The sequence below is a fragment of the Calliphora vicina genome, chromosome 1 (assembly GCF_958450345.1).
Source record: "Calliphora vicina chromosome 1, idCalVici1.1, whole genome shotgun sequence".
Lineage (NCBI taxonomy): Eukaryota > Metazoa > Arthropoda > Insecta > Diptera > Calliphoridae > Calliphora > Calliphora vicina.
The window spans coordinates 37,349,756-37,421,844 of NC_088780.1; the positions used below are offsets into that span (position 1 = coordinate 37,349,756).

Genomic DNA, 72,089 nt, shown 5'->3' on the forward strand with positions numbered 1-72,089 from the left:
TATATTCTTCCAAATTAGCTTCAATCGTACGTCTTTATAGTCCCCAAATTAGCTGCAATCGCAGGTTTTTATATTGCTCACCAAAGCTTATGGTAAATGTGTTGAGTTTCAACTTGCCAGATATGGTTTCTTCGGTTCAGAAGTTGTGATTTGGACACGGAAGACAAATACTGCCCAGACTAGCCAAAAAAGTTTGAAGACCAAGAATTGGAGGCATTGTTCCATAAAGATTGCAAAATGATTGGGAGCTACTCAAGCAGCAATTTTAAAATGTTTGGGAGTAGCAGGATTCATCCAAAAAGCAGGGAAGTTGGGTACCATGGGTAAACGAATTGAAGCCGAGAGTCCTTTAAAGACGATTTTGTATGTCCGAAATAATGCTTAAACGAATCATTACTTCCGATGAAAAATTCATCCATTACGATAACCTGAAGCCGAATCGACACCAAAGCCACATATCCGTGACGCCAATGTAATTCTCTCTATTTGGTGGGAGCAAACGGGTCCTATCTACTATGAGCTCCTGAAATCTGACCAGAACATCACAGGGAACCTGTACCGAACGCCAAGCACGTTGCAATACCTATTAAAAAGTATTTAAAATGAAGTGGTTTATAGTCCAGACCGTGACACTTCAGACTTTTTTTCGATCAATGCAAAACGCTTCTCTTTGGAACAGATTAACCTAAATTGGCTTGATTCGTTCTTGGGCTTAAAAGATGAGATGTTTTTTGGCTCGAAATCCATATGTTGTGAGAAAGATGAGAAAAATTCATAGCTAACAATGGCCAATACTTTGAATAAATTTATATTATACAAATATTTCTAAATAAACTAACTAAAAACATGAAAACAATCCCGCATATTTAAGTCATACACCCTATAAATAAAAAAATGTATAACTCATTTGGTACTTTTTGGTGTGTAATGCACCAAAAACTAGTACTAGTGCTACAGCAACATTTGTTATCCTTAATCTCTGGTATTATTTGTTTTGTAAATTTAACATGTAAACTGTGTCCGTTGTATGGCAACATTTTGTCAATATTAATCTACATTGACCATAAATTTATTTTTGTGGCTTAAAACAAAAATGTCCAAAATGTATTTATACTTGTATGCATATTAAATTTAAATTGAAATGTGCTCTAAATACAATTATAAATTTCAACTAATATATATGTAGTTGATAGAGAGCGGATTTGGAGGTGATAGAATTGGACTTTTGTCAAAGAAAATTAAAAAAAAATCTGCTATGCCGAATCTTGTGACAATAAAATATGTTTCTGCTATAGGGGGTAGGCTCAATTATGGACCGTTCCTCAAAAATGTTGGTAAAAGGATTTATGTTTGTGTCCAATTTCATAACGATATTAATTATTCAAGTCATTTTCTAATGGGGAGACTAGGGATAAATTTTGTCCTATTTTCGTAATATTTTACAGTATAATTTCAGAGTACACTCAGGTCTTGTTTTATGCGATAGATGCGTTCCAAAAAAAATTACATAAATTGAATTCGCATAAAACGATACGCTAGCTTCATGCAAAAACTAATGATTCGTTATAAAATTCTGAAAAACCGCAAAAATTCAGATTTTAATTAAAAAATCAGAACAAAATTGCATAAAAAAAAATCAACAAAAATATATTTATTTAATTTACTTAAACAATAAAAAAAAAAAAGTTAAAAAAAATAAATAAATGATCCAAAAAAATGAGCTAACATATTTTTTAAATATGCATGATTAATCTGAATCACTAAATAATTGTCTGCATCGGTTTGGAATTGGTTCAACGTCACTTTCATCACTAGATGATATAATCATATTGTCATCATATGGTAAAATATAATTTTCATCACTAGAATTAATCTAATGAATAGGGGACGAAATCGAAGAATTTTTAGGAGCTTCAATTGCTTCTTTTTTTGCAAAATAATTTCTCATTAAACTTTGGGATTTTTAATTTTTAAGTTGCTTATGCAACTCATGATATCCGGAAAACAGATCAGTCAGCCCGCGATGAATCTTTAATTCTCTTTCCGTATCTGAATCTATATTAAGAATTTGATTTTGTAAAAAACATTATATCATTGATGCAAAATTGGTTTAATTTAAAAAAGGTAAAAAGGTAAGGCTTTTAAGGGCTTGATTATGTAAATGAAGAATTAAAAAAAAAGCTTTCACAACCAGCTAAAATTTCAAAATCTTTTAAAATTCTAAAAAAAAAAATTTATCGCATAAATTTGAATCCGCATAAAAAAAATCCGCATAAAACGACACCTTAGTGTACTTAAAATTGATTTGTGCAACATTTTATCAGGATTTCCTCATAATCAATATATTTATGGCTGCTCAAACAGTATTCCGGGGGACATTTGAATGCCAAACAAACCTTTTTGACAGAGAGTATTTGTGGAAAATTTCAGCCAACTAGCTCCTTTGGTATGGCCACTGTTTTCAACAGACAGACGGATGGACATAGATAGATCGACTTAGAATCTTATGAGGATCCAGAATATATATACTTTATGATTCTACAAAAAATATTTCCCAACCACTTTATTATAAACAGTGTATTGTAACATGTGGCAGAGTGTTGTTTTGGGCGTTTTTCATACAGGTTCCCTGGTCTGGTCAGATTTCAGCAGTTCATAATAGATAGGACCCAAATTAGCTGCAATCGTATGTCTTTATAGCATCCAAAAATTAACTTCAATCGTAGGTCTTTATATTCTCCCAAATTAGCTGCAATCGTAGGTCTTTATATTCTCCCAAATTAGCTGCAATCGTAGGTCTTTATATTTACCAAAATTAGCTTCATATTCTTCCATTAGTCTTTATATTCTTCCAACATCTAAAAGATAACAAACAAGTAAGAGAGCTATATTCGGCTGTGCCGAATCTTATATACCATTTACCAAATTATACTTCAAAATACAAATTTTAAATATTTTCAAGTAAACAACATTTATTTTTTTTTCCAAAATTGTTTTTTTTTTCATTTTTTGTAAAAAAAAATTTTTCAAATCGTTATTTTAATTTTTTTAAATTTAAAAATTGTTTTTGTTTTAATTTTTTTTTTTGGTGAAAAAAAATTCGGGTTAAAAAATATTTTTTCCGATTTTGACCCATTGTAGGTCCAACTTACTATGGTCTTATATACGTCGGCGCTCGTAGAACAAGTGAGGTTGCAAAAATCAAAATTTCATGTGCCCCTAAAAAATATTGAATAAACCTCTTTTACAGTAAATTGTCCAACGATTTCAAAAAAGCTACTCTTATTACAATCAGATTTTTGGTTCAGGAGATATAGCCTTTAAAGTTGACTGATTTTCTGTTTTCAAAAAAACAGACAATTTTTAGGTAATTTGGTCCGCTTTCAGATACAATATATCGAAAACTATGTAACTGATCGTCATTATTTTTGATTCTTTTGATAGATATTTTTATTAAGAAAAGAATAAACAAAAACTGTACTGTTTGCTTTGTATTTGTATTTGTCCAGGTAAATCGATATTTACCAACTATCCATTTTTTTCAATAATTCTCAACTTTGAAGGAAAATAAAAAAAAACAATCAATTTCTATATTTGCCATATTTTCAAAATAAGTTCGTTGATTAATTTACAGCTGCCCGTTCTTGCCCCATTTTTTGCTAGAGGTAAAATTTTGAAAAAAGACATGGCTCCAAAAATACCATACATATGACCGTGAAAATCCAACCAAATTTTTTTTTAAAAAAAAAAAATTTTTTAATCTTTACTGGAAAATTTTAAATCATAAAAGCCTTTAGAAATAAACATAAAAAACAAAAAATTTTAAAAAATAATTTTTTCTTCCCATAAAATAGATTTTTCCACAAATTTCAAATTTGCTAACCCATAAGTAGGTACCTAAAAGGCGTAGCACCATTTCGAAAACACTCATTTCATAGGCTGATCAATTATCTATCATATGCCTTTTAAATTGTTTGATTATCTCATTTGGTTCAAAAGTTATGATTTTTGCAACGAAAAAACTCGAATGGCGCCACTGTACGACGATTCGGATTGGCCGGGCTCGCGTACGATCTCTTTATATCGTTCAAACATCATTTCGTACATGCAAAATCGTCTCTCAGCTTCAATTTGTATGGTAGCCAATTTCCCTGCCTTTGAATGAATCCTGCTGCTCGCATATATTTTAAAATTGCTGCTTGAGTAGCTCCTAATGATTTTGCAAGCTCTTGTTGAGTTGGGCAACAATCTTCATGGAGTAATGCCTCCAATTCTTGGTCTTCAAACATTTTTTGGCTGGCCTGGCGATATTTGTCTTCCTTGTCAAAATTACCACTTTTGGACCGAACAAACCATCTCTCGCACGTTAAAACCGATGGAACGTATTCACCATAAGCTTTGGTGAACAATCGGTGTGCTTCAGCTGCACTTTTTCTCAAATTAAAGAAGTAAAGCGAGACTTCAAGCAATGACGCTTTGTTGGCACAAAATTTGACATTTTCGAAGCAAAATAAACTTTGTTGTTTACACTAAATGTTCAATAAGTAAGTGGGAATAAATGACAGATGTATACCCTTCAAAATAACCTATAACACCCAATATAAAATATTTTTTTTAACAAATTTTTCACTTTCACCAAACATTCGACATATGAGTCAGTTTGTCTAGCAATTTCTTAATTCCTCTAATCTAAAAAATACCTAAAAATTTATTTTGATTTAATTTTAAAGCGGAAAATTAATGAAATCAAATCAAATTTGTTTAGAAACTAAACTGTTGAAAGTACTAAAAGTTAATTTTTATTTATCAAGATCTTTATAAACACAACCATACATACATACCTTTACCAACAACTCCCCTAAAAAAAAAACAAAAACAAACTAAAGAGACAGCGAAAATATTCATTTGTGCCACACAAACTTTCAACAAATTTGTTGAAAATCGTAAATCACTCAGCCAATGCAATCGAATTAACGCTACATTGCAATCAGCATGGATGCCATCATAATGGAAACAAAATCGAGTAAAAGAGTGAAAAAAAAACACAACTTGAGTTAAGACAAATATGGTTAAAATATACAATAAATACAAAATTCATAGATACTTTGGAGGTATAAACAATCTTTCAAACACACATAAACAATCTGTGTTTAAGATTCGAAGAAAAAAAATATGAGGAGAAAAAAAAAACAATTATGGACAATTTTGTAATGATATGATTTTGAAAAATAAACTAAAGAAAATTGAATTGAAATGATTTCATTATGAACATATAAGTCAACACAATGATGTGGTTATACTGAGGGTAGAGGGAGTAGGGAAATGATTATTATAAACCACACTAAGTTGTTCAAACTGTGTCCTTCTATTATTAACAGAGAATATGTAGTATCTTTAAAGATACGTTAAAATCGAGGATGAAACTTTGTTTAAAATCGAGTCATTAAACTGAGTGTCCATCTGATATAAATTCATTTGAATGTACGAGTATAGTTTCCGAATCTATTTTTAATAGACATAACCCTATGTTACCTTATTCTTTTAACATTCAGTGTTCGATCATATACACATCCATATATTTATCTGTTTTTGCTCAGTTATAAATGTACGTACGTATGTATTTATATGTTGCAACTTGCAACTAATTGTTTTGAGTATGTTTTTAGTTGAAACTTCACTTTAGATTTGTGGTTATTGATTTTAATTTTAAATTTAATTGAAATCATTTGGTTTCGTTTTGTTTTTCTTTTTCTGCTTTAAACTCGATTTAAAGCAGAATTATAACCAACTTGTTAAAATAAATCGTTGACTTGTCAAACCATTTAAACACAATCTCATACTCATGTTGCTACATGAAATGTAACAAAACTAAACAAGGAAACCATTGATGGATTGGGGACAAGAAAGGGGCAAATAAACTATATTAAGGGCCTTAAAATACAAATACAATTTTGTTAAAAGCCAGAAAATCAATAAATATTGGGAGCATGACTTAAAAATGCGTTATTTTTTTAAATTTTGTAGCTGTTATTTTGAAACATTTTTAGAAAATAAATTTATTCATTGTTAGCTATGATATTTTTCCATCTTTCTACCAACATATGGATTCTGAGCCAAACAAACTGCTCATCTTTTGAGGCCAAGAACGAGTCAAGGCCAATGTCGTATAGTCTATTCCAAAGTGAAGCGTATCCCAAAAAGTGCTATCGAAACAAATAGTAGTCGGGTGGGGCAAGGCCTGAATTATAAAGCGGGTGAGGCAAAACTTCCCAACCCCTTAATTCTAATACTTTTTAATATGTGGCCAAGCGATGTAATATAATCGTAATATACCATTATTACGGTTTCATATCTGGCCGCATATTCTGGGTATTTATCGGCCAATGCTTCCTTCAAACAAATCATTTGCATTCGATGCAGGTTCCCTATGATAGTCTGGTCATATTCAGAAGCTCATAGTAGATAGCACCCTTTTGATCCCACCAAATGCAGATAATTGTCGGCTGATTGGCCGGGGTTCACAAATGATCTCATACGTTTCGGGTTGTCGTAATGGATCCATTCTTGATCGCAAGTAATGAAATTATTTTCCTTTATAGCTGCATTTTAGACATACAAAATCGTCTTTCTAGGTCTCTCAGCTTCAAATGGTATGGTACCCAATTTTCCTTTTGGATGAATCCTGATCTTTGTAAATGTTTCGACATTGTTGTTTCAGTAGCTCCCAATGATTTTGCAAACTCTTGTTGAGTTTGGTCTTAAAAATTACAGAAGAAGTTAGAAGTGGAACCAATTCCTACACCGAAGAACCAATCAATGGACTAGTTCAGTTTCAGGGATTTTATATGGTGTTACTCATGGACAGCATGCCAATGTATTAATATTCAACGGGTTGAACTTATAACTTCCCGAAATGTAATATTGGAGTGGCCATATAAATATCAATGCTGAAGCCGGAAGTCACGTAGCCTATAACTTTATCCAGAACTCAGTATTGCCAGACAATTTTGTTTAGTTTGACCATGATGACATATAAAATCCCTAAAAGAAAATCTGGAAGCTCTTCGAAGCCGCGCCCTCTATGGTAGACAATACGATTATATCGCACTGGTTCCCCTAAAGAGATTCAATCAAAATTTTTAAATTTTTGGTAGAGGCAAAAACCTTTTTTTTAATGCATTACAATGAAAGTTGAAGATGCACAACTGTATTTTTTGGCGAAAGAGTAGATAAGATATGGGTAAATATGGCCACTGTACATTGATTTCTTGCAAAAAGTGAAAATTAAAAAAAATTTGAGTTGAATCTCTTTTGAGGAACCAATGCGATATATACAATTTGTATATCTCCTATTAAAAACAAATGCTTTGTTCCTCCTTATGTAGACGTTATTCTAAATTTGTGAGCATTCAGAAACTAGTTGAATTAATAAGATTTCTGAACGTAGTCATATTGATATATATACTCTATGCGAAACCCGGAATAAGTTGTATCGGATCTAGTCTTTGTTGGATACATAGAACATACGAGTTTTCCGACAATTATCCTCATTTAGGTAGTGATATTTTCAGGTTATTTTTAGTGCTGTTGTTACCACACCACATTTCAACGGAATTTGTATAAAACCAGTTTATACGAATTACTCACAAAATGTTTAAACAAGTGACTACTTTAGATTACTTAGAGACACTTAAGTGACAATTGTCTTCACGCTAGAATAACTGTAATGTATAAAGTAACTAATTGTTTTATCTATGCACTACAAAGGGCATATTTATTTATTTTTATTTTATTTATATTTATATTTATACAAAATATATAAATTGGAGTCAGCTAAGTGATAAGCAGGGAAACCAAAATATGCAAATGCATGTTTTTTCTGGTGAATCTAATGAGCACATGGATAAGATATTTACACGTTTCAGAACTTTTTAAGAATTTTGGCATCGATTTGTTAGTGCATATTTTTGCATATTTTACCCTTAAATGCATATTTTTGCATATATTTTTTTAAGAGCATATTTATGTCATAATTTTTAGAGCATATTTTACTGTTTAATAGCATATTTTGACTTTATCAAAAACAAATATTGTCTTACTTACATGTTATAGGTTTTTACTTCCTTTGTTTAAAATTCAAAATTGAAAAATATATGGCTTTTTTTAATATAAAAAAAAAACACTATTTTAATAATAGCGCCATCTAAATATCAAATTGTTGTTCTAATTCAAACTTAACCATTCTAAGTGTTAAAGAAATATTGTCTTTTAAATTTGCTCCTATAACATCAGTTGATGTCGAAAGAACATTTTCTATGTGTAAAAATGTTTTCAGATCCAATAGACGATTTTTATTTGAAAATTTAAGTCTACATTTTATAATTTATTGCAATAATAACCTTAATTGAAGAAGTGACATTATATTTATATAAAATATCATCAAAAAATATCTCTCGAGGCCTTTTCATAGTTTAAGTTCCTATTGTTTTTATGTTGTGTTTATTTTTTGTTATACTGGTTTTAGTTCATGTTATTTTTGTTTATTTTATGTTTCTTTACCTTTTTAGAAATGAAATGTATTGATTTTTTTAAGTAAAAGTATATTTTTTGGTTAAAAATTATGTAAAATTTTGTTTTTTTATGAGCATATTTTTTAAATTTTAAGAGCATATTTTAAAGTTTTTGCTGCATATTTAAAGCGCTTAAAACGCTCTTTTTAGAGCGTTTAGAGCGTGGTGATAAGACATTAGTGTCAATTACTGTTTATACACAGAAAAAAATTACGACAAATCAATTGTCATATTAATTACCATATTCGTCAATACAATTATTTTTTTAATTAAAAGGGCACCAACAATTGATTTTGTAGATACAAAAAATATTTTTGTTACTTAAAATTGTTAACTCTCAATAATATATTTTAACAACGAGTTTGTGAAATTAAACAATAAATTTGTTAATAGTCAACAGTAAAATTTTAACAATAGGTTTGTAACATTGAGTTATTATATTGTTACTAGTTAATTATATATATCTGCAATAACTTTTTCTTCCATTAATTAAAAATGCAAATTGATGGTCTTAATTGTTTTTTATTATTATAATTTATTATTAGAATTACATACATATATAAATTGAAAATATACATAAAGTTAAAGCACGCATATTTTACCATTTTCTCACCTTTTTCACCAGTTATATGACCATCATCCCCTTTCACGAATGGTTGTACAGATTCCTCCAGTATTGTTCTTAAACGAGTTCCTTCTACAATCGACGCATTTGATGGTGAAAGAGTCCACTGAAATCCTGTTGAAAAATAGTTTTTTATATAAAATCGATGTCCATTTTTTGCCTATTACTATATTATAGTTACAGATTCTACTTACCATCTGGAATACTCCAATTCCTTTATAATTTATAAAAGAAAACATATTTCTTATGAAACAAAAAAATGTGTATAGTTTTTTTTAATTTTTATTTTCTTGACACATTTATTTTTGTTACTTTCAATATAATATTCCTATTGAATTTTAACAATTGAAATTGTTAATAAATATCTAAAATAAATTGTTGATATGAGTACTAAAAACACATATTGAATTAAAAAATTATTTAAAATTTAAATCATATTTAAAACAAATTTTTTTAATTACTTAATAACTGTTACCATTTTTTTCTATGTAAGGGATACATTATCTACTTCCTTAACTACTGGGTAGGCGTTATTCTAAGTGATTGAAACAAATTGACCAGACTATGCAAATATCAAAGCAAGAAAGGATTTGATACTACCATTCTTTACTTTTACCCTTTTACCTTGTTGGTTAAATTTATTTGACAATAGAAGATTATAACGTTTTTTAATGGTCAAAATATTATCTCAGCACCAATATGGTTACAAATGCTTAATGACGTCTTTGTACTAAAATCAAAATTTGTTTATACCTATTGAAAACACATTTATTTATAAGACAAGACATAGAATAAATGTTTATCGGACCTTGGGTATGAAAGGTTTTGATACTAACATTTTTTTTTATAGACCGATTACCCAACTACCTTATTTGAGAACGTATTCCAAAGGAAAATTATAAAATTTTTTAATGATCAAAACAATATTTCAGTTCCCAGGTTTCGTGAGCATCATGGAACTACCGAGCAAATAAACCGTTTAACTGAAGAGATAAGAAAATCTTTTTAACTAAAATAATATTTGTCGCCTATATTTATAGATGTCGCAGAGGACTTTGAAAATTTGGGCATAAAGTCTGCTTCTATTACTCATACATTACTAAAGTCTTACCTATTGGCTTTCAACGCGAAAGTTTTCTCGGACCAACACTTTATTTGGTTTTGCAAAACTAAAATTTATTTTTCAACATAATCTTTTGACTCAATACACTTAGTCCAACGTTTCTCCAGTTTTTGTATCCCTTCTAAAAAATAAGATCGAGGACCATGAAATAGGCACTTTTTCGTCAATAATTTTATCGTTTTAGCTGAATGAATCTCTTTCCACCCATCTGATCATTTAAAATCGAAACTACACAGCCATATGAAATGCCTATGGCATCAACAATCTCACGCAATTTTACTCTTTGGTCAGTCAACACCATATCGTGGATTTTTTCGACATTTTCGGGTGTACTGGCCTCATTTTGGCCGTCCAGAAGGTTCAGCGTCATTTGTACTTGTGCGACCACAACGAAAGTCAGTAAACCACTTTTTTACCTTTGAAATCGATGGTGCAAAGTGCCCATAGTATTTATCGAGCACTCTAAATTCACATTATAATCTTCACTGGCTTATCAACCACCAATCAAAATTAAGCCTTGATTGCTAAATAGAACTCATCAGTCTGACGTGCATTTAGTGTAATAAAAAAACTTTAGTTGAATAAAAAAGTCATCAGTCTGAAGTGCATTTAGTTGAATAAAAAAGTTAAATATTGAAATAATTTTCAACTATTTTTCTTCATAAAAAATCCAATTTGACAGGATATCATCGAGATTACATCAATATAGTCTTTATAAGCACTTCTTGTAGTAATTTTTAATATATTTCCAACAACGCTTGTTTGTGATCTTCACTGAAAGATGTTTTCACATTACCAGATCATCAAATCATAGAAATATGCAAACTAGAGCAAAAATTTTATTTAAATTTAAAAATTTCTTCTTAATTTTCATTAAATTCAAATATTTAAGTATTAATTTCCATTACTAAATCATCTCCAATTACACACTAAAATTTCTCCTTCCATTTTGGCTTCCACTTCACTGATAGAAATCTCTCTTAAACTAAAAATATTTCATGCAAAAAAGCTACTTGTTAACCAAAACATCATTATTGGCAAAGTCGTGGTTTAAGTTGTTGCTTTATAAAATCTTTTATTTATGCAGATATTGATAGCTTTATCTTTGAAATAAAATCAACGTGTGCCATCTTTTTTGTGGTGTTTCGGTTTAAAATTTTTTTCATTTCATTCATATCTGACAAAATAAATCTACAAAATCTTTGGAGGAAATACCAGCAACATTAAAAATTAATAATAAAACATTACAATTGCGTGTTTAAAACCGAAACGTTACATTTAATTGAGTACATTGCTGTTTGGTACTTTTTTTTTTTTTTTGTTACCAATTTTGGTTACTTGAATACAGAACGAATGAAAATAATCGATGCTTATCTAGCATACAACAGATTTTAGATTTTTTTTATGAAAATATCTTAAATACAGAAAAAAGTTTATAAAAATTAAAGCAGTATTAGTGGAGATGTAAGTCGATTAAAACAGGCTGTGAAAATACGCTACAGAATTTACCGATTACTTAGAATCACTTTAAGAAGAGCAATACCTTTTTGGATTTAAACTAATTACAGAGGTACTTATACTACTCCAAAGCTTATACTGCTCTGAAACTTATGCATAGATCCATGAGTTATTGAATATCGCGATTTTATTGAAACACAGTGATCGAGTTTATTAAACATTCTCTTTTGCCGCTCAAATATGCGTGAGTTTCTCCATAATTTAAACATGATCTCGCAATATCAGTTCCCGAACAGCTTCAATGTTTTGCTACTTGCGTACACATATCTTCCATATGATTAGAGTAGGGTACTACAAAAACTTTCAATTCCAAACTCAACTATCCGTATGACCAAAACGAACGAGCTCACAGACAGACCCCAGCCAAGAACAACACATTGAATTAAGCAGAAAAATAGTTAAGAAAAAAAACTGTTAAATTCAAATAATTTCTAAACAATAAATCAAAATTTGCTGGTTATAAAACACTGATAGTGGAAGCAAATGAACACAAGAAGAAAATAAATATGAAATACAGAAATAAAGAACCAAAAATAAAAAGAAATCATAGATATAAGAAAGAAAAAAAAACTAGAAAAGTGAGCTCTTATGATTCGTTACGCATTTATAAGATGACCCCACACCACACCTTTGGAAGACAACAACATTTACACACTTATAATGCGCCCAGTTACAGATACATTGATACAACATCGATAGATTTGAAAAAAGAAGAAGAAAAAAAAACTGAATAATTTTCGTTCAAAACCAAAATAAAGTGTGAATTGTTCATAGTTGTATGAAAATGAAAATTATCTAGTAAAAGGTAGAGTAAATTTATCTATCTATCTATGTGTCTGTATATTTTTATGATTTGGTTGAGTATTTTTTTTTTAGATTTTTGCTTGGAGTATGAGTAACGTAACAAATTGTGAGGTTAATTAAAAAAACATAAATCGTTTAAAACTATTTTATTTTATAAATAGCAAGCAGTTCATTATTTTCACTAGCCAAAAAAAAAATAAAAAATTATTTAAAATTAAATGATTTCAAATTTGTTACTTGTTTTTTGAACTAAAAGTGATTTTGTTGGCTGGTGGTTTTGTTGCCAATTATTTGAGGGGAAAGTATGCTAATAGCAACCAGTGTAGTTCGCACCATAAGCACCTTCTCTTGTTATAGCTAATTTTCTGAAAAACTCTCGATGATTATTGATACCTTGACACATCCTCATATTTTAATGAGGTTAAAAAGAATTTACGTTATTACAAATTTCCCCCATCATTATACTTTTTATACATTTTGGGGTATTTTTCTAATATAAGATCAATTTGTATTTAATAATGTTCATGCTAAGTAGAATAGGTTCGTTGAGTTCATTCAGTACCAAAATAATTAAACCTTTTGGTCCTTCGTTTCCTCAACAACGCGGAAGAATCTTAAGTACTCAATGCTCTTCACTTTCTTTAGATCGTCCGTCCATCAGTGATAGGATTTGAGGCACAATTGAGCCAATTTTGTCATTTTTACGCACAAATAACATCACAAACAAGTAAGAGTGCTATATTCGGCTGTGCCGAATCTTATATACCCTTCACCAAAATATACTTCAACATAAAAATTTTAAATATTTTTAGCTAAACAAAATTTTTTTTTTCCAAAGTTGTTTTTTTTTATTTTTTTCGAATTTTTTTTTTAATTTAAAATTTAATTGTTTTTTAAATTATTTTTTAATATTTACCGAAAAAAGATTTTTTTTGGTGAAAAAAAAATTCAGGTTAAAAAATATTTTTTCGATTTTGACCCATTGTAGGTCCAATTTACTATGGTCTTATATACATCGTTGCAAAGGTCTTTGAAATTTCTATCATTAGATATCCATATTGTCTATATTAATGACTTAGTAATCCAGATATAGTTTAAAAATCGAGGTTGTCCTGGTTTTTTCCTTATATCTCAGCCATTTGTGAACCGATTTTCTCAATAGCAACCGAGGAATGTTGATTTCAACATGGCTTAATCGACTCCGCTATCTATAAGGATCCAGAATATATATACTTTATAGGGTCGGAAAATTATATTATGGAAATTACAAACGGAATGACAAACTTATATATACCCTTCTCACGAAGGTTTTATGACAGAAGAAGAGCGGTTGTGTGAACCAAAATAAACTTCTACGATTAAAAACATCAAATGTTAGTTGCTGAGTAATGTGTTCTTTGATACTATGTCCAGTACATCGAACACCAATAATCTCATCTATGCACAGAAAACCCAATTAGTGTCAGGTAGACTGAATAGATTGTTGATCACATAGCACTCCCTCTACAAAGAAGCTTATGCAAGAAAATCTTATAATCCCTTTTGCTTATGGGTCCATCCCTTAGTGGTTTCTACAGTGTTCAGCTTCCTCGCCTAATTAAAGACAATTTCCTAGCCATCAAATCAACCGGACGTCAATTCAAGATTCTGATAATTGTCTTATCAGAATCGTTCATAGAAGAGCTCCAGAATCGAAGTTAACCTCAGAATTGTCTCAAAGCGTAATAAATCATTATAATTCTCGCATTTGTTGATTTTTCACTATTTTGTCTGGACGTTGAGCTCTATCAGCATCACAGTACGAAAAATGTAAATAAAATACGGATCCGATGATGGATATCTTAATACTCAACACAAGTCACCTACTTTTACTTGATTTTTGAAAAGTAATATTCCCACTATATTTTAGCACATTTTAAACACAAAATTTGCACTAAATAAAAATATTCAAACTGCAACACTGCCGCCCAATGAGGCATATACCATTTATCACTGACAGCAGCACAAAGATCTCCAATTCCTTCACATATCTGCTGTTCAAAACATCCTGTCGTTGCTCATTCTGCCCAACGCACAGTGGCGCTCGTAGAACAAGTGAGGTTGCAAAAATCAAAATTTCGTATGCCCCTAAAAATATTGAATAAACCTCTTTTACAGTAAATTGTCCAACGATTTCAAAAATCCTACTCTTATTACAATCAGGTTTTTGGTTCAGAAGATATAGCCTTTCAAAGACTGATTTTCAGTTTTCAAAGAAACAGACAATTTTTAGGTAATTTGGTCCGATTTCAGATACAATATGTAACTGATCGTCATTATTTTTGATTATATTTATTAAGAAAAGAATAAACAAAAAATGTACTGTTTGCTTTGTATTTGTCCAGGTAAATCGATATTTACCAACTATCCATTTTTTTCAATATTTCTCAACTTTGAAGGAAAATAAAAAAAACTAACAATTTCTATATTTGCCATATTTTCAAAATAAGTTCTATGATTATTTCTTCACCTAATGCAAAAATTTCCAGCTGCCCGTTCTTGCCCCATTTTCTGCTAGAGGTAAAATTTTGAAAAAAGACAACCAATCTTTTCTGGAATAATTTTAAATCATAAAAGCCTTTAAAAAGAAACATAAAAAATTTTAAAAAATATTTTATTTTACTTCCCATAAAATTGATTTTTCCACAAATTTCAACTTTGCTAACACATAAGTAGGCATCTGAAAGGCGTAGAACCATTTTCAAACATTGGCTGATCAATTATCTATCATATGCCTTTTAAATTTTTCGATTATCTCATTTAGTTCAAAAGTTATGATTTTTGCAAAGAAAAAACTCAAATGGCGCCATTGTGCAACGTTTAGTTAGCATAGGCCCAGCATAGAAATCTCCATTTAATTCTTATCTCCGCTGTTTTCAACATCCAGCATTGCCAATGAAACATAGTCCAGTTATCACAGACACCAGTACATAGATAAGCATACTAGGCCTCGAAAATATAAAATAGAACGTCATATGTTCAAAATCCAGTTTGGCTTTCCTGTAACCATTCCAGTCAATCTATCCCATATTCACCAATCTTTATTCCTAAAAGACCAACATCTTTACGATAAACTACTCATCGCTCTTTTTAAGGTATATGAGAAAATGAAGGGCTGTTTTTGATCTTACAAATCTCATCTCATCATGATAAACTACTCATCCCTCTTTTTAAGGTATAGGAGAAAATGAAGGGCTGTTTTCGATCTTACAAATCTCCCTGTGGTGCGGAACCCACATAATCATTTTAAACTGCTCAAAACACTGAACGAGGATTCCCAAGCCCAAGCCTCAAAATCTAAACCCCTTAATAAGAAAGACGTCAAAGTGAAAGCTCGAAACTGTGACCACCAAACTTTCATTAATTTTGTTCAACAATGAAAACGCATCATCTTCTTTTCAAATCCTTTCTTTTTACCAAACCTAACCTGTCAAACGGTTTTTTTAATCTTATGGTTCATTGACGTCTTCAACCAAAAATCAGCCCCAAACAGTGACACGATGTGGATGAATTTATTTTTCGACAATCACATGTACACAGAGAAAACAGATCTGACCTTATTTGGGGTTCAGAGAACATATACAGAAAAAACAGATTCGTAGTGACAACCGAATTCGTTGCCAATCAAATAATTTGTTTGAACACATAGAATTGTTGGGTTCCAGCATCAGCAAGTCAGTTAATAAGGAAGAAATTCGGTTGAAGCAATCAAAGCTTTGTTACTCCTTCTATTGGACCCTCATAGAAATCCATATCCTTTATTCTTTAACAACCCTAGACATCCATATAGAACAATTTGATTTGACCAATGCTCGGTTCAAACAAAGTATTTGCATTTGGAACAGGTTCCCTGTGATTGTCTGACCAGATTTTAGCAGCTTATAATAGATAGGACAATTTAGCTCCCAACAAATACGGAGAATTACCTTAGCGCAATAGATATTTGGCTTTGGTGTCGATTCGTCTGGTTGGCCGGGCTTCACATACGATATCTTACGCTTCGTAATGATTCGGTGAAAATATAGCCTTCAAGCATCATTTCCGTATCAATTCGTATGGTACCCAATTTCCCTGCTTTGGGATGAATCCTGCTGCTCGCAAAAGTTTAGAAATTGCTGATTGAGTAGCTGCCAATGAGTTTGCAAGCTCTTGTTCAGTTTGATAACAATCTTCATGGATTGTTATGGCCTGGGCGATTATTGTCCGCACAAACCATCTCTCGCACCATTAAATAGACGATAGGTCTAAGAATACTTGGTATTGTTAAGATTAAGTTGTGGGACTTTATAACCCAGGGGAAGCGTCACAGGTCCCCAAAATGGGGCACCTCTAAAATAGTGGTCACATTTATTTTAGCAAATAATTGTTAAACAACATTTTTTTAAACTCAAAGTCTGTTATGGCCTCAAAGATTGTTATGGCCTGGGCGATTATTGTCCGCACAAACCATCTCTCGCACCATTAAATAGACGATAGGTCTAAGAATACTTGGTATTGTTAAGATTAAGTTGTGGGACTTTATAACCCAGGGGAAGCGTCACAGGGCCCCAAAATGGGGCACCTCTAAAATAGTGGTCACATTTATTTTAGCAAATAATTGTTAAACAACATTTTTTTAAACTCAAAGTCCACCCAAACAAAATTAATAACACGAGAACTACATTTAAATGACCTTTCAAATTAGATTACTCAAACCAATTTGCAAATTCATTAAATTAAAATTTTTCTTTGTATGTTTCCAAATTGTATTTCCATTAACAATTAATGTTTTTCCATTTATTTACTATTCATTTCAGCACAATTTTTCAATTTAGTTCACATTTTATTATTATTCAGTTTATTTTTGTTTTTTATTTTAATCTCATACAAATTAATTAAATAAATCTATAGATTATTTTGTTTTTGCTTTTTGATATTAGCCTCTCATTCATTTATAAAATAAACTGTGTGTTTTTCTTTTATAAGTTGAAATAATATTGAAATATTTTTAAACATAATTTATGCACAAGTATTTTTAAATCATAAATAATTCTTTTGTTTAGCAAAACAAACAATAATAAATTAATAAAATAATGAAAAGAAAATTCTAAAACTGATTCATTTATTATTAAAGTGACGTTTATAAATGGCAAATAATTGTTAAGTGTTTGTATTGAAAAATTAACAAAATAATTTATAACAAAACAGAAAGAAAAAATAGTGTACAATCGTGGAATTTTTGTTGGCAAATAAAAATAATTATGGGAAAAACTTGAATTTTATTGCATTAAACTTTGTACCCTTTATTTAGGCAGAGAATAGTATAAATGGGAACGACACGGTTTGGCGTTGTGAATCACATTATATTAAAATAAATTTTACCCACAATTTCAAATCCCATTTCCTTATAAAACTCATACAAAAGTGTTTTAAAATTACCTTATTTTAACACTAAATAACTAATTTTTAAATTATTATTTCTTTTTTTAATTCCAGCAGCTTGTATTTATTTTAAATGAGTTCACCTACTGATCTATCAAATTCAATTTGAAATTAAAATTGTTATAAATTTTAAACGTGGTGTGCATTGCAAGAAATTTTAAACAAACCACATGTTATGTGATTTATAAACAGATTTTAATCTAAGCCATTGTTTTTGCCTTAGTATTTCTACCAATATGTTAACAAACTCATTAAATCAGCTAATTTCAATATTAATAAAATGCTAAAATTAAATAAATTTCAAATTAAAAAAAAAATTAAACAAAATGTTAACCCAATAAAAATCAACATCATCAATTAGTAATGAATTAAAAATGCAACATTAAGATTTACAACCATGACGAAAATAAATTGAATATTTCAAATGTAGTCAAAGCAGGTCGACTACGAGATGCCCTAAAAATAAAGTCGGTGAAACGGCTATTGTTGTCATCATGAATAAGAATATTGCTGATTAGAAGCAGTAAAATCCGATTCGAATAATTTTTGCAGATTATCTGTCACAAAATGCGTTAGAATTGTAGCAGAGGTGGTATAAAATATAAAATCCCGAACTTTATTAAATCAATTATTAACGAATAAAAGTTATTCGAATAATTTGGGATAAAAACGTAATCTAAAAAGCTGTTGATTGATAGGAATTTTAAAAAAATCTGCTAAAAATCGTTTTTAATAGCAGATTTTAAAGCGAATAAAAATTATTCGAATAATTTATAGTAATTATTCGTTCCAAATGCAATTAAATTTTTTTTAAAAATCATTAATTAGCTTGAAACTATTAATTAAATAAAAAATAAACATTAAAACACCAATATTTGTATTAATTTCATAAACGATTAAAAATTATTCGAATAATATCAAACGATTATTCGTCTCAAAATACCTCCAAACTTAATCAAAAGCGATAAATAGTTTGATTTTCTTGAATAAATGATTATTATTCGTTCTAAATGCAATTATTTTTTTGGAAAAATCAGTAATTACCTTGAAACTATTAATTAAATAAAAAATAACCATTAAAAACAACAACATTCATTAAATTCAACAAATAAAAATTAATCGAATAAACTCATAAAACAAATTACCCGAATTTAGACAAAATTTTAGAAAAGTTTTTGTTTAAAACAAAATTGTTAAAATTCCTATCAAAAACACATTTTTCTAAATCGAATAAGAATTATTCGAATAATTTGTACAGATTATTTTTCTCAAAATGCTTAGAATTGAAATTTAAAATTTTTAACTTTATTAAAAAAAAATTTACGAATAAAAATTAATCGAATAATTTGGGATAAGCAAATATGCAATCTAAAAAAATTTTTATTTCATGTGAATTTAATAAAAATTCTACAAAAAAAGGTTTTTTAATAATAAAAATTCTAAGGGCCATTATTACAACTTGCCTTTATAGTTAAAGGTAACTTTAAGCAATAGAAAAAGGTACCCTTAAAGTTAACTTTAACTATAAAGGCAAGTTGTAATAATGACCCTAAAGGGAATAAAAATTATTCGAATAAATTATTAATGCAATAAAAAAATAACCATTAAAACTGTAAAATTTGTGTTATTTCATAAAACATTAAAAAGAAACTAAAAAACTTCTGATTGATAGAAATTTAATACAAAATCTGCAAAAAATCGTTTATTTTATAGCGAATAAAAATTATTCGAATAATTTCTAGCGATTATTCGTTCCAAATGCAATTAATTTTTTTGCAAAATCAGTAATTAGCTTTAAACTATTAATTAAATAAAAAAGTAAACATTAAAACACCAACATTTGTGTTATTTTTATAAAAGATTAAAAATTATTCTAATAATTTGAAAAGATTATTCATCCCAAAATATCTTTAGACATTATCAAAAACAGAAGTTTTAAATTTTTTGAATAAATGAGCAAAATGTAACGAATAAATATTATTCGAATAACTTCAAACGATTATTCGTTCAAAATAGATTTAAAATTTGAGACGAATTTATATTAAGATTGAAAAGGAACTACTATTTAAATTTAAAAGAGAAATTTCAAAACCATTAAAAATTATTCGAATAATTTCAAACGATTATTCGTTAAAAATACATTACAAATTTTAGACGAATTAAAACTACCATTTACATGAAAAATTTTAACGAATAAAAATTATTCGAATATTTTGGCTAAAACGAATAATTATACATGACACTCATTAAGATGCAATTTTAGAAAATGTTTTATTGAATAAGAAAAAATTAAAGAAAGTCGCTTTAATATCCAAAAGTATTAGGAATCAATATATAACCATTAAATATTATTCGAATAATTTCAAACGATTATTCGTTAAAAATACATTAAACATTTTAGACGAATTTGTATTAAGATTAAAACTACCATTTACATGAAAAATTTTAACGAATAAAAATTATTCGAATATTTTGGCTAAAACGAATAATTATACATGACACGCATTAATATGAAATTTTAGAAAATGCTTTATTGAATAAGAAAAAATTAAAGAAAGTCGCTTTAATATCCAAAATGAAACTGATCTACGAACCGTATTTGAACACCGATGTAAGTAAATAATAATAAAAGTAAAAAATACATTGATTACAAAGAAACAAATTGGAGTTATCTCGCTTTTTGTTGTTGTTTTGTAGTGATGAGCAAAAGCGCTTAGTCCAATTTATCACAAGAAAAAGCTCTAAGTCCCTATAAAAAGTACAGTTTAACCATTTCTGTCAAATTCTTCAATGACATGTATTAAAACAAGTAAGAAAAAATGGTCGGTCAAGCCCAACCAATTTTTTCTTTTAAAATTTAAAAAAGTTATTTTCGGAAGAGGGTCTTATGACTAATTATGGACCGATCGCCATCAAAGTTATTTGCGTTGAATTTTATGTGTATACCAAAATTTTTAGGAGATTTATGCTCGTTAAAGTGATTTTTGGAAGCGGGCCCTATATGGGAGCTATGACTAATTATAGACCGATCGGCATGAAATTAGGTGACATGATTTCCATAGTATAAAGTATTTCGGGAGGACATTTGTATGGGAGCTCGGGGAAATAGTGGACCGATTTCAGCCAGTTTCAATAGGTTTGCTCCTTGGGCCGAAAAAATAATATTTACCAAAGTTGATTGAAATATCTTCAAAATTGCGACCTGTACTCTGCGCACAAAGTTTACATGGACAGCCATCCAGCCAACCAGACGGACGGACAAAATGTTTTTGCTCTTTTACATAGTGTAGGGTATTATTGACCGATTTTGTTGCTCTGTGTAATCAATACAAATAAACTTCTTTGCCAGCATATGTGATGTAGGGTACACTACAACTACCTGAAAAACTCTTTTTTAATTATAAACGAAATAAAAATGCAATTTTATTATTTTTTTATGTTGTTTAATGATTGTTAAATATATTTCTTTAAACTTTTTTTGTATTTTATTGCGTATTTTTGTGGTTTTTTGTTTTTGTTGATGATGATGATGAGTAGAGGGGTGAGAAAACAGCATCATTTTTGTTTTAATTATATTTTTTTATCATTAAAAACTAAGGCCGAGACTTTACGTATGTGTTTTTGTTACAATTTACATAATATTTTTTTTGAAAACTTTTTTTTTTAAATTTTTATTTTTTTGTACTAATAAGCAGTTTTGTGTATTTTTTTTAATGATTTAAACAAACACAATATATTTAAAATGTTTATAAAAACTAAAAATGAACTAAAATGTATATAGTATTTAAAAAAAAATGAGGGATGTATTAAATGAATTGAATTAAAAGTATTTGTATGAAGAGTGAATTATTTACAAACAAAAAAAAAATAAACTTAATTTTAAAAATTATCAATTATTTTTTTTAAATTTTATTTTCAGGTATTTAATTAAGGTTTTTTTTCATAATATTTTTTTATGATTTTTAATTAATAATAAATTTAATTTTTTTTATTAAATGATTTGTGAGGATTTTTCTTTTTTATATATTTTTTTTAAGGAAATATTTGGCTTTAATTTACAATTAAACTTAATAGGAAACGATTTCATTTTTTCGAGTTTAGGTGTTTCTAGGAAAACAAAGCAATGAGTGGGGAAGGTAAAGTAAATGAGAGCAGTAAAAGTATCTCTGAGACACTAGGAGAGTGAGTTTTAATGATAAAGAGATTTTGTAACATTTAAGCACACAGTAGTAGAAGTAATTTGTTTATAAAATCTAGAGATTTTTTTTGTATGGTTTTGTGGTATTTTTTTTAACGAAAATTTTAATTTTCCTACAAAAATTTAATAGTAATTCAACAATAAATTGGCCTAAGCTATACTTAATAAGCGGTAGCAGCACCGGGATGCATTAAATGATGATGGTGATGATGATGACCAAAATGATTCAAAGGATTCATGGCATCGGCCCCAGCGGCTGGGGCTGCGGTATGATACCAATCTGTGGGAGCATGATGTTGGGCGGCAGGATGATACAACAAATGATGGTTGGGATGATGATGGCCGGCAACCAGCATGGAGGCTGGATTACTAGCACTGGCCGAAGAAGCTGCTGCTGCCGCTGTCATGCCCTGGTGATGATGATGCGCATGATGATGAGAGCCAGCAGCTGTCAGCGAAGGTGGTGGTCCCAAGGGTGGTGGCAAATAGGCAGACGTGGCCATTAATTGCAAAGCCGGCGATTTAGCGGGATTCTGTTGATGTGGATTGTGTGGATTATGTTGATGCTGGTGATGTTGATGATGACTGTGCAAACCACTTAACGATTGTTGTTGCTGCTGCTGTTGTTGTTGTTGGTGATTATGGCTGGTGACATTGTGCTGCTGGGTATGATGACCACTACTGGCCGTACTACTGCTGCCACTGGACGAGGCTCCCAAGTGTACACTATGCATGGTGGAGTTGGCATTCGGTTCGGACTTGATCGAGTGGGGAGAGGATTTATTCATGCTGCCATTGGCCGAGGTATTATCACTTGTTAAGCGGGCTGAGGGAGGTGTTTGGGCACCACCTGTTACAATACTCGAGGAGGAGGACTCTTCGCCCTCGCTTTCATAACCATGAGAAGGTGACTTTTCTTCAATGTTGCCATGCACCTTTAAAAAGAAAGTAAAAAAAGATAAATAAATGGAAATTAATATTTTTTCTTAAAGAATTTTTATAAAATTTGCCGTCGGCTTTTTTGTTTGATTTAAATTTGCAGTATTTTTTATATCACAACTTACCTTCATATGTTTACGCAAAGATGAGGGATGAGTATAGGATTTATCACAGCCATTAATACGACAGTTGTAAGGTTTATCCGAGGTATGAACATGCGAATGTTTCTTGCGATCCGAGGAGTTAGCAAAGCGACGATCACAGCCCTCATGTTCACATTTGAAAGGTTTTTCTCCTAAAAATAGAAATTAAAATAAATAAATTAGTATACATGATAATAAATAAAAAAATAATTGTTTATAAAATTTTATAATTTTTTTTTTTTAACTAATCTACAGTCTTCTAAAATTAAATTTGCCATAAATTTTGTTTTATTTTTTTTTCTTACAGATTTATTTAAAGTTTAAAGTTGTATGGAATATTTCTGTGACTGACGGCAAATTCATTTTGAAATGATTAATGGTTTTTAAGTGTTAAAAACACAATGGCGCCCCTTTTGACACACAAAACCCAGCCAGACACCAACAAATAAACAGGTATAGAAAAATTAGAACTTTAAAATGACATAAATATGTATTTGCGATTTTTAAATTTCAGGAAAAAAATATAAGAACAACAACAGTTTTAAGATTTGATGAAAAAAACTGCGAGAAAAATTTTTAAATACAAAAATTTAATTGAAAAAAGAGAAATTTTTTAATAAACCAAATCTAATTAATTTAATAATAAATAAAAAATAAAATGAGAATTGAAACCAAAACAAATTTATTAAAAATAAATAAATAAAATGTAAAAAAAATCATTTAAAAATTGTTTATTTTTCTTAAAATAAACGAAAATTTGCCGTTTTCTTTTATAAAATATCACAAATAGTTAAAATTTCTCTGATATGAAGCAGCAAAACAAAAACAAAGGGCTAATTACAGCAAAAAACCAACAACAACATCTTAGTAAAAGAGATATAATGAAAACTAAAACACTCTCCGAGCTTTAATTAAAACATAAATAAGGAGAAGGAGAAATCAATACAAATATATAACTGTAAATGACTATCGTTATGTGAAAAGGAAAACAAAGCAAATACAGGGCTCTCAGATGAGTTAGAAAAATAACTCTCGTTATGCAAAAAGGTAAACAAAGCAAATACAGATGATTTTTAGAAAATATAAACAATTTTGACGATTCTTGAAACAAACAGTAAAGAAAATTGTTAAAAAAACACCAAACATTTAAAGAATTAGGTCAAGTATTGATATTTTTTGAGCACTGAAGTAAAAAAGTCTTAATAAAATTAAAATTCCAAAAGCTGCAACATGTTTAGAGCACTAAAAACAGTATTCAAAATGTGTCTGCGTGGTCCTTAATAAACTAAATTGAAATTTATCGGCTTTATTTTAATTTCATCAATTGTTTTCCTTTTATTTTTTCTTAAATAAATTTAATACTCCCCTATTTGTTTTGTTTTCAACTAATAAAACGACAATATTTATGTATGTTTTCTTATTTTTTGTGTCAGTTCAATAAAAACCTATAAACTAAAAACTTGATGTTTTTATAGAATAATAAAAACAATAATCACAAGAACCAGAAGAATCAAAAATACTAAGAGAAAAAGGTGAGTATTTATACACCATTTAAAATATTAAAAATAACTAAACAATAAACTGTCTTTTTGATGTTTATGTGGTTATTGTTAAATTAAAACAAAGACCAGCTATAAAAAGGCCATAAATTATTAAAAGTCGAGCTCTTTGAAAGGCCTATTGTTTGTGGTTAAGAAATTCATAAGAGAGAAAGAGAGGGAAACACACACACAATTTTATAGAATGTGGATTGTTGTAATAACACCTGTAAAAAGGTCAAAGGTTTAAGGATTATTTCATATATATAAAACTAGCCAAATGTAAAGAAAACAAGGCCATAATTTATCGATTAAAAAAATAAATAAAACTAAACAAATCTAATAATTTCAAATAATAAAATAAAGGTGTTACACTTATCAAAAAGAATTAACTATGGGAATTTTTAAATCAAAAGGATAAGAAATATTTCAAATAAAAGTAAGCGACAAAATTCCAAGAAAATTTTTAAATAAAAACTATAAATTATAACAAAAATTTAAAAAAATTGTAATTAAAACCAGCTCCACATTAAAAATTTAACAAAATTAAATAAAACTTACAGAAATATTAACTAAAAGAAATTACCAGAATTTTATTTAAAAATTTAAATTTCTTATTTTCTAATTAATTTAAATTCTTATTTTTTTTAATATTTATTTGTTCAACAAAAAAAGCTTTCATAAATATAGTTTATTTTTTCAACACTTGGGGATTAATATTTCAGTTTGTTTTTTGTTCACACTCTCTGCTGTTTGTATTCAATATGTTTTTTATGACATTTTAAAGTTTAAAGCGGATTACCCAGTATTGTTGGGTAGATAATGTCATTATTTACCAAACAAATCTATACAATAACATACAGAGAGTAAAAAAAAGCGCCAAATAAGCAGGCAGCAAAGCTGGTTATTTAAACCTTTGACAACTTCACGCTCATTGTAACGGTATAACAAATGAATGAGAACTAAGGTGACCACATGTAGTTAAAATTAAAACTTTTACTTAGTAAGTATAATGTTTAAATTAACATTTGAAATTTATCCCGGTAAATGTTGTTTATTTCCACCCTCTTATTGTTTTGTTACAAAATTTATTTTTTTTAGGTTTTTTTTGTGTTATTATTATAATTAATTACAATTTATTTTACAAGAGCCCTTGGCAAATTAATTTTTAACGCTATTTATCTTGAAGTAAGAGAAATAAATAAACACCCAGCAAACTGAAAACAAGACAATGAGTTTTTTTTGTATGTTTAAAATAAACAACAACAAGAAGTATGTCTGGGAGAGGCAAGCCGAGAAAAAAAAGTCAAAATAATTTATGAGTTTTATTTGAAATGACATTTGACATGTCATTGTTATAACAATAACAACAGCAACAACAATACAATAAACACTTTAAAATGATAAATTTAAAATTTATTTAAAAAGGTAGACAATAACAACAACAACTATAGAAAACTATAAATTAAAAACAAATTAAATTAAAATTACAAAAAAGAGCTAAAGAAAAAAAAGGAATTTTTAATTGTTTTAGACGTTTATACAAATTTGGGAATATAAATAAGGGAATTTTAAACAAAAATATGTACTATATTTGAAAGAAATTTTAAATTGTTTTTGCAAAATTCTTAAAAATTAAAAACAAATAAGAAAAAAAATAAATTTTTAAAAATTTTAAACATTTAGACTCTAAAGTTTCTCTAAACTTTAGAGAAACTTAAAAGAAAAATTAGCAAATTTTATAAAAGACAAAAGCAAAAGTTAATAATTCCTTGAAATTTACAATGTGTTTTTTTCAAAAATTAACAAAAATAAATTTTAAAAATACAAGAATAAAAAAAATTTTTAAATGTTTTAAACATTTTAGAGAAATTTAAAAGCAAAATAAGGAAATTTTATAAAAGATTATTCAATAATTCCATGAAATTAAAGGTTTTTTAAAAAATTCCCAAAAATATAATTTAAAAATACTACAATTTTTAAATGTTTAAACAGATTAAAAACTTAAAAGAAAAATAATTAAATTTTATAAAAGATAAAAGCAAAAGTTATTAATTCCAAATGATTTTTTTTGAAGAAATTTTTAAATGTTTTAAAAATTTTAGAGAAATTTAAAAGAAAAGTAAGGAAATTTTATAAAAGATAAAAGAAAAATTCAATAATTCCATGTAAATTGTAATTGTTTTTCAAAATGTTTAAAAATTATCAATTAATATTTGGATTATTTTAATGAAAATTATTTTATTGCTCTAACATTTTAATTAATTTTTATATTTTCCAATTAATTTTATTATATTTCATTTATTTTTTATTCATTTCACTATTCTCAAGAATCTTTAACAATTTCAATTGCTTGTTTAATCAAAAAAAAAATGCTAGAAAAACCTTCTACTTTTCATTAAATCTTCAATTTTTTTCCCCCATTTAAAAAACTGTCAATAACATGCCCAACATTTTTTCACAAGCCCCCCCACCATCAGCCATTTTTTTTTCTATACACAAGTTTCCATTACAATTTTCCTGCCTGTCTTAAAAACTTATTGTATATAAAAAGTAACAAACAAACACAAGAAGACAAAAAAAAATAATCAAAACATTTAAAGGTCTTAAACAAATCATTTAAATTGTATGAATAAATTTTATATAAAAACGCCTACATTTTCTTTTTTTTCTATTGCCTTATACAAAAACTCAATTTTATTTTAAATCACACCCATTTTAAGCGTAAAGTTTCCCTAACCACTTTATCATTTTCCTTAAACTTCCTTAACAAATATAATAATATCATCAACAAAAAGAACTGAAAACAAACCAAAATGGTAGGCTTATGCTATTACGCGTTATTCCCTTTTTTGCCACTTTTACATAATATTCGCATTATAGTATAATATTTTTTTTAAAAAAGAAATCCTCTAAAATGGCTTTTAAAGGATTTTTATTAAATAAAGTTTTTGCTTTTTTTTAAAAGAAAAATTAACAAAAAACTGAAAATATTTATAATATTTTGCATAATAAACATATTAAAGATTTAACAACAACAAAAAAATGGCAACACAAAACCGTTATATTAAAAAAAGGGATGAGCAAGAGCAAACAGGGAAAGAGAGAGAGAGTACCAAACATTGATTGAACTACACTGCTAGAAAAAAATGTGTACGAATACGAAACAGGGTGGCTGAATGGGTTGCTGTATAATAAAACAGGCGTGGTATTTTTGTTTGGGGAAGGAGGGGGAAAATTACATTTTGGCGTATGTTTTTATATGTTCATAGGCATGTGTGTGTGGGTGTTTGTACATTTTTGAGTTTATTTAAGGGTGTTTTGTTATTTGTTCAAAAACATGAACATACGTTTGTTCATGTAATAAAGAAAATATTTAAGCCTGTCAAAAACAAATGCAGACAATTTCATTCTTAGTAAACGTATCATCAAAGAGGGATTTTTTTTTCTGTACTTTTACGATTAAATGTAGGTATGTAAGTATATGAAAGAATATTTATTTATTTTTGTAGAAATAATAAAAGGAAATGTAAGAAAAATGTCTTAGATTTAGTTAGATAAGATTGCAGAAAAGTCATTAAGAGTTTGGTTAAGAAAATTAATGTGGCTTTCAATCCAAAAAAAACAGGAATATTATTTAGATAATATAAAACAAAAAATAGAAAAATAACTAAAATTGGTTTAAAAACTAAACGAATTTAAAGAAAACTTACTTAAAAATTTTGATTTAAGCAAATAATACAATATTTATACATTGTTTAAGCTTAATTTGTGGCTAAAAATATTGTTATATAGTAATTTATACAGAACTATTTAAATTCACAGAAAATCTAAAATTTTTTAGTTAATTTTGTTCTTCAGTTTAAAACATTTCTCTGAAATTTCATAGAAATTTCTATGGAATTCAATTTTGTTTTCTATTCTGGGAAAAATATTGTATTTTTTCTGCAAATTTTTTACAAAATCGTATCATAGATACTTTAATATTACACATAAATTTGGTGTCAGAAGAAAGTTATTTAAAAGTATAAAAACATTTTCGATTTACTTTAATACTGATAAACCTATAAATGCTAAGACAATTTTCACTACTGACGTTTTCTTTTCTAAGAAAAAATGTTGCACTTTTTCTGCCCCTTTTCACTAGATAACATTTTTGGTACTATTATGGTTATTGCAAATTTTGTCAGTCTAGCTTAGTTGTGCAAATTGAAATTCAGTATTATGAACTCTAAAGAAAATAGTACTTTTTTAAGTTTAAAAGCGCTAAAAGCACTAAAATGTATGAAATGGTTCTATATTCGAACCAGAATAGTACTTTTAGAAGTTTTAAAGTACTTAAGAGTTAAAAATAAGATTTTAACTGTATTTTCAAAGCAAAAATATAAATTGTAAGTCAATTTTTAATTTCAAAAATTTGGCTTTTTTCCCATTTTTTACAAAATCCTATTATGATTTTATATTACAAATAAATTTGGTGTCAGAAGAAAGGTATTTAAAAGACCTGTCCAATAGTATTAAAACATTTTCGATATACTTTAATATTGACAAACCTATGAATGCTGAGACAATTTTCACTTTTGACGTTTTCTTTTCAAGGCAAAAATGTTGCACTTTTTCTGGCCTTTTTTCACAATATAATATAATAAATTTTTTCAGTTTCTTTATGTCTAGCTTAGATGTGGAAACTGTTACGAAAAAAAGGGCAGAAAAACTGGCAACATTTTTTATGCCAAAAATACTAACTTTTCTTTCACATACAAGAACTTCTAGTTAATAAAGCTCCCTAAAGTATGCAGTATAAATTTAGATATTTTATTTGCAAATAAATAAGAACAGGCAGGTGTATGTGGGTTGGAGAAACTTGAAGAACTAACATTAGTAAATGCTACCGGGTGAAGCCGGTGCGGTCAACTAGTTTAATATAAAATAATCACTATTCAAGTTAATTTAAATTAAATTTTTATTTAAATCCTTTTAATATTTTATTTATTTTATTTATTTTAACAAATTCTTCTTAAAACTTTAAAACCACACATTATATGCACTGTAATTTATTTATAAGCTTTTCTTAGGGTGAAAAAATGGCAACATTTTTGACCGAAAACATTTTTAGAACTGCCAGTTAATATTTTGTATAAATGGTATACAAATTTAATCTTCAATTAATTTTATATTTAAATCCTTTTAATTTTTTTCATTTTAATTAAACTTAAAACTTCAATATCTTAAAATTTAATTACTTTTTCTCCAACAATTTCAAGTTTCTTGCTACAAACTAAACAAAAAAATCTCTTTAATGATTCATAAATTTCAATTCTTTTATAAACCATCATTAATAATAAAACAAAGCCAGCAAGCAACAGAAAAATATTAACAAATGAATCATATTTAATAATTTTTAAAAGCTGGTTTCTTCAATTTTAAATCAAAAAAAAAAAACTTTCATTTTAATAATTAATTGTTTTCATATTTAAACACCAATCGATTATTTAACTGAAATGAGGAACAACAAAACAAACAAATAAAAACGTTTTGGTATAAATTTATTTATATATCCTTAAATATCAACACCACCATAAATCATTATTAATTTATTTCCCTTTTTTTGGTAAATCCTACATTCAAGTGTCAACACACAAAGATTGTTAAATACAAAAGAGATGCGCAATTTGAAATTAATACACAGGGTTTAAAAAAAAAAATTCTGGAATACCTCCCCTTCCACATACAACAAAAAGAACAAATGAAATGAAGTATAACAATACGAAAAATATTTATATATTTGTCATTTTTTGGCATTTAGAATATTCTTTTTTTATTTATTTATACATATTTTATTGTTTTGGCAACAATGCAGGCAGGCAGACAGACATACAACAGTAGCTGCTAAGCTAAATAAGTGAGTGATGCAGTTTTTTTATTTTGTCAAACAATGTTAATGACAGTTTGAGTGTTTTCCTTTTTTATTTAAGGAAACTATAAAATTAAGCCGGAAAAGCCAAAAATACATATAAATGGGCAGCATTTGCTTTAATACAACAAATATGGCAGTCTTTTTCATAAATATCAATTAATACCGTTATTTTAAGGTTTTGTTTACATTTAGCACAACAACAACTAAGCAATATGGCAGCCCTTTAAAATACTCTTTCACTCTCTCGTCACAAAAATAACAAAAAACCGTTGTTTATTTACATTTCAGGGAGTTGCCAACTTTATTTTAAGTTATAAATAAAATATGTTTTAATTTTCTTTTCAACTATTTTAAATTATTTACTGCAAACCTAAATCTTTTAATTTATTACATGTGTATGCAAAATTCTCTATCAGGGTAGTTTTCTAGCCAAATGCTATTTATATTTATTTATTTTTTTTGGTCATTCTCTTGCTATTGCAAACGGAAAACCGTTAAAATATTATGATTATGTTTAAGATTTATAGGATGATGATGTGTCTATTGAAAACTCCTGTCAAGTGATACGTAAATAATTGACAATTGGGGTCAGTTTTTTTTTTGTTCCTTTCTTTCCTATTTTTTTGTTTAGCGAACTGTGGCTTGGCAGTCTTTAGATATTTATGGGCTACCCAGCCTCTTTTCATAATATTTTAGCTGTAATATTTTGTGGTTTTATGATTTTTCACTTTTATTTAAAGGAGGGTTTGAATTTTGTTGGTTGTTAAGCTATTACTTCCCTTATTGCATAGATGGGAAACAAAGTTGTAGTAGTAGGGTGTTTATTGAAAAGGAAAAAAAAAAGACGCAACAAAATAAAAACAAAGATATCAAATTTTACACATGAATAATTTAAAAACAGTTTAATAGACTGCTGATAGTTTAACAACAAAAGTATTGGCAACTGTTTGAAAATAAGGGATTTTAGTTTTTTTTTGTTGTTTAAGGTAATTAGTAAAAGATTTCTAATAATATTTAAATTTTGTATTTTAATGTATTTTTCTAGTTAGTTGTGCTCATTTAATCTTAGGTAATTTTTTAAATTTTTATTTCATATTTTACTTTTTCTTGTATTTAGTGTAAGTGGTTTTTCTTTATTGTATATTTATGTTAAACACGTTTTAACTTGTTTTCTTGTTTAAATTTAAAGGTAGGTTTGCTTGGTTTTTACTAAGAGTTTTTTCAATACTGCTGCAAATTGTTTACACTTTTTAAGGTCTGCCTCAGGCTGGGCAAATTGAAAGTTTTTGTTGGTACTTTTTTTTGGAATATAAAAGTACCTAGCGTTTTTATATTGGATTTTATTTGTATTTCCCTGACAATTCAATTTTCACTTCTGAGGTTTTCTTTTCAAATAAAAAATGTTGCCCCTTTTTCTGTCGCTTTTCTAAAATTAGTACTTTTTGTACTATTATGGTTAGCTATTGCAAATTTTGTTCAGTTTCTTAATGTCTAGCTCAGTTGTGGAAAATTGGAAATTGAACTCTAATCAAAATAGTACTTTTTGGAGTTTAAAAGTACAAAATGGTCTGGCTCAGTCATGGAAATGGTACTGAACTCTAAACAAAATAGTACTTTTTGAAGTTAAAAATTCTTAAGAGTTTAAAAAAAGATTTTAATTGTATTTCCAATGCAAACATGAGGAAAATTTTAATTTCAGGGCAAAAATTTTGCCCTTTTCTTGCCTTTTTTATAAAATTGTATGTTTAGTACTATTATGGCTGTCTATTGCATATACATTTGGTATATTAAGGGTATTTAAAAAACCTCCCCAATACTGTAAAAACATTTTGGAAATACATGAACACTTTTGTGAAATTTATAAATTTTTGAATTAAAAATTTATAAATTTTTTTAAATAGTTTTCTTTAGTTGTTAAGCTAGTCCTTATTTATTGGGATAAATAATGAATATATCTTTAATTTCAAGCCACATATGCCCCAGGCTGTTTTCGAAAAAGAGGGCAGAAAAAGGGTAACATTTTTTGCAAGAAAGCAAAACAAAGATAAAGTGTAAGAAAATAGAAAAACTCATTTAAAAATTCACGAAATTAACTCGTAAAATATCGGCACAAAGCAGTCGCACCATGATCAAATAAAGCTCTTAAATATTTATAAAATTTTTGAGGTTTGAATATTGCGGTATTTTTCGTGATCAAAAAGTACTATAGTACTAAATTTTCCATGCCTGATCTGACTAATATTTAATAACAAACTACTTACAAATATATTAGAAAATTGTAAAGTAATTTGTGTTTTGTGGTTAAGAAAATGGTATATTAAAGATTTAAATAGTAAAAAGACAAGTTTAATATTTGAAAAATATTAAACTTTTTTGCGTTGAAAATAAAAATTCATATGAAACAGTTGTAATTATGAATTGTATATCAAAAGAAAGCTGGAGTTTTTTTATTTAATAAAAGAAGTAAAACATGTAGAATTATGAATTATATATCAAAAGCTTACGTTTTTACAGTTTCCGTTGATTATTTCTAGGTTTTCCGACGGCCCCAGATAAGTTACGGATCCTTATATGCTTTCAATATATTCCATTAAGTCATGAGAATTTTGGAATTTAAAATCTGCTAAATCGGCCCAAAAATGGCTGACATATAAGCAGAAATCCCAGATTACCAAAATTTTACTTTGGAATTTAACTTATAGAACCAAAAACCCTCAACTCTATTAGAAATACTTTTCTGAATATTGTGTTACTATTACTGCTAAATGCTATTGTTTTAAAACTATTTAAATTTGAAAACAAAAAATTACTATGAAATCTTATATTCTTCAAAATTAAACCAAATTCCAATTTACAAAGAAAAAAATGCCCGCTTTTTACCAGTATTTAACACTCCTGTTTCCTGTAAAAGAAAAAAAAGAATTAAACCAGGAGTTTGCATTTTTTTTCTTCTTTTCATGACGCCTGAATATAGTTATTAGTGTTATTTAAGATGACATTTAAAGTAGAGTATCATCATTATCATCGGTGGCAGAGGTAGCAGCAGCAGCAGCAACAACAACAATAAACAATAACAAACAACAGTCAAAGGCAAAAGTATTATAACAAAACAAGAAAATCAAGATAAGAAGAAAAGGAGAATGAATTTGAGGCAGCAAACAAAACGTTGACAGAGACAATAAGTCTATGAAGTGTTTTTAAGCCCCATTGTCAACGAGATACATTACTTAAGGCAAATGAAGTGTGTAAAATTATAAGAGGAACCAACAAAAAAGAAGTAACAAAATATGCATTGAATGTCAAACTTATATATAAAAAAAATAAGGAAAATATCAAGAAGAAAAAACATAAAGATTAGCCAGCTCAACACAAACACGCAAACAAACAATATAGATTTATAGGACGGACAGGAGGATGAAATGAAAATAAGTTAAAGAAGCCCCTAACAAAGCAGGTATAAGATGCTAGATTTGTTACAAAATACCGACGGTATTTAAAGAATCTTTCTTTTAAACAATAAAATGTAAATAGAGCAGATGATGATAAGGATTTATTTTGGCAAAACATATTTACAGGCTTGAAAATGAATGAATGAATTTTTGAAATCCTTAAAGATAAGATGTTAATCGTTATTAAGTAAAGTACCAGGTCAAGCTTGAAGCAGGATTTAAAAAATTAAATTGTCATCAAGATAGTTGAATAATGAATGGTTTGTTTGTTTGTTTTTATTACAAAATTAACTCTTTTTCCTTATCACTGTTTTTCTATCTCTAATGTTTATATGTAAGTTGTCAATTTTAACAAGATTTGATGTCAGATGTTTGATAAGAAGTATTTAAAAGAATGTCTTGTTGTATTGTTAAAAATTTAAAAGGTGGGGTCTTTTATTGTTTGTTTGTTTTTGATTTAATGAATATTATATAATAATGATGTCATTTTATAGGTGTTTTATTTTAAAACAGTAGTTGGAAGTGATTATTTGTTAATAAAATATATTATTATAGTTTTATAATATCACATTACACAGCCTCAAAAGTGATTTTTTCGATTTTTTTAAGATCATGACAATCATTATAGTCCGACTTAAATCTTGGTTTTTCAGAACCGAATCTATTATTCAACCCAATCTCCAATAAATCGAAACTTTTAAATTTTAATCGATGGATAGATTTTAGGATTTTTTACCTTAAATAAAATCAAATAAATTTTGGATAAAATGTTTATTTTTTTGATATTTTTTCTTTATTTATTTAGCTAGTCCTTATTTATTAGGATAGATCATGAAGATATTTTTTATTTATACCCAGGTTTAATATCAAGTAGTTTAGATATACGATTTTTCTAATTAAAGGGCAGAAAAAGGGCAACATTTTTTGCCAGAAAGAAAAACAAAGATAAATGGTAAGAAATTAAAAAAACTCGTTTAAAAATCTACAAAATTAACTTGTAGAATATCGGCACAAAACAGTAGAACCACGAGCAAACAAATACAATTATAAAAGTCTTTAAAGAAAACTCGATTCTAGTGACAATTTCCTTCATAGCCTATCCAAATTTATAGCATAATTAAAAACTGCTAACACTGTTGTTATGGTTTTATTAAACTGAGAAAATTAAACTTTATTTAAACTCTGGTTTATGGAAATCTTTTAAAACAAAAAATTATACTCAAAATATCAATTTCAAATTAATTAAAATTGAATTGTTTCACAAAATATTGAAATATGCCACATTTTTTTTTAAGGTTCTGTTTAAATTTTATTTCAAATTTGAATTTAGTAACTAAAAGATCTAATAACTACATAAATAATACTAAAAATAATAAGATTTGGTTTATGTTTAGCTAAAAAGTTATAATTTTTTCTAGAAATTTAAAAAATTCTAATTCTAACACAGTTTTGCTAAACCATAACAAAGCTGTATTCGAATTTGAAAGATTAAATTAAACTTTAGTTAAACCATGATTAATAGAAATCTAAGGTTACGAATACAGTTTTGTTATGGTTTAATTAAACCTAGAAAATATTAAATTAAACTTTATTTAAACTCTGGTTTATAGAAATCTATTGTATTTCTCAGTTTTAAAACAACAATTTAGAAACAAAATTTCCATTTAAAATTTATTAAAATTAAGGTTTGTATTATAAATATGATTACAAAGCAGATTTTTCTAGAATTTTAAACAATTTTAAACATTCTAAGCCCCATTTTCTCAATATCTGGTTATCGTTTTTTGTAACGATAAACCTCCAATTAACATTTTTTTTGTATGAGAACTGTCAGTTTATCGTCACGATAAAAAATAACCAGAGATTGAGAAAATGGGGGTAACACTGCTTTGTTATGGTTTAATTAAACTAAGCACAGAGCAAATTAAATTTAGTTTAAACTCTGGATTAGCTAAAAATAGTATGACTGAATAGTATGAACAGTTTAAATATCTTCTCTATTTCAAAAAATTCTCACACACTTTTCTTACGGCTACCGTTTCAACTAACTGTTTTTACTTAAAATACCAAATTTAAAACTTTTTTTCTAACAATTTCTAAGATTTAAATGTAATATGAGATTTTTATAAATATAAAACTGTCATAACATAAACTCTAACAAAAAATCAGGCTAAAACAAAATTTGACAACAAAAAAATAATAAAACTAAAAAACTATTATTATAATTGTCTGTCTAACGTTTAGGAATTTTCTTAATGTCACAAGTGTCAAATTTGATTACACTGCTTAAAACTAAACACATAACATCAACAATATAAAAATTGTTTATTTTATTAATTGAGTTTATTTTGGGCTTATTTTTTTGTTTTTTGAAAAACTATTTAGGTTAAAATAATCTCAAAGGCGTTGAAGCGTTAATGTAAGAATTTGAAAAAAAAACTAAACACAGACACACGGTTACAAAAATATTGTCATTATTAAGAGTGCGTTGCCAAATATGTATGTTGCAGCTCGAGTGTGAAAGGCACAAACATAAAATAAAATTATGTTAACATGTCACAAAGATTTTAAAATTAACATTTTAGCAAGATCTTTTTTTTTTTTTCTTTAAAGAACTCTAAAATTTGTTAACATCTGTGTCGAATATAAAAAAAAATAAATTTAGTTTATTTTTTTTTTTTTTTGTTTTAAAAACAAAACTTCTTAGCTTGCAATTCCTAACAAAAATTTTTGGTTTTGCATATAAGATTAGTCAGGGATTTCTGGGCTTATGTAGCATGATATAAGTTTCTTTTATTTTTTTTTCTTCTTAACTTCTTTTGAATTTATACAAGTTGACAGTTTAATTTTATGGTTTGTCTGTAGCTGATCTGTTTTTTTTTTATTTTTTGGTTGGTTTGTGTTTAAATATGAGGTTTTTTGTTTGGTTTTGATTATGATACCTTTTTTGGGAGGCTTTAAAATGTTAAATTTGTTAGGAATCTTCTTAATATTGTGTGTGCGCGCGTGATTTTATTTCAACAAACAAATATTCTGCCAAGAATTTGAAATATGTTTAAAGGCGAAAAGGTAGCCAAAGGGCGTTACTTTTAGAACCAACAATAATTTGCAGAAATTAATTTTCAAATTATGACAGTTCAAGGTACAATTTGCAAGAAATATTTTTGGGATTTAAAACAAAAAATACTTCAATTTAGTTCAAGGAAATATTTTTGGGGAACAAAAATTCTTGAAAAGTCTTTGAAAATTAAATGAAACCTAAAGTTGGTATTTCTTAATATTGTTAATTGTTTTTAGCTTCAAAATTTCCATTTCAAATTCAATTAAAAGTAAAACAGTTAAACAAAATATTGAAATATTCTACTTTTTTATTATAAATTTGAATTAAAATTATATTTAGTATGTAAAATATTTAATAACTAACTAAAATTAAAGATTTAAAAAAAATCTTGAAATTTTTTACAACTTTTTCAATATTTTTCCAATTTTTTAAAAAATTTATTAAATAAATATGAATAAAATAAGGAAAACTCAATAGAATTATAAAATCAATACGAAATTCTATTCTAAAAGTAAAGCAGTTTTAGAAAATACTGAAATTTACTAAATTTTTTAAGGTTATGTTTACTTTTTATTACAAATTTGAATAAAATACTTATTTAGCAACTAAAAGTTGTAATAACTTAACAAAACTAAAACCGATTAAATTAAAATATAGAAAATTTATTTATTTAACATTTTAACACCAAATTCTTTCAATATTTTCCCAATTTGGTTAAAATCAAACAAATAATTGTAAAAAAAAATAAAAATCAACAAAAAACTAAAAACAAAAATTCAAGCACTTCAACATTTTGTTGGAATTTGACTTGAAAGCAAATTTATGTAGGTTTTAAACTTGAAAAATATTTGAAAAAATTAAATATTTTTCAAATAAAAAACATATGGCTATTTACTGGAACTATAATTCAATTGCTTGACTATAATTCAAGGCTTGAATTACACTTGATTTCAACTTGAATTCCAGTAAAAATGCTTATAGTTGTTGGCTAGGAATGCAATACTGAATTATATTTTACAAAAAATGGGTCTACAAGAGAGACCAACTAATAATTTCAGAAATGTATTTAAATATTCTAAGTATCTAAATATCTACTATCTTCGGAATTTGATCTCAATCATCGTCCTTAATGTCTTGGCTAACTACCTTTAAAAAGATATTTAATTTGACAAGTTTTTTTCCCGAATTTTATTTGGAACAGATTTGAATAGTTTTAGTTCTATACATTTTTGAACATCTTCCCAAAGTTCAGGTTTGTATATAAATTTGTTTATAAAATTGAGGCAGTTCATTATTTTTGCTTATATATCAGTCATTTCTGGTTCCATGTTGCTAATTTTCAAACAATACAGGGATAGAAGGACAAGGATCCAGAATATATATAATTTAAGCTTAAATAAGCAATGAAACTCATTATTACAACTAAATGAGAAAACTCTTTTTAGTTTGAAAATAAAGTTCTTAAAATCGAGAACTGTTTCCTAAATTTTAACAAAAATTTATGACAAATTTTAATCCTTTCTTTCTTTAAAACCCTTTTTCATGAACAAAAACGCCTACTTTTGTTGCTATTGTTTGAATTTTATTTCAAAAACAGTTTGCTAACTGACAATTTAAATAAGCTGGTCTTATTTTTTTTTTGTCATATACAAAAATTTATTATAAAAAATTTGTTCCCTGCTAATCGGCTCAAACCACGCAACATTGGCTTCAACAGTTAATAAACTAGACAACAACAATAATAGTAATAATATAAAAAAAGTGTAAAGAATGTCATCCTTATGATGACAATTTTACAGTGTTTAAAAAAATCCTCCCCTAGTTTCAAAAATGGCTGCAACTAAAGGAAAACAACCCTTTCTTTAAACTAGAAAAACTAATAAAAACACCACCACCATCATTATTATCATTTTATTTATTCTCTAATACCTTGAAATTATAATGAGTTTGTAAGAACGTCTTTCAAATAAAAAAAAATTTTAAATAAAAAACTAAATACACTGTATTTTGACATTTATAACAAACAGTCATGTTAGTTACGCATTAATATTTAATGGCAACAATATAACTCGACGTTTTTTTCAAACATAGCAAGGGGAAAATGGAAACCAACCCTATTGACAGCTCTAGCTTGAAGTCTGTTATAACAGGGTGTCTCAGATATTCTTAAAATCTTGAAAATAATTTGAAATATTTTATAGAGAAAATAATTACACATAGAGCGGAAACTCTGCTGTCATAGACCTAACTCAATTGTTAAAAACCTAAGTGGTGAGAACGTATCAGTAAAACAAATTATCTTAAAACAAATACAACACTTGTACATGTAATTATTTTGTGTAATTTTTTGTTTGAGTTTTTTTCTAGTTTTTTTTTACAAAAAAAAAACAGCTGAGTTAGGTTTTTAACAGCAGAGTTAGGTCTATGACAGCAGAGTTTCCGATCTATGATTTTAACTTTAAGTTTTATTTGTACATTAAATGTATTTCTGTAAGTAATTTATCTTGTTTATATTAAAAATTTAAATTTTTTTTAATTTTTTAGTGAGAAATGTCTGCAAATCCAAAATTTTAGTTTTTTTTAGAAATAGTTTGTAACTGAATATTTATTTTAATTTAAATATATTTCAGTAAGTAATTTATCTTGTTTATTGTGTAAATCTATGTAAATTTTATTATTTTTGTAGGAAAATTAACCTATTTTTGGGTAGTTTTGAAAAGCTGGAGTATTTTTGGGGGGTTTCTATCATTAATTTTAATTTACATTTAGGATTAAGCCAGTAAAGATAAGATAAATAAATTCATATATGTATTTATATTTCAAAAAAAACAAATTTCTTCTCAATTTATATTTTTAAATAGTAAATTGTGATTTATTCTTGAAATTTTGTAAAAGACATCCTTTAAAAATCTATTTTAAATTGAAATAAACTATTGCTTACAAACTGCGTAACTAATTTGTGTTAGTTGCTTGCTTGCTTTGCTTTCCAAAAAAAAAGGTTAAATGATTCTTAAAATTAAACAAAAGAATACCTGGCTTTTGTTTTGAAAATTTCATGCCAAAAATTCCCAGAAGGATAATAATGAGTTTTCTATATAAAAACAAAACAAACACAACAAGTTAAACTCACAATTTAACTGAAATAAAATGAGTTTTTGTTTTGTAATTTTTTGCATGTCAAAGACACAAACGAGCAACATTCAAGAGAGACAACTAAACTGACAATACAAAATAAAGTCATCAATCAAAATGACAAAAACAAATAAAGAATTACATACATATTTATTTAAAAAAGCAACACAAAAGCAAATATTTATATAAATTTAAATAATAATATAAAAAATTCTTTAAATTTGTAAAGTTTCTCTAGTTATTTTTTTGTATATATTTCTCTTACATTAAATGAAGAGGATGCTTGTCTTTTTCCCCTCTTTTAGAAGTAGAAACATAATTAGTTGCTTGTTGTAACAACTCCTAGTTGTGTGCAGTTTTTTAGTATTTTTTTTGCAAACTTCATTTTAATGACCCTTGTAAAGTAAGCAGCCACAACTCTAGAGAGATTTTGTTAACAAAAAAAAACTAAGACTGGGAAAGTTTGTTAAATGAAATGGCTTTTTTATGGTTTGTTTTTTTTATAAAACTCTGTTTTAATAGAGTAAAAACTATATAAAGAGTATAAAAATAATAAACTCGAGGTGATTAGGTGTAATCAGGGTTAAATTGTGTTGAAAAATGTGACAGGTTTAACAGCATTATAAACTTATACAGCAACAAGTTTGTATAAAACTGCATCAAAAACAGATTTGGATAAATAGCAAATATTAAGAACATTTTAAATATAAAACATGAAGAATAAATTGAATTTAAATTTTACATTATAAATATAAAATAACAAAAAAGATGACAACTTTATTTATTTACTAATAATGAGCCAGGCAATCAATCACTGATTGGCAAACTTCAATAAAGTAAACTAAATTAACCCTCTAACACGCAAACTTTAAAAAGCTAAAAAAAAAGTTCTCGAATATTTTTTTTTAGGGTAATAAACTCAAATAAACTCAAAACAAACATCAAAACAGCCATTAGAAACTAATTTCCAAATTAAGTTTAGGTACCAGTTGCAAAAAGTTGAAGAGTGCCTCAGGGCATTGTTGTCGGTTTAGGTGTAAAAAACATTAAGTATGATATGATTTTATTGAAAAACTAATGAAAAAGAACTAATAAAAAATATTTCGAATAGATGGGGCGACTAAAAGCTAGTAAAACTTTGATTTAAAAAAAAAAAAAATTCACGTGCTAAAATTATGACATCATTCACAAAACAGCTGACAGCACAAAAACTGAAAGTCAGAATGCATTTCGATCTTCGAGGGAAATGTTAATAAATCTGTAAAGTCAAATCTGTAAAAAATTTACAAAAAAAAATTCAAATTTTTTTGGAGATAATTGGTGTTTTGTAAGGCATGCTTTGAGGCACTCTTGCGGGTTAGAGGGTTAAGTTTTTTGTTAAATTTATTGATTAATATAGCCCCAAAAATTCAAGCACTTGCACATTTTGTTGGAATTCAACTTGAATGCAAATGTAATTATGTTTTAAAATTGAAAAATATATGAAAAATTTAAATATTTTTGAAACAAAAAAACATATGACTTGAATTTATGTTTCCTTGTTACTGGATAATGCTATTCAAGCTTTGAATTACACTTGCTTTCAACTTGAATTCCAGTAAAAATGCTTTGTTTTGTTAAAAAAAAAACTATAATTATTCCTCATTGCCTTTTTGCTTTGTTTTTTTTAACAAACCTTGTTCATTAACCCCCCAAAATTTATTAAGAAAACTTTAATAATTAAATAAAATCAATTACACCTACAGAGACTGACCTCTCTCTGTACAAGTATGTTTGCATTAAACTTAAATTGCAATTTAAAACAAACAATAATCCTGTGCCATAATAAAACAGTTGTCATTATAAACAAAACCAAAAAAATCAAATAACCAAGTTTGTTTTAAAACAATTTGCATAATTATAAATTAACAATAATAATAATAACAACGCCTTCTTTTTTTAACGGCAAATAAAAACCAATAATTGCTGTAAAAAAATAAGGTAATAATAAAACCAAAAATTGTGGCATTAAAAAAAAGCAAGTAAAATGAAATTTAAAACAATAAAAAAACTTTATAAAAGATAATAAAGTAAAAAGTTGGCTATATATTTTTTTTGGTTGGCATAAATAAATTACAAAATATAGGTATTCATACATTTTTAAACACCGTAAAATTGTGGTAGCCCTTCGTTGTTGTTGGCCCATTGACCATTGAACTTTTTTTTTATTTGTTGTTGTCCTATACATACATTTAGCCTTTGTTGTTTGTTATATAAATAAAAGTTTTTGTTTAACCATGTTTGTTATATTATTAAATGCAGACTCCTTTTTTGTTCGACTACTCTCTCTCTCACGGTGTTCAGTTAAATTTAACAACTTTTTTGTTTGTTAGCTTTTGTTAATGGGGAGTTGGTTGTCACTTTCCCGTATGCATCTGAAACATGTTTATTGTAAATACAACCTTGTTAAGGGTTTTCCTATATGTACTCAAATACACAGGCTGTGTATAATTTTTGCTTTTATTCTTTTGCATGAGAGTGTGTAAAATAATTGTTTTACCATCAACACCTTGTTATGGGTACTGTTTGTTATTGTTGTTTTTTCTTTTATTTTTACAGTTTACTCTGAGTATTACCGTTGTTTTGTTGTTTACAGTGTATGCGTATGAATGTGTGTGTGTGTTTTTGTTTTTCCTTTTGAGTATGAGAGAGAGTCTGTGAAAAACAGGAATAATAATAACAACAACATCACTAACAGAAGTATAAGCAGAAGAAATTTATCAAACAAAAAAACACCATACTATTTGTTTGAGTGTATGTATGGTTATTGTTGCTGTAGTTGTTGTTGTTGCATACAAAAGGCTTTTTACACAAACAAATATGGCGTCATCATATGATATGAATGAAAAGGAATTATTTTTGCCTCGTACACCCATATAAAAGCAGCAAACAACAACATCAGCCAGTAAAAACAACTGCAAATGACAGTTAAATTTTGAAGCTATAAATTCTTAAGCAAAAAACAATATTTAAAGGAATACAATTTTGGGAAAATTATTTAAAAATAAGATTTTAAATAGAATTTAAGAATATTTTTTTTAATTGGTAAATAAAGTTAAATAAAATATAAAGAAATCCCCTAACAATGTGTTTAAAGTTGAGAAATATTTAATTACAATTTTAGTAAGGGAAAAAAATAGTTCAATATGTTTTAAATTGCACTGCTACACGTTCAATATATATTGTGATATTTGGATCGCGATCCATTGTAATGGATCACGCAAAATTATTTTATTCTGCGATTTGGATCGCGATCCATGCTACACGTTCAATAAATATCGCGATACTGGATTGCGGTCAATATATATTGAACGTGTAGCAGTGCCCTTAAATAAGTAGTTCTCTAATTTTTAAACAAATCATTTTAAAAATTATTAGACTCTAAATTCCTTGTAATTATTACTAGTTAATTTTATTCAATAATTTAGAAAATATCACAGTATACACTACTATAAGGTTTGACTTGCTTGCTTTTTAAAAAAGTAATGTGAGTGTTAATTTATGCTTTAAGTAGAATTTTAATAAAGAAAACTCTTAATACCAAGCTCCAAAAATTCAAGCACTTGAACATTTTGTTGGAATTAGACCTGAATGCAAATTTTTTTCTGGAATTCAAGTTGAAAGCAAGTGTAAATCAAGCCTTGAATTATAATCAAGCAATTGAACAGTTGTATTAAACTTTATTTCAAGCTCCAAAAATTCAAGCACTTGAACATTTTGTTGGAATTAGACTTGAATGCAAATGTAATGATGTTTTAAACTTGAAAAGTATTTGAAATTTTTTTCTGGAATTCAAGTTAAAAGCAAATGTAATTCAAGCCTTAAATTATAATCAAGCAATTGAAAAGTTGTATTACACTTTATTTCAATAGCATTCTTCATTAAAAGGGAAACATGAATTCAAGCCATATGTTTTTTGTTTGAAAAATATTTAATTTTTTCAAATATTTTTCAAATTTAAAACATAATTATATTTGCATTCAAGTCAAATTCCTACAAAGTTTCCAAGTGCTTGAATTTTTGGGGTTTTGATTTGAAAAATATTTATTTTTTTTTAAATTTATTCAAGTTTTAAACCTAATTAAATTTGCATTCAAGTCAAATTCCTACAAAATTTTCAAGTGCTTGAGTTTTTGGAGCTTTGGTGCTTTTTGGGTTGGATTTTAATAAAAAAGAACTTAAACTAATTTCAATATCTTTGAAGAAAACTGAGTTTAGTGGTGAAAAATGTAGTTAGTTTTGAGATTTTAAAGATTCAAATTTAAAAAAATTATAAGTTTCTTTTAAAAATTGTTGTCAAAATATGCCTGAAAAACTCGTTCAGATTTTTTTCCTTAAACGTTTAAAAGTTTAAACATTTCAAAGACCTTTAAATTTAGCTATATTTACCAAACAATTTAAATAAATTAAACTTTTTGGTAGTTTTTGTGAATTTTTCATAAATTTTTATCAAGTGTAATGAGAAAATCTAGCTAAATAACATTAAACTTGTTAAACCCATTAAATATTGTATAGAATCAGTTAAATTTTACTATTAGACAATATTTACCAATATTCATACAAATTGTAAACGTAAGCAATTTGTATGAAGAATACTGGGGAAAGGGTTTTAAACTTGAATTTTTTCCATACACAATTTGTTTAACGTTTGTCGTTGCGTTTTATAAAATGAGGCCCTAAATAAAAATTGTTGATAGTTTTGGACCAATTTAACAAACAGTTTATTTCAGTGTACTGAAAAAATCAAGTTAAACGTTAAAAAACCTTTAAATTTTACTATTAGAAAAAAATTATAAAAAAATACAAGATATTCAAAATGTAAGACAGTAGTCTTTAATAGTTTTTGCTGAATTTATCATAAATATTGTTTAAAAGTAAGGAAAAACTCAATTTAACTTTTAATAAATTCGATATGTATTACAACTTTTTGTTAAGAAATTTTTCAAAAATAACAATCATTTCTACAATAATAAAATAGGTATTTTATATCTTGAATTTATATTAAAATCAAATAAATTTATTTTCAACATTAATTAACTCTTAAATGTTTTAATTAGTTTTTAAAGCCGTAAAAACATAAATCTTAAAATTAATAACCAAATTATTTAAATTTACAAAATTTTGGAAACCAAAATACTAAAAACAAATGAATGTGTTTAAAAAAAAAACAGAAACATTAAAGTTTTAATTAATAAATAATATTTTTATATTAAAAAGTAGGATAAAAACAAGAAAGAAAAATCTGTAATAAATTCTAAACAAAAACTTAAGGCAACAATTAAATTTAAAAGCTAAAACGTAAAATAGTTTCCAGACCACAATATATAAATAATTCATAAAGTTCATATGTATTTCAAGAATAAATTTAATAAAAATACCACAAACTTTGTCACAATTCCATAAAACTAACCAAAAAAAAACTAAACTTTTTCATAACAATTGTTTAACCGTTATTTTCCCATTGTTTACAAAAGTAATTGGCAAAGAGAGAGTTACAAACAAACAAACTCCCTCAGGATTGATAAACTCACTTGCTCTTAATATTTATAAACAATATTTATATGTATGAGAGTGTGTTTGTGTATAAACAATTAACGGAAGTTTAGACACGTGTCAAAACAGCGTGTAAGTGTCAAAAATATATATGAAATTCGTTAAATGTGTTTAAAAAGAGTAAATAAACAAATAAAACCATTTCATTTAAAATTCAAAATACCTATGAGAAAAAAGTACATAAATAAAAATAAAATGGAAAAAAAACATACCCCCCTGTGCAAAAACCAAACACTTGAAGATGATTGAAGTTTGATTTATATTTTATGATTTTATTGTTTATGATTTAGTTACTAAGCAGCAGCACATGAATGAATTATGAGTTAACAACTACTCATGATAATACACATGAATTATTTTGAATATTTATTAGCAAATGCAAGTTAAATGAGCCTTTAAGTATGTAGTATAAATAAAAAAAAAATAATTAAAATTTGTTTAATTAAGTTGTTTGAACAATAAACTTCCTTTAAAAAAACATGTTTCTTTACAATTAATTTATTTTTTTGTTGTTATGTTTTACAAATCAAGAATCACATAAAAAAAAACAATTTTGATTTTTTGCTTTGTAATGTTTGGCAATCAATATGGCTTGAATATTGTTCGTTCGGTTTTTGTTTATAGTTTTTCTTTATGTTTTTTTTTTGAAAATTAATCCATCATCATGTCTTAAAAGTTATTACTTTTATTGTGTGGTTATTTGTACATGTATGATTTATGCCGCCAACAAAAGAATTTGGTAACATTTTAATTACTTTCCAATGATAAAGCCAATTTTGAAAAGATTTTTTCCCCCCTAAACTATGTATGAATACACCCATTTTAATAAACATTTGTTTTCTTCTGCAACAAAATTAATTTTAATTTGAGGTTAAAATTTAAAGATTTTTCAAATAATTTTACTTATAACTGTTTTTTATTTATATTTATTTTGTTATCAAACCTAATTTTTCTTTGAGAGTTTGAATATTAATATTTTCTCATTGAAAATGATTTAAAAAATGACTAAATTTAGCTTAAATTTTAATTATTATTAATTTGTTTTTTTAAATTTTATACATTTTCTACCATTTATTCACCCAGTTTTTCTTTAAAAGTTTGGAGAATAGTAATTTCCTCCTTCAAAATTTAGCTCATATTTCTGTCAACTGTTAAATTGCTTTTAATAGTAACTTTATATTAAAACTGGACTTTTAATACAATTTTCACTTATTATTTCTTTAAGTGTTTAAAAAAAACTAAATTTTTTATTCATGTCCCTATATAATTAAGTAAAGAGTTTATATTTTTGTTAAATTGTTCAAATTTTAAGTTTTTTATTAAAAAATTATATTATTTCCTTATTTTAGCCTAAATTTTTTATGAATTTTACTCATTATTTCTTTCAATTTATTATTCCTTTATGAATTTGTCTTAAAAACTTGATTTTATTAAACTTTTTCCCTAATTAAAGTTCTAGCTAAGAATTTTCTTTAAAATATTTTATTCTTTATTGCAATTCAACATAATTTCTATTTGGAAACTTATTTTTAATTAAGTTTTTCTTAATAATGGACATTTTACAAATGTTCTTTATTAAAATCAAAGCTTTTCTCTACAAATTCCTTTAAAATATATTTTTATTTGATATTTTGCTTAATCCCATCTTCATATGTTATAAAAAATTAACTTTTAAAATGAAATTTTATATTGTTTATTTTCATCTCATAAAATTTCTTTGATTGTAATGAGAGTAGAAGAGAGATATTGCAAGATAACGGTTCCTTTATAAACAGGGTTTGGAAAACAAACTGTTTTAAAGAGAAGTCTCATGATAGATTTTAAAAGAGAGAGGATTAAATATTTATAACGGTTTTTATTCTAATGTATTGTTTTCTGTCTCTTAAAGCTCAGCTAAATTAAGAAAGATTTTAAGCTGAAAGGAAATTAATGTAGAAAAGGATTTTATAGGAATTTCAAAATGGAATAAATAAGTTAGTCAATAATAGTTTAACAACTTTAACAGACCAAATATAAGTTTTTTATAATTTTTACAATAAAAATGGTCGGTGTAGTTGAAGTTAAAAAACTTCAATGAATTCAAGCCAATGAATTTAGCAGCTTTTTAAATAATTTTCATATAAAAAAATACAATTTATAGCAGAAGTTCAGAAATTTCAGAAGTTCTACTCAAAATTTTATTAATTTGATTATTTATCATTTTATTATTGTTTTCCTGATTTCTTGCATTAACATTTGTTTATTTCCTAAACCTTTACTTTAAAACTCTAAGCTTCGTTTGTTTCAAAACTAAAAATTTGACTTGTTTTATAGCATTAAAACACAAACAAAAACTCTAAATATTAAAACAACATTTTAACCAGAGTTTTGACAGAAAATTCAAACAGGTAGTTTTAGATTCTTGCACAAACTACCAAAGACAAGGTGTTTTTTGCCTCGCTTTAAAAACACTCACAACTAAGGAAAATCCCTGAAAAGTCAGTGCAAACGCCTACGGCTTAATCTCTTTAATCCATACGATCACCGTAAAACAATACATATATCCATATTTATTTATAGGAAAATCCTTAAATAAAACTTTTATGATCTTCCGTTTTGTAGAGAGCACAAACAAACAAAAACTTACCTGTATGAGTTCTCTTGTGGATTTTTAGATTTTCACTGCGGGCAAAAACTTTGCCACATCCGGGATGAGGACAGGCAAATGGTTTCTCGCCGGTGTGCACACGTATATGATTGACCAACTTGTATTTGGCCTTGAAGGGACGGCCATTGCGTGAACACCCAATCCAATAGCAGATGTGTGTGGTGCACTCCGGTCCGCCAACATGTTCCACCGTTAAATGTGTGACGATTTCGTGCATGGAGTGAAAGATTTTGTTGCAAGTTTTGCGATTGTTGGGACCGCCGGGTTGGTCGGGATCTATCCAAAGACATTGCATTTCTTGCTTGATGGCCGAGGCAGCAGTGGCTGGCTGATGGCGCATATAGCGTAGAAAAGCTCCAGCACCGGCGGGATGCATGCCCATGTGTTGAGCATGATGGGCCGCATGTACCGACGGGAAGTTGGTATGATGTTGCGCATGAGCATAGGGATGTGTGGCGTAATCCGTCATGCCCATACGCATTTGATGCGAGTGATGATGGTGGGCGGCGGCGGCATGATGGTGGGAGTGGAAGGGATGGTTGCCAAAGGAGCTGGTTAGATCGGGGTGATTGGCATGAGTGGCAGGGAAGGTGGGGAATAGCATGGAGTCAGCTGGCGATTGTCCTACAGTTTGAGCGGCTGCCGTGGAAGCTGACATATAATCCTGTTCAGTGCGGCGGCCCAAAAGGAAATCCCGTGAGGAATATGTTCCCAATTGTGTGTTAAAAGGTGCATAGCCACTGTTCTGATAGGCCGAGGTGGGGGAAGACATGTCGGAGGATATGCCCGATGACATGGCAGAGGACATTAAACCATTGGTATCCAATTGTTGCTGGCTCTGTTGTTGTGTGTCCTCTTGGCCTGTTTGTTGTTGCTGTTGATGCAACTGCTGTTGTTGTTGCTGCTGGGCAGCCACCAATTCACTTTGTTGATTGATGTTGTTGGGCGACATGCGTATGCCATAATTAGCCAAATGATGCTGACTGGTGGTGGTGGGGTCAATGAAAGCGTTCATCATCATTTTGTTGCTTTTAAGTTAAATAACACTTTTTTCTTTTAAGGTTTTTTCTTTAAACAAGATTTTAAAGTATTTTTCTTTATTTTTTTCGTATTTTGTTTAAAATTTTCTTATGTAAACTTGAAATTTTTAATTCTTTTTTCTTTATTTAGTATTTTGCACTTTTTATTTTAAACATTTTTCAATTCATTTTCAATTCAATTCACAATTTTCGTTTTCACTTTTTTTCGTTTTTTAAAAAAATCAATTCATTTTATTTCCAATTTAAGAAACATTTATTAATCCGTTATTTTTGAAATGTTAAGGTAATAATCCGTTAATTTGTTTTCTTTTTTTTGTATAAATTTTATTTTTTTTTTATCAAAAAAATAAATGAAAATCTTTAGAAATTATTTGAATTCGTTCGTTTTTTTGGTTTCCGTATAAAAACGCGTTAGATTTTTATTCTGTATGGAAGAACCAGCATGCATTTAGGTTGCAAGCAGCAGTTCTCGTTCGACTAAACTTAACGTTACAAGATGCGCAGCAGGACTGAACTGACTCCTGAAATATTTTACTCAGCAGAGATGTGAACACATTCGAATGTTGTTTAACGACCCCTGGGTGTACAAAACACTCGGGTGGTTTTTCTACACGCTGTTGTTGCTGTGTGTGTTAATGAAAAGATGACGACAACAACAACAATGATTATTATAACGTGAAGCGGAGAAGTCCAAAACAAAAAATAAACAACAAAACATACACACGAAACGCGAAAGCAGCAGCAAAAAAAAAGTAGAAACACGGTTGTTACTACGAGCTGTATGTGTGCGACGGTGTACAGCGGGTAATCGTATGCCACATACCGAGGTGTTGCAGCATGTTAACTCAAAATAATACACAGTCCTCTTAAACAAACCAACAACCTTAAACTCCACACAATAGAAAGAGAACTATATATAAGACTCTTACTAAACATAAACAAAACATTGGCAAAACCCGTTATCATCTATTCAGCAAACACACGAGAGAGAGTAGTAGCAGCATATGATTAACAAACATTTACCGTATTAGTTCACTCACCAAGGTGAGTTTCTCTTAATGAGGTGAATTTCTTAAAACAAAGCAACAGACAGGGACAACATCAGGCAAAAACAACTAAATAAATGGCTGCTTTTACTTACTCATCCACTAATGAAGAAAAGAGCACACTATTTCCTAAACATCAACAAATCCAATTGGATTTAAGGTGAACTCTAAAATTCTCATTGAAATTCTTTAGCGAGAAAGAGTAGCAATGAATTTCCCCTGAAAGAAAACAAACAAATTAAATATGAAGTCTGTTTCCCGTTGTACATTAACAATGGTGGTTTAAATTAATTTGTTGGCCAGCAAGAAGAAAACCTCAATATAAAACCGGTTTTTAAAGTGTTAATATTAAAGCAACACCCACATAGGAAAATAATGAAAAACAACAAAAATTAATAATAAAAATAAATATTTTTAATGAAAACAATTGAAGGCGTGGTTACGCATGTCTTTTGAAAGCAGCATTTCAAGAATATTCAAAAACATTTTATTGGCTGAATGAATATTCTTTTGATAGTTGAAATGTTTTATTTGAAGAAAACTTAATGATAATGTAATTTAATTTATAGACATAAATTTATTAATTAATAAACATTAATTATAAGAGTTTAATAAATAGTTTTCTTTGTTTATTTTTTATTATTAAACATTAAAATAAATTTGATGGTAAAATGTTTGTATTTTCACAATATTTGTATGTATGTTTTTTAGAAACAACTTATAATTATTTATGTTTGTATTATTTTGTAATCAAAATTATTTAAGAAAATAATTTGTTTAAAGTTCTTTTTTTATAAAATGTATGTATTTGTTAGTTGTAATAAATAAAGTATATTTGAAAAGAAGGCCTAAAAACTTTAGTTTTGAAGCAAAATATAGTAACTATTACAGTTTCATACAAAAATATAATTTATTAATTTTGGTAGAATTTATCATTTGTAGAATTTTTATAAATTAATAATAACTACATTTCCAATGTATGTATTACAACAACAAACTGTAATTGAGCCATTTTAAAATAATTCAAAAATAAACTTATTAAAATTTTGTAAAATTTGTTTAAGTTTTTGCAAAAGGTTTACAATTTTATATTAAAAATTTCTATAAGTAGTATTGGTTTTTAGTTGCTTAACAAAGCTACCAAAATTTATGCTTGAAAGTTCGTTGTTATTGAAAATACTTTCAAACGTATTTGGTTTATTTGAATGTAGTTTTACAAAAAAATTAAAATCTTCAACGAAATTATGTGAGTACCAGGTTTACTACCTCTGTTTTGTGTTCTGTCAAATGTTACTGTATCAATTTATAAATTTGTTTACATAATTTGGTTTACAAAAAAATATTTTTTTGGAAATGTTATAAGCAGACTGCAGTTACTAGAGTAGTGATCTTAGAGAACTTTTAAATGTCATTGCCATATCCGAGAGATGGTTAAGTCGAATGGTTATGAAATATAAATTCGGGCCATTGAAATTTTATCGATTTTGTTTTCAGTATTTGTTGCCCTTTCCTCTAGAACTATTTCCTCTTGTGGATATGTGAGGATATGTTGTGGATATCCCAAGATTGTCATATAATTTATTTAGTTATTGTCACATATATTACATTTTGCACTAACAATTGATCGTCTAAAATATTATATAGAATTAGTTAACACATAACTTTTCAATTGTTTTTCAAAAACTTGAACTTTCGCCAAATATAAAAACATCTGTTTTTCATAGGAGATATAACTTTTTAAATTTAACCTTTTAACGAATCGTTTTAAGGTTTACCAGCTTGTCTCTGCTGTATTATATAGGTCATCGTGGTCAAACGTGGTCAATCTATACAATCTCTCCATACTCAACTGCAAAGTAAATCTAATATTACTACGTCCCATGAGCATATAAGCTTAACCAAATGAATGTTAATATATTGAAATGATATTGCAACAAAGATCCCTGCATATAACATCCATAAATGGAACAGAAACGAAGCAGAACTTGATTCTAGATTGATTTCTCGGGATTCCGAAGACGGTTCTAACATTTTATATTCAATAGGATGTGACTTTTTAACATAGCGTTGTCCTATTCCTGAAATTTTTTCCGCTCTCTAGAACTAACCCAAAAATACTTGTTCTGTTATGGAAATTAAGTATAATACAAGTCACACAATTTTATTAAAATAATTTTTTTATTTTGGGTGTATGACTTAAAAATGCGAATTTTTAAAATTTTGAAGCAATATAAATTTATTAAAAGTATTGGCCATTTTTAATATGACATTTTCCTTTGTGGCAACATATGGATTACGAGCCAAAAGAACTGGCCATCTTTTGAGTCCAAGAACGAATCCAGCCAATATCGGATACTCTGTTTCAAAGTGAGGCGTATCCCAGAGTGAGCGTTCTGCATCGATCGAAACAAATAGTAGTCGGAGGGGGCACGATCTGGACTATAAAGCGGGTGAGGCAAAACTCCTCAACCACTTATTTCTAAATACTTTCATTTTGCAATATGTGGCCGAGCGTTGTCATTATGGAATATTACGGTTTCATGTGTGGCCCCATATATTGGGCGTTTTTCGGCCTTTGCTCTCACCAAATGCAGAGCATTACCTTAGCGCCATTTATATTTGGCATTGGTTATCGTAATGGATCCATTTTTCATGGCATGTAATGATTCGGTGCAAAAATGATTTTCTTTTATAGCGTTCAAACATCATTTCGGAGATGCAAAATTGGCTTTCAAGGTCTCTCGGCTTCTATAGTACCCTGTTTCCCTGTTTGGATGAATACTGCTCCTAGCAAATGTTTTTTGAGTTACTTCAAATAATTTTGTACAAACATTCTCTTGCACGTTGAAACCAATGGATCACATTCACCATAAGCTTTGGAGAGCAATCGATCTTTTTTTTTCAAATTAAAGTTTGACATTTTTGAAGCAAAAACAAGTAAGAAAGTATGGTCGGTCAAGCCCGACCATATAATACTCTACACCAAGTAAATGAGTAAAAATATTTTTCTTTTAAAATATCAATAATTTATATTCATTAGTGATTTTCGGAAGTGGGCCTTATATGGGAGCTATGACCAATTATGGACCGATCACCTTGAAATTAGGTCGAGTGATTTATGTCTATATTAAATTTAACTATGTTGAATTTTGTGTGTATACCAACATTTTTAAGCGATTTATGCACGTTAAAGTGATTTTCGGAAGCGGGTCTATATGGGAGCTATGACTAATTATGGACCGATCGTAACAAAATTTGGTGACATGAATTTTGTATATATGGTGGTGTAGGGTATAAAAAACTTTATTGACTACATTATAATATTCAATACCTAAGTGAGAATAAGTGACATAGTATATGAAACCTTCAAAATGACATAAGTTATTAAAAACAAAAACCGCATTCGAAGGATACCCCCTTTCTTAATAATTCAGCCAATAATTTTTTTCGAATAAAAAGTTTTTAAAAAAAATTTGTGAAAATTTTAAAACCAAAACCGTAATAATAAACGATTTTAAAGCTGGATTGAAGCAAAATACCATAGAGAATTTTACATAGAGACGAGACACTCCGAATTGTCATACAAAAATACAACAAATCATATGTCTGATACAACAACAAAATACATTGACTAGCATGTACTTTGTTGTTGCAGAAATAGGTTTTTGGCAACAGACTTAGGTTTTTGACAATTACGTCTGGTCTCTATGTTACCCAATGTAAAAAACTATGATAAGTATGTAATTAATAAATTTACCATTGCAAAAATTATAAAAAAATTTCGTAAGACAGGGAAGAATATCTCGTAAAACTACTGGAAGACAAGATAATTTAGTAGCAAGAGAGTTTAAGAAATTCACAAAAATTACTCCCCCGGCAGATTATCAATAATCTAATATTGGAAATTAGTTCTCGAACTGTTAGCCGGGGAAAATTGACTGAAATTGGATACAGATCCATATTAGAAAGTCGAGGTGATAATAAATTTCAAAATGATCAAATATTTTATTAAAAAATTATGATTTAAATTTTTTGGCTGAAATTACCAATAATTAAACAATAGTAACATAGTTATATTCAATTCCATTTAAATGAGATAATAATTTTTTTATTTTTACAAAATAAAATGGACTTAACATTTTTGCATATTTATAGTTATTAAATATTAACCATTCCTGATTGCTAAAAACTAAAAATTTATTGAATATTTTATGTTTTCTACATACATATAAAATAGTTCCTTTAAATGTCGGTTAACCGGTTAAACCTGTTTTTTATAAACTCTAGTTTTAATAGGTTTAAACTCAATAAATTATATTGTTTATTAAAAAAACTTAAGATTTCAATAAAATCATTTTAGAGTCGCCCAAATTTCAGAAAAAATAAAAAAACAAGTAAGAGAGCTATATTCGTATCTTATATATTCTTTAAAAAAAATTATTTTAAAGTATAATTTGGTGAAGGGTATACTAAATTATACTTTAAAATAAATTTTTTTTTAAATATTTTTAGGTAAACAAAATTAAAATTTTTTTTTTATATTTTTGTTTTATTTTCGAAATAGTTTTTTTATATATTTTAAAGAAGTTTTTTCCAATTTTTTTTTTTTTAAATTTTCTAAATTTAATTTTTTTTTAAATTTATTTAAAAACAAAATTTTTTTTTGTGAAAAAAAATTCGGGTTAAAAAATATTTTTCCCGATTTTGACCCATTGGAGGACCAACTTACTATAGCCTCGTTGGACCTACAATAACATCGTTGCAATGGAATTTTAAATATCTATCATTGGATATCCAAATTGTCTATATTAATGACTTAGTAATCAAGATATAAATCAAAAATAGGCCAAAAATCGTGGTTATCCCGATTATATCTCAGTCATTTATGGACCGATTTTGTCGATTTTAAATAGCAACCAAGCCGGAAGAATTCCCGATATATTGATGTATATGAATCATGTATGTAAGTTATTTGGGGGACGGACATGGCTATATCGTCTTTGCTATCTATAACGATCCAGAATATACTTTGTGGGATCGCAAATGAAAAATATAGAAATTACAAACGGAATGACAAACTTATATATACCCTTGCCGCTCATGGTGAAGGGTATAAAAAATTACTTTTTCTCAACATTTATTTTTAAGGTTTTTTTAGTAGGTAATAAAAAAATAGGCTGATTTAACTTTTTTAAATATTACCTTAAATATTTTTTTCCTCAATATCGACAAATTTTTGTCCATACAAATCGGACCACCCTGATGAATATCCTTAAAAGTTGTAATGTTAGGCAGCTTATTCCTTTATGAACATAAAATTATAATTTAACTCATTCTTAATGAACCTAATTTTTCTGCTTGAGTTGAGTTAAAAAAATTCGGTTATTACAACCTCTAAGCTTCTTTGCCAACAAAAAAAAAAATCGATGGATAAAATGAATTCATTCAATTTGCAACAAATTTGGCCATCGCAATGAATCTTAATATTGTAACTTTAAGAAGAAAACTTATAAAGAAATTCCCGACAAACCTTTCCCGAAAATATCCCTGGAATTCCCGGAAAAATTTTCACGCGTAGGAACTAGGGTATTCGAATTATTCGGTTTTTCTCTTGTTCGAATAAAACGAATAATTCGAATAAGAGATTTTAACTTGTTCGAATAATTCGATCACACGTTTAAAATTAATCGAATTATTCGAATAATTTAAATTTTTTTTAAAAAAGTAAAGAATGAAGTTTTGATGTCGGTTTTTTAACATTTTATTGTTAAAGAAAAACAAAAAAATAATGTTAAAGTTAACAATTCAAGTATTGATAATGTTAAAAAACATTCGAAAACAAAGTCCATCATTAAATATTCAACAGAAATTTTCTGATCAGATTAACTCCCGAACAATATACAAAACAATTGACTAGCAAACCCTTTAGTTTCCGTTTTGGAGCTATGCTTTAAAAAATTTGAGCTAGTTGGACATGATCCTGAATTCAAATACAATATAAAGAACTATTAAGAACTTTTTTATGTCGTTCATTAATTCGTGTTTGAAATTGAGTAAACTAATTCTTTAGTAAATTAATTATTCACTATTTCTAAATTATTTATAACAAATTGTATTATACATCAAGCTCTATCAACGTTGCCGAATCTTTGCTTAATAAAGTGGTCTTGGGGAATTACACAATAAAGGGAATTTGATCAAAGTTTGATAACATTGGCAGTGATCGTGGCTAATTTGAAGTCAGGCAGTGCATGATTGACGCATTTACAAATATGCAAAAAGTTTATTACCATGTTAGACAAAGATGTTCAACGATGTTCAAAATCATGTATAAGACGAACTCCATGCTTTTCTTGCAACAAAGCGTTAGTTTGCAATATTTGTGTTTATCATTCGATTTACAAAATACTTTGCAACACTTACATACGCGGTTAATAACATCACTTATATACATATATTTTAAGGCCATGGCCTTCATCAATTTCAATGTAATCATTATAAATGTCATCCTTTCAACGACCGTTTCAAAATCACATTCTCCATCACATTCAACTCCACTTTAAACTAAGTTAAAATTTTGATTATTAATTGCGATTCTTCTAATATTTCGCCAGCTAAATAACAAATATTTTATTCCGTACCTTTTATTTTCATTGTTTCAAGTCCTAAGTTAAAAAATTTGAAAGATTTGTTTTTAGAATTGTAACTTCTTGCAGTAATATTTATGTATATATTTATAGAAGGAGCTATGGAATACTCATCTACAGTGATCGAAAGTCCCTTTGTCTTTACTTATTTGTCGAATTTCAGAAACGATACAATTTTTGTGAGTCATTATTACTTATTTAAATTTGAAATTATGAAAAATTTTAAGCAGTTTAATAAATTTAAATATATGTATATGAACATTTATTCGTTTTATTCGATTATTCTACATAAAATTGTTCGAATTATTTGTTATTCGAAAATGGCCATTTTTAAATTATTCGAATAATTATTCGTAAGAAATTATTCGATTAATCGAACGATCATTAGTCGAATGAATACCCTAGTAGGAACCCTAATTGTAATTGAATGCTTTGAAAAGTTTCCATTATATTGTAAATCACACTATATATATCTAAGAAGTAAATTGATATCAGTTTCAAGTCAATATCTACATATGTATTTAAAGTACAAGTCTTGTTTAATTGTGCACTGAAGATATATGTATATTTGTTGGTATTCAAAATTTAGCTATTCCAATAATCGAGCGCTATAAAGGATTTTCTAACCCATTTTCTCATAGTACCATTTTAACATTAGTTCATATTTCACCATCACATGTTTACATAAAATAAAAAAAACTACATTCAATTCTTCAACATTTTCCTTTATTAAAAAAAATAAATTTTTTTGCTGTACTTAATACCGCCATCTTGCTTTGATCATTTTTAGAAAATAGAGCTGTCATTCGCATGACAGTTATTGGCCTCTGTTTAATAAATACTTGCGGTTGGTCTTGTTTTCTTTATAAATATTTTTATTTATTATTTTTTTTTTAGTTTGTTTCTCTTTTTCTAGCATTTTTGCAGTTGTATTTACAATTTATCAGTTATAGTTTATTATGAATGTAATGAAAGAAATGTAGTTTTAATTGCGCGTTTCCATTTTATTTCTTAAGTTTTCCGCACATAGCAAAACTAAATGGTTTTGTATGTTTATTTTGGAAAAAATTGAATTGAAAAATTTCCAACATTTATTGACACATTGCAGCAATTCTATTGACATGAGTTGTTATTAAATGGTGGAAAAGTCAGGCAGACAGATAAGCAGCCATTCGGCGTGCGTGAGAAAACTAAACAGAAATTGCTGGAGAAAAAAAATAAAATTTTTCGAGAGATCAAGGAAAATGTTAGTATGTAGATATAAAACGATCTTACTAAAATGGGGTAGGGACAAAAACGGAGAACATATTCTGTAACTAGAATTTAAAGGACCTTTATTATTGACTTTAAATAACGATATATCCGTGAAAATAAAAAAAATGTTTAACCCTCTAACCCGCAAACTTTAAAAAGCTAAAAAAAAACTTGTCGAATAATTTTTTTTAGAAACTAATTTGTAAATTAAGTTTACGAACTAGGTGCAAAAAGGTGAAGAGTGCCTTAGGGCATTGTTGCCGGTTTAGGTGTAAAAAACAATAATTATGATTCGATTTTATTGAAAAGCTAATGAAAAAGAACTAATAAAAAAATATTTCGAATAGATGGGGCTACTAAAAGTTAGTAAAACTTTGATTAAAACTTACACACTAAATTTCACGTGCTAAAATTATGACATCACTCACAAAACAGTTGACAGAATAAAAACTAAAAGTCAGAATGCATTTAGACCTTCGAGGGAAATATTAACAAATCTGCAACTAAAGTGACAGTTAACTTTTTTTTAAGAATTATAATTACTTTTTGAGATAATTGGTGTTTGGTAATGCAACTGTATTGAGGTTTTAATTTCAACTTCAAGGGTTATTTTATTACAACTTAGTACAACGATTGAAAACAAATTTTGTTCGATATATGTCACAATTTGTTTTAACAAAAACATCCTCCCTTTTAGATATTGACGCCCAGATAGGCGATATTTTACAACTCAACTTTCACCTTAAGATATTGAACTTTTCTTTCATTAAACAAAAAAAAAACATCTTGACTCATAACTATTAGGTCACATTCTCCCATTCAATCAAAGATTTCCCATTTGTTTTCCTTCAAAAATATTCCCAGAGTTCTCATGTTTACAAAACTAAATATATACAGTTAAAGAATAAAGAATATTGTCCAATATTTTAAAGTCATTAGATTCAATTAAAAACGGATTTATGTAACAAAAACAGTTTGATACTAATCAATGGAAAATTGTTAACACCTCCAACGCCCAAACAAAAAATAAATTTACACTAAAATTAGAAAAACACACAGACACAACCCCCTCATTCATGGCAAAAATAAAATAAACCCTAAAGTTAAACAAACAAGCAAACATACAACCAACAAATAGATTTGTAATAGATTTTCAAATAGAAATATACAAACAGATGTTAAAAACTAATGAGAATCAAATCTCGTAATAAACTAACAAACAGCTCTAAATAAAAATTGATTGAGTTACATTTCGCATTTTGCCATTTACTTTATGAGATTGTGTTTTTTTTTTATTTTGTGTAAGGCACTCATATGGAAATGCACTACTAACCACTGCTAAATAGCTGGAGCTAGACAGACTGCATCAGTGTTTGGAACGGACGTCTGTAACTATGGCAACGTAAATGTGTTGTGGTTGTAAATCTAAAACATGACGTTTATTTTCTCATTAAAAATCATGTTTTTTTATGTTTGGAATCATAAAGATAAATAAACAAACAAACATTCCAGCAAACCAAATGCTAAAATATTTTTATGATTTCCTTTTTATTTCCCCTCGATTTTCTTGGCCATTGATGTAAAATGTGGTAGTGAAGGTGCTAAAAGGTTTGTTGTCGGAAATAAAGAACTCTTTTGGTCATAAAATATTGGTTTATAGAAAATATTAAAGTTTTTGCAGTTAGAATTGTTTTGTTTTCTTTAGTTGTTCCAATTTTATTGCCGGTTTTCTTTTTAATGTCTTAATTATGCAAAACATAACTAGATACAAAAATTTTAGCTTGAGACTTAAGTCAGCTGTCAAAAACCAAAATCATATTTGGTCTTACAAAAAAATTTCAAGTCAATATCTCAATTAGATTAAAAAATACGCCAGTTTCCAAAGCAGCTTTCCGGTTTCTGATCTCCAATATTGAAATTTTGATAAAAAATAGCTAAATTTCCGATTCGAAAAATAGAACATATTTTTTATATCAAAATTTTCTCCGTAAAGATACCTTACAGAAAAACATAAAATTGTTATATGTTCTAAAATAATTTTTTAATTGAAAATCGTTTTGTTTTGGATTCATAATTGATATTGCTCTGAAAGTATGCCCTATATTTTTAAAAAAGCAGACCAAGATATGGCAAAATTTTAAAATTTAAATTTTGAAATGGGAATTAATAGATAAATTGTACACGCAAGCATGTATTTTCAAGGTCTAGCCGAACGTTTTCTAAAAATATAAAAATCTTTGAAATCGGATGGGAAAGAAAAAATGGCACGTTTTTAAAAATTTTACATGTCGAAGGTACCCTACTTTGAGCTCCCATAACGCAGCCCCTGGAGCATTTGTAGGTCGCATTTTAATAACTTAGGGTCATTTTTTGAGATCGTATTTAAATATGAATTATTTTTAAGTTCTATTTAAATACGAAAATGAGTTTCTCAGTGCTTTTTTAAATGATACTTAAATGGCCAACGTTGGCCATTTAAATTCTATTTAAGTTTCATAAACTACCATATGTTTTTGACAGCTGACTTTTGTTGTTTGGTTTTTTTCGCGCTGTATTTTTTTACAGCGTCTTGCAAAACCTACAATTCCGATGTGGGGCAATGGAGCTTATTTTGTGCATTTTCTTAGCAATAATTTAATAAACTTTTTTCTTATTTGGCAAAATGTAAAATTTTTTGTTTTGGTTGAACAGCTGTTTTAAGCAAAACTATCGATAAAGTTTTTATATTTAGTAGTGCTACCATACTTATCTTATTTAAATAAGAAAAATTATATAGCACTGAAAAACTCAAACTGTATTTAAATACCACTTATATTTAAGTAAAAATTAACTAAATACGTATTTAAATATGAAGTCAACAACTTGGCATTAAACTCGAATTCTACTTGGCTACACCCACGTCAAATTTTATTTCGATCGGACCAGCCGTTTAGAAATGCCAGCTTTATTTGCAAACAAATTCGATTCTGCCCCACTGTGCAATAGGGACTTCCGAACTTTGACAGTTGATAGCGGCCATATTATTGAAGCTACATCTGTCGAATTGACTGACATTTACAACAAGACGTGCAAAAGATAAAATTGTTTTATAAAACTGGGTGTTCAGTTCAGAAAAAGTTCCGCACGATTCTCCCATTTTACGGAGAGTACGTCAACGATACCAATCCACGTGATATGGTCAATCCTGAAAAAAAGTCACTGTTTTGATGTGGGTTTTGGGCTGGCGGCGTCATAAGACCATAATTCTTCAACGGCGAGAGCTATAGGTCGATGATTATCAACTTTTTTTTGATTATGTACGATCGATTTGAGGGCATAGTCGTTTCACATGGAGGTGATGTTAACTGGCGAATGGTTTGACTTTTTTTTGTGGAGGCTTCTTAAGTCGCAGGCCTATGCGAATAAGCCACAGACCAATGCGGCCCTCAAAGCCAGTATGAGTCATGGAAAATTGGACATTTCGAAAGTGCGAATCTTTTGGAAGCGAAGAACATTTGGATTTCTTACATAATGGCATGGATAAGCCTTTCAAACGAATAAATAATTTCACTTTGTTTTATTTAAATTTAAAGATAGGAAGCGCCTTATGAAAGTTCCTTTATATATGTGTTTGTTAGAATAGACATCTCAAGTGGTTAAACCTTCACATTTGATATGTGAAGGTCATAAGTAAATTTCCGAAATGTCATGTCTGAACGTAGCTTTTGCCCATAATTACAGAAGTCAAGCAATATGTAAGCTTTTCTTCAACAACTGAAGAATTTCAGGTGAATGCTTTGTGACCCTTAATGGCTCCTGGTCTGTTATACTGAAGTTGTGGGTTGTATAAAAGTTCCTAAGAGTCGCAGTGCATGCAGCCTCACTATTAATAGTAATAATTGTCATATTTGTTAAACAGATAAAATATATAATTTTAAATATTGGGTTGCTGCATAAAGGGGGGGTGGCGTAATGATAAGGCATACTTGTTAAATCCAGTGTGATCCTTCTACATTACACCTCAAGTCGACTTACAAGCCTCCATGTGGTGGTCCCAGGCCGATGTCCTAGATAGCCATCAAGCTTCGCCGAGTTGTGAGAGGCGATTGATGTGTCTGTTCTCCTAGTTGGTGCGGCTGCGAGCGGACGTCTGTTCTTATATTAAAGACATTTATTTATTGACGAACATATGTATACTGAACGATTGCGTGACCTTGATAACTGAATGCGAAAGGTTGGATCTAGCAAATCATCTCACTAGCATCTACTTTTGAACAAGGTTCTCAATCTCATTGAGTGTTGTGGTCCTCTCCTAACGGAATCCTATCGATTCTACTTGACACATGTTAAGAAACATCGCGAGGCGAATCATATACAAATAAATAACAATATCCTAAGGACAATACTCAATCAAAGATTCATCGATAATCTTATATCGATACTAATAAGTGGACATTTTCCAAAAGTCTAAAGGAAGAGCACTATGAAGAATTGTAAGAAACTTTGTCTAGAAACTATGGGACTAAATTCGATTTTGACCTTGTGGAAATTAAAAATGTGTTGTAAGTAGTACTTCACTGCAAAGCTTGTGTAAGTATTGTGAAGATTTTTAATAATTCTGGACCTTTTTTTGTCATTTGTCAATTCTGTTCCAATTTTTTGGTTAACACACGTCAGAAGGAAAACGTTTGTATTATTTGTATTTTATTTATCTTCTTTATCTTCAGGTCAAAGTTGCTTAGAATTCTTTATAGAATCATTTCCATCCCTAGGATTTATTGTCAAAAATAAATCGACACCGTCATCTTTAAGAGCACTAGACAGATCTCAACGAATGATCATTTGACGAACATGTGATGCAATGACGAAGGAAAATTGTCGGGCGGATTTTTAACATAACAACTCTAAGGGCCATTATTACAACTTGCCATTATAGTTAAAGTTACCTTTAAGGGTACCTTTTTCTATTGCATAAAGTTACCTTTAACTATAACGGCAAGTTGTAATAATGGCCCTAAGAAAATATAATTAAAACCAGCAAGAATCGAAGTACCGATCTAATTATCCAATAAAGCATAACTAAAAATCTTACTTCTTATTTATACAGTAGTAAGTCGATAACGATAACTCGTCAGATTGTATCCTTAGTTATTATTCCCAATAAGTGGTCGTTAGCCGACCGTGAGACGAATCGTTTACCTTTTCGTAATCTACTCTTAACCTGTAACTAATTTTTAGCCAATTGAGAGCCGAACTATTTATCATGTCGGATTGAATTCATTATTTTTAGTTATTTTTTGTGCCATATTAAGTCAACTGATAACCGAATATTAAGTCAACTGATAATCGTATCGCACCATATTTACTTCTAAGCTATTGTAGCCAACAAGCCGTAGTTAACCGATTGAGAGCTAAATAATTCATATCGTCGAATTGTGTCCAGTCGTTTATAGTTCTAAATTAAGAGAATTATAACTGTGTTCGAAGACACAAGGCAGATCTGTAAACTATATTTCAAAAGAAGCTACTGGAGGGACTAAGCATATCTCAAATGGAAACAAAACCAACATCACAAGGTCTCGTGTTTTGTGGGCGAAAGTTGATAAAAAACGCAAACATTTTTGGTGGGAAAAGTAATAATTAACATTGTTAATATATATTGAATAGTTGAAGATCGAAATCACAATAAATGTAGCCTCATCACCTCACCGGTCATCCGAGATTATATTGTCAAATCAAGACCTAGCACTAGTGGAGAAGTACTACATTACAAAATGTGTCATTGCAGTATCTAATACGGTTACTCAGTCCAGTTCCCGAGTCCAGTTCGAGCATATATGTTTGAACCTACATAGAGCCTCGAAAGTTAGCAAACTCCACAATTTTTTTTTTATTTTTTTTAAGATTATGAAAATCCTAAAATCTATTTATCCATCGGTTAAAATTTTAAAGTTTCGGTTTGTTGGAGATTGAGCTGAATAATAGATTCGATTCTGAAAAAAATATTTAAGTCGGATCTTAAAAAAATCAAACAATTCACTGGTGTTTACTGATTTTTGAGGCTTTCTGCATGTCTGGTCATATGAACTGGACATTGACAGAGGAAATTAAAAGCTTTGGCCTCTTACACAAGATCCCGACAATAGTCATCCGATTTTACTTAGATGTGTAGCGAATGTTAATTATGATATCAGCCTTAATTTATACTTTTCTAAGAGCATCACAATGAATTACAAAATGAATCCACTGAATAGTTTTACGCGATACAACAGGGACTTCGTAATCCATGTAATAGCAAGCTTACAAGCGAACATCAGAGTTGAAAAAATTGTACGAATAATAAACACAAATGTATAAATTTAGCGCCAGAGGTCATATATTTATAAAAATACCTTTTTAAATACATATTTTATTTATTAAGTTCTTTTGTTGTTGTTGTTGTTGGTTGCATTGTATGTAGTATATTGCATGAACAAAATAGAGACCAAACGAACCGGATCAGAAAATAATAAGTCATGCATTTCTGCTTCAAAATACAATAAAGTTTGTTTCTTGTCGTTGTTTGGTTTATCTCAAAATATTCAGTTGTGGCGTTCTTAAGATTGTGTTGTGTTGCATTTACAATGTGAATGTTTGAATGGCTGGGTGTGAGTGGTGTAGTTTTTGTTAAAAGTTGACAAAATGCCATTTACCATGCAAAATATGAATCTGTTTAAAATTCACACTGTAATCCGTGAAAAATGTTTGTTCAAATCCAAATACATGCTTTTACAGTGAGAAAAATATTGTATGTGAAACAGTCATGGATGCAAGGGAATATGAGGAAATATTATTAGCCAAAAATTATTTAGGATAGACAGAAAGAATTCTGTGCCAATTTAGCTTCAACTCTGGCTCCAAAGGATAACTAGACAGATTCTGGTTTAGTTTAAATAATAAAGTTTAAACACTATTAAAATTTATTGTTTTTTCTTGAAACCAACAAGGTCCTATTTCCTTAATCACCTGAAAAACATTCAGTATTTATGTGTATATATCCTTTTTCTCACTCGCATGCTCTGCGCGATCAAAAACCATAAATTTGCATTTAATTATTGTGAAAACATAAATTGAAAATAAAAATAAGAGTTTTAATTAAAAAAAAAACAAAGTTTTATAAACTATTTTCCAATAAAATATTTCATTTTGAAATGCAAGCAAGCGCCTCCAAGTCTTTATTTTTTTCGTTTTTTTGTTTTAGCTAACAAAAGACATTTATTCATTCGTTCGTTCCATACATGGCCCGTAAAACAAACACGCACATAAACAACTTCCTCCAACACAGCAACAACAAAAACCACAACAATATTAACCAAGAGGCAGGCAACAAACAACACACACGGTAAATGGCCAGGATGGTTGTTGGCTGTACTCGTATCATGACATTTAATGTGCATAAAATTATTAAAAATATGAACTAATGAATGGAATGAATTTATTTTTTTTCCTCAACAAAAGAAAGAAATGAAATGTGAAAAAAATTATAAATGTATGAATTCATGATTATAAACATGGTTAAAAATAAAACAAAAAAAAATAGAAGAAACTGCAACAACAACTATAAACTGCACATGTAAGTGGTTTAAGGCGCAGAAGACCCACGTTTTTGATACTATGTATTTGTTGTTCTGGTTTTTATAGTTTTGGCAACATTTAGCATGACTATTAAATTAAATGGCAAATATCAACATTTCAAAATTTATGAAACAGTTCGAAAAATACTGCCAAAGAATTTGCCATGCTGTTGACTTTAACGTGTGCAATCAGATATTTTAATACATATGTATGTCGTAGTTCGGATTGTAGGATTGGAGGGAGGCAGACAGTTTAGAGAACAAATCAAAATTTTCTAATTTTAGATGTTAAAAATTACAATCAACTGTATTGTTGTTTAGGCAATACAAATTTAGTTATCAATAGTCGTAGTTTTCAAAAAGATTAAACTTCAATAGCTCTTAAGAACAATTGAAGTTAATTTAATGCTAATTTTTATACCCACCATCTACAAAAAATGGGGGGTATATTGATTTTGTCATTCCGTTTGTAACACATAGAAATATTCATCGCAAACCCACAAAATTATATATATTTGGGACCTTATGTAATCTTAAGACGATCTAGCTATGTCCGTCCGTCTGTCTGTTGGCTGAATTTTTTAAAACTGAACTAGAACTGAACTAGAACTGAACTAGAACTGAACTAGAACTGAACTAGAACTGAACTAGAACTGAACTAGAACTGAACTAGAACTGAACTAGAACTGAACTAGAACTGAACTAGAACTGAACTAGAACTGAACTAGAACTGAACTAGAACTGAACTAGAACTGAACTAGAACTGAACTAGAACTGAACTAGAACTGAACTAGAACTGAACTAGAACTGAACTAGAACTGAACTAGAACTGAACTAGAACTGAACTAGAACTGAACTAGAACTGAACTAGAACTGAACTAGAACTGAACTAGAACTAGAACTGAACTAGAACTGAACTAGAACTGAACTAGAACTGAACTAGAACTGAACTAGAACTGAACTAGAACTGAACTAGAACTGAACTAGAACTGAACTAGAACTGAACTAGAACTGAACTAGAACTGAACTAGAACTGAACTAGAACTGAACTAGAACTGAACTAGAACTGAACTAGAACTGAACTAGAACTGAACTAGAACTGAACTAGAACTGAACTAGAACTGAACTAGAACTGAACTAGAACTGAACTAGAACTGAACTAGAACTGAACTAGAACTGAACTAGAACTGAACTAGAACTGAACTAGAACTGAACTAGAACTGAACTAGAACTGAACTAGAACTGAACTAGAACTGAACTAGAACTGAACTAGAACTGAACTAGAACTTTCGGATATTTTGAAGAAAGCGGATATGTAACTTAGAAGCGGCTCAATAATTGGCGGCATTCCTTAGGGAAATATAGCTTATGAGCTGATCAACACAAAACTGCAATTAACGCAAAGCAAATCAAATGCAGTCAGTGACTAAAGCAACCAAATTTTATTTGAATAAAACCGTTGCTGTGAATTAAAATTTTTAGAATGATGTTGAAAAAATTTTGGAAAAAAATAATTTATTTTTCGAATGAAAAAAAAAATTGTTGGACAAAAATATTTGAACAATTTTTTTTTCTTCAAATTTTTTATGTTAGCAAAGGTAAATCAACAATTATACAAATATCTTTTTTGATGACATTACAGGTATAGTGTCAACATTTGATTTAGACACGCCCCTCCGCCCACAGAAGGAAATTCAAAATTCTGAAGATTCCCTGAAAGTTTCATCAAAATCGATCTAGCCGTTTTTGAGTCCATACGGAACATACATACATTTTTATATATGTATATAGAAGATAGAAGAGATAGCAGGTAAATCCAAAACATACAGAATTTACCTATCCAAAATTGAAGCTATGTACTCTGACAAATAAAGTTTGGAGGCACCATTTCCTCTCTTCATTTCGCTACTCATATCTATATATAAGGAGCCGTAGAACAAAAGGTACTTTTTTGAAAATTTTAAATTTTAAGAAATTGATTTTTTCTAGAAGATTTCAAACCAAATATTATAAAAATACCAAAATGTTGCCCTATGGAAATGGCTGATGTATAGTTAACAATTGCAACCTACAAAACATTTGATATTTTTACGTCAGTGTTTCACACATGATCGGTTATTTACCTGTAAAGTAATAAGAGTTACAATCAATAGCTGATCCAATTACAAACCAGGAAAAAAGGTCATAAAGTAATCCAAGTTCCATGTTGTCTATATGACGGCCACTGTTCTACATGCTATGACGGTTCGTTTTTCACGATCTTTTCTTCAAATATAGCGTTTGCATTGTCGGGTTCGTCTTCCAAAATTCCACAGCAGCATAGCAATATTAATTGTTTTTCTTTTAATTTGTAAAAACTTATAAATTTAATTTAATAATCTTCCCCCACCCCCCAGTGTTTGCTGTGTAAAGTGTTTTGAAAAACAATGGTCAATTTCAAGTGTTTTGTATGTTTTCGCTCAAAATCTTTACAAATAAACAAATTCAATTATTTGATTAGATTTCTCCACGTTCACCATTTGCATCTCTAGTCCTACAGATATTTGTTGTTATTGTTGTTGCTGTTTTATATTGTTATTGTTTTATAGTTTCCTCGATCCTCTCAATCAACAGTAGCTGCAACATCTGCATGTCTATTAAACCATTGAACGTGTAGCTACATGGTTGATTTCTTTCGCTGACTGGGCTACGTGTATTTTATCGAACTAAATTCTGGAGGAAAAAAAAACATGGAATCTATGTATTTTGTAAGTAGTTTTACAATATTTTTTGGCTTCTGGTTGCATTTATAAACGTCACTCAATTTAAACAATTTTCCTATGTATAAAGAAGAGGCTGCTGATGTTGGTTTGCCTTTGCTTTAGATTTAGTTGGTCGATTTCTTGGTCTTTTTCTGTAGATTGTCGATTGTTTTCGTAGTTGTTGTTGTAGAATTTGTTTGTGTAAGTTGGTGTTGATGATGCTCCTCCTGGCGTGCATGTTTACATTGGCCCACTGCTGTGCATCTAAGCGTGTTGTCGAGTTATTTATTTTTTTTAAGAATTTTTCTTATATTATTTGGCAGATATTTTGTTCAATTCTATTATTTTGTATACCCTACACCACTATAGTGGGGAGGTTATATTGCGTTAGTGCTGATGTTTGTAACGCCCAAATATATTATTCCAACGCGCAGCTTAAATCGACTCTCTTTGAAGGATGTCCGTACAGGTCGCAATTTTGAAAATATTTCGATGCTGAAGCCTATTGAAACTGTCTGAAATCGTTCCAATGGGGGCCCGATTTACTAGACGATAGTGTACTGGACTATCAATCCAAGGGTTGCGGGTTCGATTCCTGCCAGAGACTCTGGTTGTTTCTGCAGACAAGCAAAATGCTTCGCAGTTTGTGTTTGTTTAAAAATAATATATTTTTCGTAGTCCCCATACAAATGTCCTACCAAAGTAGAAGTAAATATCTGATTTATAATGGTCTCCACACAAATTCCTCCAGAAATAAGTTTTAAAGAAAAGTAAATTACATTTAAACATTTCCTGCGGATCAATCCATAATTAACCATTGCTCCGCTATTAGGACCACTTCCGAAAATCATTTTAATGAGAATAAATCTCTTAAAAATGTTGTCCACATAAAATTAAAGACAAATATGATACATAGAAGTTGTCAAAATGAAGAGAAGGATGTTACCATTTTTCATGTTCTTTGTCATTGTCCGGAATAAGGAGATCTACGCACAAGGTTTCTGGGACATCGTTCTTTAAATAGTCTCTCTGAGTTTTCGGAATAGCAATTGGCTACTCAAGCCAGATCCGGGAATATCCAAGGAAAGATTATCCTCGCTTCTCTTCTTCTGACCACCTTCCTCTTCACTTCTTCTACTTCTTTATTCCATCTGACTTTCCCCTTCTCTTTTCATTTCTAATTTGTCCCCCTCTAATCTTTATTTTCAGGTAAAACAAAGAGACCTATTGCTTGGACCCAAGTGAGCTGCTCTCTTTCCTCCTCTCTTCTCTTCTTCCGACCACCTCCACTTCACTTCTTCTACTTCTTTATTCAATCTGACTTTCCCCTTCTCATTTCATTTCTATCTTGTCCCTCTCTTATCTTTATTTTCAGGTAACATAAAGGGACCTATTGTTTGGACCCAAGTGAGCTGCTCTCTTTCCTGCCTTCACCATGCGGCTGCCTGTTAAGCTAACCTAACATAAGTTTGAGATAGCAATAAAACCCGACCTAATGTGATGACAATCGGTCTATAATTGGTCATAGCTTCCACATAGAAATAAAGCATTTGAGTAAACTCACTGAGTATTACTCAGTATAGGGTATTTAGATAGTTGGGCTTTACTGACTCTACTTTCTTACTTGTTTCATTTAGCGATGTTAGATCCAGTAAGATTTTAAAATTTTAGATTTAGATCTATACATAAAGTGGAGCATACCAACTGATTAAAATAAATTGAATGTACTTTCTTTATTAAAATGACATTTTAACATATTAACAGTTAAAGTTTTAGGAATACATATTTGCCATTTTATTTAGGTTTTTAACAACTGCCTAAGTGGCCAATTAAATTTTGTACACAGCTTCTTTCCACAGACTAGTTGTGACACATCAACCAAGTTTTCGAAACAAAGAAGTTTGGAAAAACAAAAACATTTATTTAATAGCCTTTTAAAGAGAATGGAATGTTTTTAGATTGTTTTGTTTATTTTTCAGAAAATTCCACTACCAATTATCCGTGGTATATGAAGTTGTATGCCTCACATACTGTTGTAATTACACACCCGAAAAGTGTCAAACTAAAAACCCGCTTTACAAAGAATTGCCCACCATGCGACGCTGCAGTTTAGTTTTCTTAAACGCAACGAGAAATCTCTAAGTACGAGTGAGTAACTACTCAATTATATTGACCATACAAATCAAATCTGTCAAATTGTCTAAAAGTCTAACAACAACAAATAAAAGTATTTGGTTAAAATGGTTTTTGTTTGTGTTTTTGACGCCTGTTGCGTTTTGGTACGTACCACAATGTAATGCAACTAAACAAGCCAGCAACCAACCGACCGACCGACCGACAGATCGATCGACCAACCAAACAACAACATTTTTGCAAACAATTTTCAATAATCGAAAACAGAGAAAAAAAATACATTTCAAAACTCTGTATACCAAACACACACATAATAAAAGTCAGAGAGGAAAAAATTAAACAAAAAAATATTGTTTATATTTGTAAGTGAGGCGTGTCACGAGCGCTGCAAGCAATTTTTAGCAAAAACAACAGTCAGAATTCTGGCCAATTCGACAGCAAGAAGCACTTGCCACACGCTGTGTAAAATCTTAAGGCTCATTGCAGTCTCAGATTAGCCACTTTTTAGTTACACTATTTATGCTTTGCACAGAGATAAGGGCATCCATAGTAGAACAATGTACAAAACATCAAGCACTTACAATAATACTTCAATACATACAACATACCTACTCTACACTTTCAAATTGCTTGAAATATTGGGATTTTCAAAATTGTTTTTCATATAAATTCTGACACTTTGTAACTAATTATGTTATGAATACTTTGTTTTCAAAGAACTTAACATTGCTGGTTTAAAATCTACAAATATTAATAATAGCGACGAAATTTAAATCAATGATTTAATGGTGTAAAGATTGATTTTTTTGGTGAAACCTACATCTATGTAGGGTAGAAGGGGGACCATACGCCTTCTACCCTACGATCTCAAGTTAAACCCACGATACATATTCTTAAATTTTTTCTTGTTTCGGATACAT

The 72,089-nt window shown here is 28.4% G+C and overlaps 1 protein-coding gene across 1 annotated transcript; it reads right to left on the reverse strand.

Moving 5' to 3' along the window:
• Window positions 1-21,982: 21,982 nt before the first annotated feature.
• On the reverse strand, window positions 21,983-49,962 carry opa (odd paired). Its single transcript, XM_065508894.1, has 3 exons — window positions 48,696-49,962; window positions 23,363-23,532; window positions 21,983-23,233 (listed from the first exon to the last, which is right to left on the reverse strand). The coding sequence occupies exons 1-3, from the start codon at window positions 49,735-49,737 to the stop codon at window positions 22,460-22,462; spliced, it is 1,986 nt and encodes a 661-aa protein (XP_065364966.1). The 5' UTR covers window positions 49,738-49,962; the 3' UTR covers window positions 21,983-22,459.
• Between the last annotated feature and the right edge of the window lie 22,127 nt (window positions 49,963-72,089).

Coding starts and splice junctions, on each gene's coding strand:
- opa (XM_065508894.1), bottom strand. CDS start 49,737: ATGATGATGAACGCTTTCATTGACCCCACCACCACCAGTCAGCATCAT. Junction 23,533..48,695: donor CCACAAGAGAACTCATACAG/GTAAGTTTTTGT, acceptor TTCTATTTTTAG/GAGAAAAACCTTTCAAATGT. Junction 23,234..23,362: donor CTTTGCGTAAACATATGAAG/GTAAGTTGTGAT, acceptor TTCTTTTTAAAG/GTGCATGGCAACATTGAAGA.